Here is a 72,089-nt window from a genome sequence, read left to right as displayed (position 1 = left end):
AAATATGTAACAGTTGATCATAATGGGCTAGGAATTGTCTTTCTTTTACTACTAAGTAGTTTTTTAAAAATGAATCAACTGGATTCTTGAAAGCAAGAATCCAATTGTATTCATTAGGGTCTGTCATCACTCATTTATTTCAATTATCTTCCCTTTCTTGTTGACCATTTTTCTGGACAGCACCAATTTATCTCTTTTAAAGATCCTTTGATGCCAACTAGCACAAAGGGGCTACTGGCTCCACCTTCAAGTTATTTTCATTATTTCTCAATTGTTGGTGGATATTTATACCACCATTTACAATGAGAGCATAAGCCAAACATAAGACACTATAATCATCACAGACACTGTGATGAAATGTCGGTGCTTAACTGAAACATGAAATAAATTGATTTGGTTCAGTTGACCTGAAATCATGAACAAAATTTAAGTACTTACTATTAATGTCAGGAAAAGAGAAAACTACAAGGTTAGCCACTTCGATTTTTCTATTGTTTTATTTATTTGTTTGTTTTCTTAGAGAGGGAGTGTTGCTCTGTTATGTAGGCTGGAGTGTACTGCTGTGACCATAGCCCACTGTAACCTTGAACTCCTAGACTCAAGAGATCCTTCCACCTCACCCTTCCAGGTACACAGGACTGCAAGTACATGCCACACATGCAGCTAATTTATAAAAAAGAAAAAAAATTGTAGAGACAGGGTTTCTTTCCCTACATTGCTCAGGCTATATTTATTTATTCTTTAAATGAGTAACAGAGCAATATTTTAACAGAAAATAAGCCAACAACTGTTTCTCTGGAAATAAAAATTATTTCATAATGCAATGTCACTTTCTCTTTTATTTCCATTGTTTTGATGTTATAAGGTATTGACCAGAAGAAAAAGCCCTCAGTAACTTTCAGTTCACTTCCTGGCTGAGAATATTGGAAGCTGAAAGTAATATTAAATATAAAGCAGTTCAATTTTCATATTTTATTGATGCAGCATCTGATATATAGAGAAGTACTTCTCCCATAATCACATCACTAATTGCTGAATCAGGCCTAAGAATGCAAATGTCAGCTGCATGCAATTCTAATCACACTACAAACTATTAATAAATTCTGACTCAAGTTTCGGCTCTGTATCTGTTATCTCAAGAAAAGAGGACTGGAGTAGCATGAGGAATATGAAATCCAACCCATTTTCTGCCTCAGTGGATAAGATCTGTATTTCTTTCCAGTGAGGTTTTAGAAGGATGATGATAAATGGAAGTCATAAACTGTAGTCCAAAATTAAGATACTAAGATACATGAGACTAAGATCAACTCTGGCCATAGAGTATACCCCGATAAGTAAGCAAGTACCTATTGGCCAACGTGAGTCACTGACATAAGGCCCAGGTCTTCATGGTAACATAAGGATTAACTTGGAAAGTAAAAGCCTGAACAGAATCAGGAGGATTCACAAAGCACTGAAGAGGAAACTCAAGATTCCATTATTACAATACCACTAATCAGATTTGATCTGAAATTTTTCTTCACTCAATAACTTGAAAATAAAACCACAAACATAGTTTACTTAGAAGGCAGACTCCAAGGCAAAAACAAAACAATGGCAAAAACATTCTGAAAGCTCCCTCTTGCAATATGAAACACTTATTTTAAATTATTAAGCAGGCAAACACAGAAAGTTACTTGTGGCCTCTTACGGTGAATATTAGTGTAAGATACTATGCCTGACTCTGGGTTCTCGTAATCTTAGGGAGGCAGGACTAACATGCATGATGTGCTAGTCATTCTCTGTTTGCTCATACAGTCAGCTTCATTATCTGCTGGTATCTACACTGTTGCTTTGGAAAGTTCTATTCAAAATGCATCTTCCAGCCTCCCTTGTTGACTTCTACTTGAGTTCAGCCAAAGGAGGACATTAATGGTTATCAGCAAGGAGAAGAAAGGTTGGGGGATATCTATTACTTCCATATTCCGGAGCCACATCTTAGTCAATTGTTTAATACCTCCAAGACCAGCTTTCCCATGAGGCAGGATCACTTCCAAGGTGCTAGTCCTCACCTTTTTGGTAACACTTTTCCCATCTCTTGCCATTCAGTTCTAGAGGTGGTAAAAGCTTCTTGATATTGCTCCTCTCTGAATAACAACTCTTCTTTGTTTTTTGCCTTTACCTGTACACATCTCTTTAACACTACCTTCATTAAAGTTTGTTCAATTTAAATATTTGGAGTGCATTCTGTTTCCTGTCAGGACATGCAAGAAAAAATACCAAACAAAAAAAAAGAGTTTATTATGTGATTTTTTTAAAAAAGCAAAAAAAGGATGTAGTTGGATTTTTCTCCAAGTGCATATAAAGAGTATTTCAAAATATTGGGTTATTATTCTTTGTATGACTATATGTGTACGTGTGTGTGTGTGTGTGTGTGTGTGTGTGTGCATGTGTGTGTGTTCTGTGGTGGGAGAAGGGGAAGGGTGTTCTTTGGTGAAATACTGCTATGAAATACTGTTGTCACAAATGTTAACAAATAATTCCTCTTTCTATCATTCAGTTGTTAATATGCTAACATTGTCTGTTAGTTGCTAAAAATAAATATGTATGTGCAGCACATAGAATATCTCATCACAAATCCTATTGTTCTTAGGTTATCTACTGAGATCAGTGATTCACTAACCATAATAGGGAAAGCACTGGGAGGATCAGCTGAGGATAGAAATTCAACTTTCTTATACCCATAGAATGACTGGACTTGTGTCTGGAACATTTCCCATGGGGTCTCTCTTAGATATTTTTCTCCAAGTTTTCACCAGAAGCCTACACAGTGAGAGACATACATTTTTTTCTTTTTGAAAACTGAAGATCTTGAGCTCAAGCACATCACAGTCTTGTCCCAAGATTATGTTTTCCACCAGTGTATGCTGAGTGTTGCAGTTTGAAGATGTCAAGACAATAAGGAAGGTTTGACTGGGAAAGGTTGACAGGCCTCTCACAAAGAACTAGGAAGTGAAAAAACCTTGAGGAAGTCACCATGCTCTAAGATTCTAATTTGGGGATTTAGGCTATATTATTTATTACTTTCTAAACTCAGAAGTTATTACTTTTAGAGTTATGGCTCACAGTCCTTAGGCAATAAGAAATTTTGAATTCAAACTCAAAAAAATGAATTTATTGAGTTATATTTGTAAATATTACTTTCAAATAGAATTGGTACTTGTATATATTATTCAGCATATTTTCTTCCAGGAGACATATCTACTTTGGAAGCCACAGTACAAATATAACATTACCTGACATGGAATTGGAACAAAAAAGTTATTTGAAACATCTTAGTGGCTAGTATATCTGTATCTCCAAGGCACAGATATTTCCACCCTTACGCTCACATTCCTTGTTCACATGATAAAGATGAAGGCATGTATACAATATTTGTCTCTAACCTCTCCTTTTTTATGCTTCCATGACAAATCATTACGTTTTGTATTTATGTAATCTTTGGAGAATAAATATTCTTTTGTTTCTCTTATCAAGCAATTGTAATTGCTGTCAGTTCAGGGAGGAAAAGAACAATATCTGTTTTGTTTACGATCATATTCAATTGCTTGACACAGTGTGGCTTGTAAAGTGTGGCATTTCTCAATGACTGAAAAATCATGGCTTTTTGATATGTCAATTTAATCAGTTAATGGACCAGAGTTTGGGGTCATATCTATATCCTAAATTTGCAAAAATCATGTATGTCCATTCTGACTCAGTATGTTAGTTTTATAGTTTAAATCTTAGATTATTTTACTTCCCTATTTTCACATTGCCCTAATTAGTCTAGTTTTCCCACCTTCAATGTATGGTACAGCATTCTTCCGGTGGCTCAGGTTTCCAGTGCTTCATTTCATGTAAAGAGATTCTAAAGTAGCCACAAAGTATATTTAACCAATTCATTTCAATTTTTTCATGGAGTAGATAAAATGAGAAATATATGGCCTCTAGAAAAGTTCTGTATACTTAGTAATAAGTCTACAAATATTTTTTGAAGATAAATATTGAACAAGCAGAATAAAATTCTTAGGGAGAAGCTTCCATAAGACTTCACATTATTTGAGTTGCAAGTTTCAAGTAAGTTAGTTCTACAGTTAGCGAGTTCTCGAATTACCTCATATAATACAAGATGCTGTTTATTAGTAACAGGATTAACATTTAAGAATGTATTAGTATCCCAAATCATAAAAAGTGAAAGGATAAAGTAAAACAGGAACATTTTTGGAGATGAGGAAGCAGGAACATTTGCTCACTTCCAATTCAGGGATATGTCCCCTAGATGATAAACCTCTAAAGTTCATAAAACGATTCTTTACTTGATCCAAATCATACAGTGATGGTCAATTTAAGTGAGTAAATTGTTGCCAGGCAAGTGAATCTAACACAGAGATGCCTGTAAATTATCATTTTGAAAAGAACTTTTACTATTTAATTATAATATTAGTTTCAATAAATTTAATTTTTTGTCAAAGTTTTAAAAAATAAATATTTCAATAATCGTAAGTAGTATTTACAGTTGGAATAAAATACGAACATCAACTAATGCAACATCCTAATTTAAAAGACATTAAAATTGGAGCACAGTATTTTATTTATATCAAGTATATTTGTGCTGGAGCCAGGATAGGAATTTCAGTCCCCAAAAGCTGATCCAGTAGTCTCTCCTCTCTAACATAAATCAAACCTGATTTTCATAAATAATATGTGATATATTTATATGAAAGCTAATTTATACAAAGAAATAGAATCCTTTAAATGAATAGAAGTCCATACAATTTTTATAACATTGCTGACAAGTATGTTGTTACTTTTTTAATCAGGGAAAAATCCATAAATTCACACACAATTTGGAATAGTTTATCTTAAGGAAATATTCATGCAATTCAGAGTTAAAATCCTTTTCATTGAGAAAGTAATAAGGAAAATTGGACAACTAAAAAAAATTTATGTCCTTTAATGGGCTATGAAATAATTCTGTTAAAATTTGAAGGAACTGAAAGAAAGTAAATGATTACATGAAGAACTGGACAATGAAGATCTCGAGGAAGAGTAAAACAAAATTCAACGGGCTCCTTCTAACTGCCAATGACAATATACATATTGAGAAGATAGAGATGAACTAAAGAAGAACTACTCTGTTTTAAAACAGAATATAATTAAAATATAGAGTGCCCGGGACAGTCTTTTCAGCCAAGATAAAGTTCAAAGTTAAACAATGTCCTTCAGAGGAATGAACAAAATCTGGACAATAAAATGTGGTCTCAGGATAAAAATAAAGAGTGTAGCTGTAAATTTTTTTTTCTTAGGACCTCAGAAGCACCTTCAGAGCATCCCTCACAAACCCTCTTTGCTAGGCAAGAAAACTTCTAAGAATCTTAAAAATGTGGTCTGGCATCTGCTTCATAAGTGGTCCAAGGTAAATAAAGACCTGTCTTAGAAAGAAAGGAAGATGTGGCTTTTGTTTAATGGAGTGACCACCCAATAAGAATCATAAGTAAGTGGTAGGGGGAGAGGAAGGGAGGGAGGAAGAGGGAGAAATAAAGAGAGAATGAAATAGAATTTAACTAATAACAAATTTGTACCCTTAGAAGCAGCATGAGCTTGGACCAAAAGGAAACCAAAGAGTTCGGAATGAGAATAATCTTTGGTAGTCTCAACCTTCTGCACACAGGAAGCACACCAAGAAACTATTCACCTACAAACATGGGCTATTTATTTTGAGAAATACAGGATGGCTCAGAAGGCTGAACTAAGATCCAAGAGGACCGACTGGTGTTTCAGGAATGGTACCGGGCCCTAATCAAGGGTCTGGAAATGTGCTCAGTTGAATTTTAGAACTGATGTGGACTATTCCTCCTTTCAAATAGAATTTTCTGTTAAGGCTATCCTATCCTATCTCAATTGTGTTATGCCAGAAGTGATGAGGGAAGATGACTTGTATTCTGATTGAAAGGAATAAAGCTCAAGGAAAAGCATCTGAGGAGTCTCTTCTGTACCTGGCCTTAATTAAGATGACAAGGTCCTGGATGTTCATCTTATTGTCATAAGAGGGACAAGAGTTTGGCATTCTTGGAAGAGGGTGAATACATTTTTCTTTCACTCAAATAGAATGTAAATATTTTTCTGTCCAGAGGGATGACTATGGTAGATTAAAAATGACAGCACATCATTTGGGCTTCTGCCTTTCAGAGATTTTCTTTTGTCTCCCTTGGAACCTAGTCTGGCCTATGGTTGCTTTGACCAATGGAATACTGCAAAAGTGATGCTATATACTGTCCTAGGTCTATATTTTAGGAAGACTAGTTCTTCTACTATGGTCTCATATAAACCTGAGTTGCCATGTAATAAGTCTGATCACCCAGAAGCTGCCAGGCTAGCTAGTTGAGAGACTGTGGGAAGAGACTGGGGGAGGCACAGACAAGCCAACACCCAGTTGTTCCAGGTTGAACCATTAATTAGAGCCACCTCAGCTAATTCACCTGATATAATAGAGCAAAAGCAAGCCTTACTGCCCCTCTCTGAATTCCTGAGCCTTAGAATTTTGACGTGAAATAAGAATAAATTTTTGGTTTCAGCTATTAAGTTTTTATGTAAGCTGTTATGCAACAAAGGATAACTAGAGCACAAATATGATATATATGCATTAATAATACACAAAAAAAATCGTGGCTTACAAAAAGTGGACAATGTTTATTGAAGGTGAGAAATATTTAATGAAACATTGTTTTCTCTTTCTCCCAATCATTGTGAAACTCATTTATTGGACTGCAATGAATACAATTCATAAGAACTGATGTCAACACTTTGATGAAATATAATTATTAACTCTAAAATTGTTTTCGTATTTTTTCTGCTTAAGTATAATTGACAAAGAAAAATTGTATTTAGATGTACTTGATGTTGTGATATATTATACATTGTGAAATAATCTCCACAATCAAACTAATTAACATATCCATCACCTCACCTACTTACCACTTTCTTTGCTGTTTTTATGGTAAAAGCATTTTTGAAAAATGTAAGCTATATGAAATGGACTTACTCCATGAGATAATATATTAGGTCAATTAATAAGGAAAAAGTGCATTTTAATAATCTGGATTACATTCAGTTATAAAATATGGAAGCATCTATCCTAGGTGTTTAATTTTAAAGAATGAAGGCAATAATGAGTTAATTGTTAGACCATTTTGGACTATTTAACATGAAGTGGTTATACACATTTTCTTAAATCAGGAGGCCACAAATTAGGCTAACAATCTGCTTACATTCAAATCAAAAAAAAGTCAGCACTTTAATGAAAATGAAATTTTACTTCCAATATCCAAACCAATTATCAGAACTGAAGTATATCACCTGACTTCAGTGTATTGTTTCTGAATACAATGAATTAAAATAATGTTTGAGAACATTATTCATGATAGTTGGAACCAAATATTAAACACAAGATTCTAAAATAGACAAGAAGTGTAATGTAGTAGGGCCTCAAAGATTGAGAGGAAGAGATTTCCCTTTACAAAGGAAATTTCAAAACTTAAATCTACTATAACTAGCAGCCAGGGATGACACTGAAGTTAATGGTTATTAACCTAACCAAATATTCATTTAAATTTTTCAAGACATATATACCACACATTTATGCATAGACAAGCACACACACCTCCTGACACTCTGAGATTTTGCTAAACTTAGGCATCTTAAAAATCCCACCAGGGAGCTAATTGGTCACATAACATTATCTCACTCTTTATTAAGGTATCAGTGAAAGACATTTCATTTCCCACCAGGACTGTTTTCTTTCTTAATATAAACCAAATGTTCTGTGCTACTTTACTTCAGAATATTTTCTCTTCATTTCAGAATTAAAGGACTATTATTTTTGCCAAGGTTTGAGAATACAGTATGATAGTATGAAACAAATACAAAAACAGGGAAATTCTGAAAGGACCTCATGGTACAGTGAAGTAGGAAATTAGGAAATTTCTTTAACAGAATTAACATTATATTCCATGACCACAGTTAGTTCATAATTAAATGAATGAGTTTGTTAATTTCTTTCAACTCAATTATACTCAATTGTGGTACCTAACAAATACGTATTAAACAAATGATTAACAGAAGAATTTTATTTTTTCATAAAAAATTAAACCCAATTCAAATATAAATTATATAAACGTGTTAACTTTATAGAATGGACAAGAGCAAGTAAGTTTCACATGACAAATTTATTAAAAATTACCTCATGAGTTCTGATCATATCACTCTCCTGTTGTAACTATTAGGGCCCTTCCTTATAATTGACAGAATTCCTTTAGAAACTTACACTTAAAATACGGAATACACTGGCTTACAGATCTAAAAATTTTAAGGCACATCTAGCTTCAGGTATCGCTAATTTCTCTTCATTATCTTTCTTTGCATTTGTTTTCCTGCATCTCTTTATGTTGGCATTCCTCATTGCAGGAAAAGAAGATAGCCAGAAGCATCTTTAGGTTTATATTCTACCAGGTGAATAACCACAGTGGAACATAATTTCTCATTTTCAGCAGTTCTAGCTAACATCTCACAGTTAAACCTTAATTCAAGTGCTTAATCATTCTTAACCAATTACCATTATGAGCACTGTGAGACAGCTGATTGGACATGGCTGGGTAATGTGCCCATTTCTTCAGCTATTGCTGTAAATTCAGCTATTGCTGTAAATTCAGCTGTGTTGAAACCACCTGTGCCAAGATTAAACTATTAGTTTTTCCCTGTGGAAAATCAGGGTACTAATATGACTATGTTAAATGGACGCTTAAGCAGGGGGAAAAAAAAAAAAAAAACTTGCTGCTTGTTCTAAAAAAGTAACAAAATACCCTAATTTATGTCTTCTTTCTTGCAGGAATAAATCAAAACTCAGTTTGTAGTCTTTGTCAATTTTTCTTCCTTGGATTCATTTCACATTTCCACCTCAACCCCGAAGTTGTGGCCACTGTTTCCCAGGACATGTCACGGGCTTTCAGGTCGGTTCCTTCTGTCTGATATTGTTTCTCTCAACCAAAACATGCCTAACTGGCACTTGCTATGTGTAGAAAATAATTATCTTTAAAGATTCAGATTTAAGTGTAATATCTCTGTGCAATCTTTCCCAACTCCTGTTATATAACCAAAGCCAATCACACAATACTACATATATACATGTTCTATAGCCTATAATATACATTGTGTTTTGATAATTTTATGTGATGTTGCCATAATATGGAAAAGAAATTATCTGGAGTATACACTGTTGCAACATGTGATGTCTCTCTAGTTACTAGGATATAACGGACTAAGTTTATTTTGGATGGATTAATTTATTAACTTTGCCAAATTATATAACTCATACCAATTTCAGTAGCCAAATTTTGCCCATATAGGAACAACTATAATGGGGCTGGTAATATGAAAAAGTGCAGATACACATAGAGGTGTCCTTTTTTTTCCTTTTTTTTTTTTTTTTTTGGAGATGGAGTCTCACTCTGTTGCCCAGGCTGGAGTGCAGTGGCTTGATCTCAGCTCACTGCAACCTCTGCCTCCTGGATTCAAGCAATTCTCCTGCATCAGTCTCCTGAGTAGCTGGGATTACAGATGCCCACTACAATGCCTGGGTAATTTTTATATTTCTAGTAGAGACAGGGTTTCATCCTGTTGGCCAGGCTGGTCTCGAACTCCTGACCTCAAGTAATTCACCTGCCTCAGCCTCAGATAGCATTGGTAAGGAGCACTATCTTCACCATGCCATCCCGGCTGCACTGACACAGAGGGAACAAAACCAGCAAAGTCAGCACTCATTACTGTCAGCAAATTTTTATGGATCTGTTTAGAAAGTGCCTGTTACATTCTGGTTAGTTTTCAGTGTTTATAATATTTATGAGAAAGAAAACAAAAATGGAAATAAATGCTTTTGTGGAGAATTCCTTCAGGAGTTATCTTACCCAAGAGTTTTAACAGAGCTTGAGGGATTGCAGAATGTAAAATAAAATCATTAAAAGTCCAAGGACTCCACTGAAGAGATTCAACTCTAGCTCTGGTGAATCATCAAAAATTTTGGGCTTTCGTAGTGATCTTCTATGATTCAAGGAATCCATGAGAAGTCCCTGGGCACCAGAAATGTGAATTACTGCCTGTAACTAGGATGACTTCGCATGACAGTTTGAAGAAGGCAGTCTGTGTAAGGGAACTGGCTGCTTTTGGGTTCTGCAATGTAGGTTACAAATAACTGAAGCACATTAAAGCCTGAAAAAGGCACTTTGGAAGCCTGAGAATAGGCTCGAGTTGGTGGAAGGAGGTGAAGAACAGTTTCTGGAACTGCATAAACTCTCAGCAATATTTGCTGCTTTTGCACAAAATAAACCTAACCAGAGGCTAGGAGCAGTGGCTCAAGCCTGTAATCCTAGCACGTGGGGAGGCCAAGATGGGCACCTGAGGTCAAGAATTGGAGACCATCCTGGCCAACATAGTGAAACCCCTACTAAAAATACAAAAATTAGCCTGGCGTGGTGGAACGCTCCTGTAATACCAGCTCCTTGGGAGGCTGAGGCAAGAGAATCGCTTGAACCCAGGAGGCAGAGGTTGCAGTGAGCCAAGATAGTGCCACTGCACTCCAACCTGGACGACAGAGCAAGACTCGGTCAAAAAAAAGTAAAAAATAGATAATGGATGCCGAGGCAACAGGCAACGGCTTCTATCACGCACTGAGCTACAGAACTGTCTCAGCCTAGGACTCATCAGTGGCTGAAGAGCTGCAGGATCACCTGAGGTTTAAGGAGGAGGAGGAACCTATGAGAAGGTGAAAATGACTGAGTGGTATCCTGCCTCTCAGAAAAAGCACAAACTGCACACAACTAAAGTCTACCTAGTACTTTAACACTACAATCTAATTGACATATATTGAACACCTGAACAAACAACAGAACACACATTTTTCAAGAATCCATGAACTATTCACCCAGATAGAATGCATTTTCAACCATTAAACATACCTTTTCAAACTAATTGAAATCACACAGAGAATGTTGCGTGATCATAGTAAAAATCTAACTAGAAATCAGTATCAGATGAAAACAAGAAATTTTCTAAACATAGAGATTAATAAACACACATCCAAATAATCTCTAGGAAAAATAATGACCCCAAAGCAAAATAAAAATTACACACGGTTGAATGATGATGAAACTTCAAAGCATTATGGTATATGTTAATGCAACTGAAGCAACAATGAAAGGAAAATCCATAGCATGATATGTTTCTATTGAAAAAGAAAAGGTTCCGAGGTGGGCAGATCACGAGGTCGGAGATCGAGACCATCCTCGCCATAATGAAACCCCATCTTTACTAAAAATACAAAAATTAGCCGGGTGTGGTGGCACGCGCCTGTAGTCCCAGCTACTCGGGAGGTTGAGGTGGAAGAATCACTTGAACCCAGGAGGCAGAGGTTGCAGTGAGCCGAGATTGCACCACTGCACTCCAGCCTGGCGACAGAGTAAGACTCCGTCTCAAAAAAAAGAAAAGGTTCCAAAGCAATAAAGTTCTTTCCTCAAAAAATTAGAAAAAGTTGAGCAACACAAACAAAAAGCAAGCATAAGGAAATAATACAGACAAGAAATTGTACCTAAAACAGAAAAACAATAAACAAATCAAACAAAAAGCTGTTTCTTTGAAAATTTTGGACAAAATTTAAAAACCTCTAACAAAGCTGGCAAAATGAAACACTAACACACACACACACACACGCACATAACCAGTATCAGGGTTGAAAATGGGAATATTACTAAAGATCCTTCAGCCATTTAAATGACTATAAATTAATATTGCAAAAAACTTTACACTCATAAATTCAATGACTCAGAATAAATGGATCAATTTCTCAAAAACTGTATCAGTATCAGTACCCTGCTTGTAATACTGTACTATGGCTTTGCCAGAGCTTAACATTTGGGAAAACTAAACTATGAACAGAATTTCTCTGTATTATTTCTTATAATAGTGTGTGTATCCATATTCATCTCCCCCCAAATATTTACTTTTTAAGATAAACTTTTAAAAAGACTTGGAAGCTGAGAGAGGTTCAAAATGAGAATCTCCATTGCTGCCTTTGAAGGTAGTGGGAGCCACATAGCAAGGACTTGATACTGGCCTCTAAGAGTTGAGAGTAAACCTCTGCCAACAGCCAGAAAAAACGGTGACCTCAGTTCTACAGTCACAAGGAAATGAATGCTCCCAACTACCTAAATGAGGTTGGAAGTGGATTCCTCCTTAGTCAATGCCCTAGATGAGAACACCACTGATTTCAGGCCTTTAAGACCTTGAAGAGAGATCTAGTAAGACTTTGCCAGTATTCTGACCATTAACACTGTAAATTAATGAAGAGATTTTGCTTTCTGCAGAAAGATCCGCTCTGAGTCTGATGGGCTTCCTTTTGTGGGTAACCCAACCTTTCTCTCTGACTGCCCTTAGCATTTTTTCCATTTCAACTCTGGTGAATCTGACGATTATGTGCCTTGGGGTTGCTCTTCTTGAGGAATATCTTTGTGCTATTCTCTGTATTTCCTGGACTTGAATGGTGGCCTGCCTTGCTAGCTTGGGGAAGTTCTCTTGGATAATATCCTGAAGAGTATTTTCCAGCTTGGATTCATTCTCTCCCTCACATTCAGGTACACCTATCAAACGTAGATTAGGTCTTTTCACATAATCCCATATTTCTTGGAGGCTTTGTTCATTTCTTTTCACTCTTTTCTCTCTATTCTTGCCTTCTTGTTTTATTTCATTGAGTTGATCTTCAATCTCTGATAGCCTTTCTTCTGCTTGGTTGATACAGCTATTGAAACGTGTATACTTCACGAAGTTCTTGTGCTGTGTTTTTCAGCTCCATCAAGCCGTTTATATTCTTGTCTAAGCTGTTTATTGTAGTTAGCATCTCATTTAACCTTTTTTATAGGTTCTTAGTTTCTTTGCATTGGGTTAGCACATGTTCTTTTAGCTCTGAGAAGTTTGTTATTACCCACCTCTTCTGAAGCCTGTTTCTGTCAATTCATCAGATTCATACTCCATCCATTTTTGATCCCTAGCTGGTGAGGAGGTGTGATCCTTTGGAGGAGGAGAGGCGTTCTGGCTTTTGGTGTTTTCACCCTTTTTGTACTGGTTTCTTCCCATCTTAGTGGCTTTATATACCTTTAAGTCTGCTGCGGCGGAACTCATAACTTGCACTTTTCCCAGGTGCTCTGTCCTAGGAAGGTCAGCTTTATTTGTAAGTTCCTTTCACGCTGCTGCCTTTTTTCATAGATGCTCTGCCCTGCACAGAGTAGCCTAGTCACAGTCTGCCAGCAGAGGCATTGCTGAGCTGCCATGGGCTCTGCCCAGCTGCTGTGTGAACTGCCTCAGTAGCGGTGGCCGCCCTTCCCCCCACTGAGATGGACCATCCTGGGTCCAGCTGCACTTGCTAGGAAATACTCAATCCAGAGCATTTCAGATTGCTTGTTTTGTAGGGGTGGTATCCGCCGAGCCAGATCACCTGGCTCCCTGTCTCTTCCCCCTCCCTTTCAGTTGAATGGGCGGCTCTGTCTCCCAGGCATTCCAGGCGCCAGTTGAAATGACTGTCCAGATTTGTGTGAGTTTCTGTGCACCAACCCAGCACCGGCTGAAATGGCCATGCTGAAAACTCATGGCACTTTTTGGCCTGGGAATCTCCTCACCTGTGGGCAGTGAAAATTTGTTTGGAAATGTGGGGGGCACTCAACCTCTGCATTGTTCTTGCTGAGAATTGCATTCCGGAACTGTTCCTATTCAGCCATCTTGGATCAGAACCAAAAATTTAATTTTTAAAATTTATATAGTATTTTTATTTAAATCTTTAATTCTTCTGAAATGTATGTATTGATTCTCAGGTAAATTTCCCTAGCTAACATGGTATAGTATTGAGACTCGTATCTAGCACCCTCTTGATGCTTCTAATTAAATAGTAATTCTACCAAAGTTCTAACATTAAATGTAAAATTGCTAGTCTGTTTAAAGAAGATACACTCCATCATGTTAAAAACATGTTACTATTGAAAGATATCAAAATTGACAGAAATAAATGGAAAATAATTTTATGCTCATGGACTGGAATAATCAATATCATTAAAATGGCCATATTGCACAAAGCAATGTACAGATGTACAGATTCAATGCTAGTCCAATCAACTTACCAACATCATTCTTCACAGAACTAGAAAAAGAAAATATTCTAAAATTTATATAGAACCAAAAAAGGGCCCAATAGCAATCCTAAGCAAAAAGAACAAAGCCAGGAGCATCACACTATTGGACTTTAAAGCTACAATAACCAAAATAGCATGGTGCAGATACAAAAACATACGTATAGACCCATTAAACAGAAATGAAAACTCAAAAATAAAGCCAAATACCTACAACAATCTTTGTCTCCGATGAGGCCAACAAAAACAAGCAATGGGGAAAGGACTTCCTATTTAGCATATGATGCTCTGATAGCTGTCTAGCCATATGCAGAAGAATGAAAATTGACCCTTATAGCTCTCATCAGATGCAAAAATTAACTCAAGATAGATTAAAGATTTAAATGTAAGAACTCAAACTATAAAAATCCTAGAAGAAAACCTAGGAAACGCCCTTCTCAACATTGGCCTTGGCAAAAAAGTTTTGGCTAAGTCCCCAGAAGCAACCACAATAAAAACAAAAAATGACAAGTGGGACCTAGTTAAACTAAAGAACTTCTGCACAGCAGAAGACAGTATCAACAGAGTAAACAGATAACCTACAGAATTGGAGGAAACATTTGCCAACTATGCATCCAACAAAGGTCTTTTATCTAGAATCTATAGAGAACTTAAACAAGCAAAAACAAACAGATGCATTAAAAAATGGTCAAAGGACATGAACAAACACTTCTCAAAAGAGGACATACAATCTGCCAACAGAAGCAAATCAAAATCACAATGAGATACCATTGCACACTAGTCAGAATGGCTATTACTAAAAAGTCAAAAAACAGATGCTGGTGAGCCTACAGAGAAAAGGGAATGCTTATATACAGTTGCTGGGAATGTAAACTAGTTCAGTCACTGTAGAAAGCAGTTTGGTGATTTCTCAAAGAACTTAAAACAGCACTACTGTTCAACCCAGCAATCCTGTTACTAGGCATATACCCAAAATAAACTAGATAATTATGCCAAAAAACATACATGCACTCATATGTTCATCACAGCAGTATCCACAGTAGCAAAGACATGGAATCAACCTTGGTGCTCATCAGTGGTGGACTGGATAAAGAAAATGTGGTACATATACCATGGAATACTACATGGCCATAAAAAATAAAATCATGTCCTTTGCAGCAACATGAATGGAGCTGGAGGTCAGAATCCTAAGTGAACTAATACAGGAACAGAAATTAAATACGTCACATTTTCACTTGTACGTGGGAGCTAAACATTAAGCACACATGGACATAAATATGGGAAGAGTAGATACTGTGGGCTACTAGAAGCAGGAGGGAGAGAAGGGAGTGAAGCATGGGTTGATAAACTAATTATTGGGAACTATGCTCACTACCTGGGGGCAATATGTTCATGTGACAAACCTACACATGTACCCCTGTATCTAAAATAAAATGTAATTTGTAAAAAATTATATGATCCAAAGGAAAAAAGATGTCAATCATTTAGAGCTTATGATTGGAAACTGATGTTAAATTTTGCAAATATGACTGTTGGGAATGTATTATGGCTGGTTATATTATTAGTATTTTTGTTGCTCCTGAAATAATGTTTGGGTTTGTTTTTCTACACTTTCAAATTGGCCTCCAGTTTTAATTATTATATTAGGTGCTAATGTCAGAATTCTCTTCTTTCTGTAAAATATAAAATTTTTTCCAAAAGTCTGTGTAGTAATTTATGACTTGAAAATTCTTTGTTCTTTGACCATTATTTATTTATTACTCATTGAAGAAAACACTATATTCAGAGTTTTTTGTATTTATTTATTGAATCATTTATCAATTTCTTTCATTATGGTTTTCAACTTTCCTTTGTATCTCCTTGAGGAGCTTAACAATCAACCTTCTGAATTCTTTATCTTATATTTCAGTGGTTTTACCTTGGTTTGATTTCATTACTGGAGAGGTAGTATGATATTTTGGGGGTGTTACAGAACCATGTTTTCTCATATTACTAGGGCCACTATTCTGGTTCCTCCTCACTTGGGTTGAGTATTTCTTCTAATTATTCTAAAATTTATGTTTGATTTGACTTTTTAAAAAGTTTTCTCCTTAAGGATGTGACTTAAATGCTTATAGTTAATTATGCCATAATTCAGTTCTTGGTGCTTTCATGGGTGAATACTAAGAGTTCCTTGGTTATAGAGCATCTTTGCATGATGGCTTTCTCACACGCTGGTTGTAGTAGCAATGTGCTTGCTGTGTAAGCAAGTTCACTTTCTCTCATGGGAATGGTAGCGGTCTCTTGAAGGTTATCTCATTTCCTTGTGGCATGCACTTTTTAAATTTTTTTCCAGCATTTTATTTACTGGTTTGATGGTTCTGGCATTAAGTCAGTAGGGGAGGTATCCCTAGATAGGAACTGGTTGTATGTTAGAATTTACTTGGGGTGGCTGGCAAAATATTTCCTAATATTCCTGATATTTCAGGGACAGCTAGCAGCACAAATGGAAAGCAGCAAGCAGAACCCGGGCAGGGCCAGCGCTGCTGCTGTCCCAGGACCCACGCCGCCGCTGCTGCTCTCTGTAGGTGTCCCACAGTGAAATTTCATGTGTTCTTTGTATACAAGCAACATCCCAGATTGTAATTCTCTGCTAAGATTTAAGTAAAATTTAAGGATTTGTGAGATCTTTTTCTAATGTTAGTCACTGTTGCTCTTCCAACCCTACCCTAAACATGGCTCTTTTAAAATCCAATTTAAGTAAAACAGTAACCTCTGAAGGGAGAGAAATTACAGCTAGCCTATGAATTAGTAAGAAGCAATTAAAAGCCAGCCATATAGCATTGCTCCTCATGAGAAAATAATTTTCTAAATGACTGATAAGTTGCAAAACCTGTTTTCTATCTTAAAAGACAACAGTAATAGTACAAGTTTTATTTACCCTTAATTTTGTAAATTTAGATGATAAATGTCAATCAGCCCATGAATTAGTTGAAAAGCAATTAAAGGCTAAGCATGTAAAACCACACATTGTCATTTAAAGGAAAACTTTAAGCCAAATTAAATAATATTTGTTGAATTAAGAAGTAAAATGTTGTGCCCGTTCTCAGAAAGTAAAAGAAAAATTGTACGTGAGTGTGATGGAAACATATTTATAAAAGACTGATTAGAGACAGTCTTTGCTCAGCGATCAAGTCACTGTTTTCAAAACAGTTTTCCAGCTTAAAGTCCATAAATTTGGTCAGCCTGAAAACTCAATTTCAAGATTTAAGCTATTCTGCCTGTGGCTTTAAGCACATGGTTACAGTATTTCCTTTAAATCTTTGCTTCCAGAGATGCTTTCTGATTTCCTTTTAAACTTCATGTTACCAATTTCAGCTTGCCATGTTAATGAACTATACTGTCAATTGCTAAGTTATAATCCTGATATCATCAAAATTCCTTTAAGGAAAGAGATAGAGTAAAAAAAAAAAAAGAAAGAAAAAGAAAAACAATCAGAAAGAGAGAGAAAGATGTATGGAGGACAAGAAGAGAAAAAGAGGCACAGAAAGACAAAAAAACAAAGTGGGAAGTCAGAAAAGAAATGTAAGAAAGTTATAGATACAAGAATGCGCCTTTAGTAAGGAAAGTAAAACAAAGAATGTCAAGGCATGTTTTTTTTGTCAGTAAGGGAATGAAAAAATGTTATAGAAGAAAATTTATGCAAGTAGGTTGCATAAATTTGGTTTTGAAGGTCTAAGCAAGTTTTAAAACATGGAGAAAAAGAATTCTGTGTGTAAACATATTCGTTAAAAGTTTAAAAAAGTATATCCAGTTTTTCTGCAAACTGGACATTAAAATAAAAACACAACAGGTTTTTCTTAAAGCACTAACCTTCTTTTTTATGAAGATTTTAAAAGACTCTTAGCACAGGCACAACCACTAGAATTTCCGCTACACCAGCACCAGCCAAAAGACTGCATCCTCATCAAAGGATGGAAAGAAGAAAAACTCAAGCCAGCCTGAAAGAGACCCTGCAAGGCAATGCAGCTTTCTCAAACCACACAAGCCCCAGACATCACCTGAAGAATGCTGAAGAGGACAACGCAGAAGTCTAAGCAAATCCTGCTCAGGATTTGTCTATTTTTTATTCTTTCACTTTGCCTGCCACCTGTACTTGCTACACTCTATCAAGCTCATCTTCTAAGCCACATTTTTCTGCCCGGTAACTTAAACTAACACCTGCCTCACAGTTTCTAACAATGCAACTACTTAGCTAAAGATTAATATACCTCCAGTGAAGTTCCTCAGTAATGGCATACAGTAAACTGAAATTCCAAGTAACACTACAAGCCAAACACAAAAATTCATAGATACACTTACAGCTTTTATAGACTCAGCCACAGTCATCCTGGCAATGCCATTCTGTCAAGTATTTTGCTTGAAAGAAAAGGTACAAGTGAGTGACTCTGTTACACATAGACTTTCAGTCTACTTTTCCCTCTTGACATCCTGAGCTACTCAGACCTTCTGTTGGGCAGATATACATCACTGAGGCTGCAGCCCTTTCCTTGTGTATTTTAAGAGGGGATTCTTTTTCTTTCGTATTTCAGAATAATTTAAATGGGTTCTTTAGAGGCAGAGGTAATGGCTCTGTATCACCAGCCAACAAACATCTTGAATCAGAGCCTTTTTTTTTTTGTATTTTTTAAATCCAATATGAATTAATTTTACAATTCAGCAACAGGGAAAGAGTTTCAGAGGTTTTATTTTTATTTTTTCTTGTTTCTATTTATTTAGACACAGGATCTCACTCTATCACCCAGGCTGGAGTGCAGTGGAGTGATCACACCTCACTGCAGCCATGACCTCATGAACTCAAGCAATCTCATGTAGCTGGAACTACAGGTGCACACCACCACACTCTGCTAATTTCTGTATTTTTTTGTAGAGACAGGGTATTGTCATGTTGCCCAGGCTGGTCTCCAATACCTGGACTCAAGCAATCTACCTGCATTGGCCTCACAAAGTGCTGGGATTACAGGTGTGTCCCAACATGACCAGACGACTTTCCAAGTCTTTAAACTTGAAAAAAGACATACCCATCACTTCATTTTTATGACAAAAGTCGGTTATTTAAATCTTAGGCAATTGTTACTATGTTAATTGTATTAATCAAAAGGTTTATTATTCAGAAATTATCATTTTAGTGAATTCATTACAAATTAATTAAAAAGTTAAAATGAATTTAGTGACTCATAATGCTCCAAAGTGTGGGGGCAGTGCTGATAGCTTCAGATGCAGATGTGTGAATACAAAAGTTGTGAATAGTAAACGTTTTCTTTGACTTAGATGTTTTCCTCTCTGAAGTTTGTTTTTCTTTTTAAGTCTTTATTCAAAGGGTGAAAATGATATATGACCAATATCCGCTCTATTTTTATATATTAACAATTTACTGAACATACAGAAAGAGAGAGCCTTCATCCAAAATACTGATTCAGTTTGGAATTTCTTTTCAAACCTAAAGGGTAAGAAATTCTAATGTGCCAAGTCTTGGTCACATTTGCAACATTAAAATATGGAGGTGGGATCCCCACAAACCAAACCAGATGGACATGAGGGCAGATCATGGAACGTAGCAATGCAGGTCCTCTAACAAATATGGTTCCTTTTTGCTTTTCACTCTCTTCTTGAAGGAATTATGTTAATTTATATTTTACTAGAAAATAATCCATTTCATCCAGGAGTTTGGATTTTTATAGTGTATTTATGTTCAACACATTATGCTAAAGTTCACGTATTTACTCCTATATTTTTCGTTTCCTTTCTTGTTCCCACATCTTAGATTTTGACTTTTTTAAAAAATTAGACGAATGATATTATATATTCTTTGTGTTAGGGTTTAATCACAGAAGTAGAACCACAATAGGAATTTATTTTAGAAATTAGAGCTGGTATCAGAGTGTGGATTTGTTAAGCAGTTTATGTAAGTCCATTGCCCCTGCATGTGGTGCTGACACAGAAGTTAGCAGGGTCAGCAGTCAGGAAGGAGAGAGAGTTTAAAATGGAGACATAAGGATAAGCTGAAACCTGCAAAGATGAGCTGCAATTTATTTAATAAACTAAATTCAACAACACATTAAAAGGATTATATACCATGACTGTGATCCATATATATTTAATCTTTGTTCCCAGTTCCTGGCACATAGCTCCTAAAAAATTCCTTGTAATCTCTGTAGTAATGAGTGACTGGCCAGGTATGGTGGTTCACACCTGTAATCCCAGCATCCCAGCACTTTGGGAGGCCGAGGTGGGTTGATCACCCGAGGTCAGGAGTTCAAAATCAGCCTTGACCAACATAGTAAAACCCCATCTCCACTAAAAATACAAAAACTAGCTGGGCATGGTGGTACATACCTATAATCCCAGCTACTCAGGAGACTGAGGCAGGATAATTGCTTTAACCCAAGAGGCGGGGGCTCCAGTGAGCTGAGATCGCATCTTTGCACTCCAGCCTGGACAACAAGAGCAAAACTCCATCTCAAAAAAAAAAAAAAAAAAAAAAAAAAAAAGGTGACTTAGGTATACTAATAGATGACTAGTGACTAGGAGCCCAAAGATAACTTCAGGGTGAGTGCTAGTCACAAGAAAGACTAAGGCATAATTAAAGGGTTGAAACATTAAGTCCCACTGTGTGCTCTTCTGAGAGAGAGAGGGATTAGAGATTGAGTTAATTATAAATGGCCAGTGATTTAATCAATCATGCCTGCCTAATGGAAACTCTATAAAAGCCCCTAAATGACAGTGCTGAGAGCGCTTCTCAGGTTGGTGTACATATTAAGAAGTTGAGAGAGTGGCATATGCAGAGACGGCATGAAAGCTCTGTGTAACCCACCTCTCCAATCCTTTGTCCTATCCATCTCTTCCATTTGGTGTTCCTATGTTGTATCTTTTATAATAAACTGGAAATAGTAAGTAAAAACGCTTTCCTGAGTTCTCTGAACCACTCTAGCAAATTAGTTCACATGAGGAAGGGATTGTGGGAACCCCCATCACAACTTTATAGTCAGTTAATAAAAAATACAGGTGGCCAGGACTTGCAATTGGCATCTTCAGTTGGAACAGTGTTGTGAAACTAAGCTTTTAATCTTGTGGAGTTTATGCTAATTTCAGGTAGTGTGTCAGAATTAAATGGAATTCTAGGACACCTGATATGGTTTTGATTTGTGTCCCTGCCAAAATCTCAAGTCAAATTGTAATCCCCAGTGTTAGAGGAGGGGTGTAGTGGGAGGAGATTGGATCATGGGGGCAGAATTCCCCCTTGCTGTCCTCATGAAAGTGAGTTTTCACTAGATCCAGTTGTTTAAAAGTGTGTAGAACCTCCACATTCTCTGTCTTCCTCCTTCTCCGGCCATGTAAGACATGCCTGCTTTCCCTTCGCCTTCTGCCATGATTGTGCTTCCTGATCCCTCCCCAGCCATGCTTCCTGTACAAAGTGCAGGACTGAGTATCAATTAAATATCTTTTCTTTATAAATTACCCAGTCTCAGGTAGTTCTTTATAGCAATGCGAGAACAGACTAATATAGACACCAAGTTGATATCCAAACAGTTGAAGAATCTGGTCGGGGGAACCCCACACATTTGGTGACAGAAGTGTTGCAAGTAAAAATAGATCAATGATCAGGTGGGGTTTATTCCTGGTATACAAGGGCAATTGAATATGCAAAGTCAATCAATGCAATATGCCAAATTAATAGAAGAAAGAACAAAAGCCACATGATCATCTTAAATGATGCAGAAAAATATTTGAGAAATTTCAACACACTTTCATGAGAAAAAGAGTTAACAAAATAGGAATAAGGGCAGGGCGCGGTGGCTCACGCCTGTAATCCCAGCACTTTGGGAGGCCGAGGCGGGTGGATCACAAGGTCAAGAGATCGAGACCATCCTGGTCAACAAGGTGAAACCCCGCCTCTACTAAAAATACAAAAAATTAGCTGGGCATGGTGGCGTGTGCCTGTAATCCCAGTTACTCAGGAGGCTGAGGCAGGAGAATTGCCTGAACCCAGGAGGCGGAGGTTGTGGTGAGCCCAGATCACACCATTGCACTCCAGCCTGGGTAACAAGAGCGAAACTCCATCTCAAAAAAACAAATAGGAATAGATGGAAGTTTTATAAATATAATAAAGTTCAAATGTGAAAAGTCCACAGCTTTGATAATATAACATGATCTTACATGTAAAAAACCCTAAAGATGTCACAATATAACATGATCTTACATGTAAAAAACCCTAAAGATGTCACAGAAAATGTAGAACTAATAAAAAAATTCAAGAAAGCTGCAGGACACAAAAATCAACACACAAGAATCACTTGCATTTCTATATGCTGACGATTAATAATATGAAAAGGACATTTTTAAAATTCCCACTTACTATAGCATCAAATAGAATAATATATTTAGTATAAACTTTACTCGAGGTAAAAATGCTGTTAAGCTGAACACTATAAAACATTGATGAAATAAACTAAGGAATATATAAATACATGGAAACTGATTTCTTGATTATGAATAAGAAGACTTAATATTGTCAAAATGTCTTTACTACCCAAAGAGAACTACATATTCAATGGGTTTATCATAGTCCCAATGGCATTTTTTGCAAAAATAGAAAAGAAATTCTAAAATGTATATTAGTTCTCACTGGATCCCAAATAGCCAAAATTATCTTGAGAAAGAAAAACAAACTGGAGGCCTCATACTATCAAATTTCAAGACATATTGCAATGCTACTGTAATCAAAACACAGTGGAACTGCCATACAGACAGACATATAGACCAAAGCACAGAACAGAGTTCAAAAATAAACCGTCATATATATGATCAAAATATCCTTGGCAAGGGTGTCTAGGCTACACAACGGAAAAAGACATAATTTCTTCAACAAATAATCCTGGAAAAACTGGACATCCCATGAAGAATAATGAAATGGGACCCTTACCTTTTACCATATATAGAAATTAACTCACAACAGATTAACAAACATAAGGGCCAGAACTATAAAAATCGTTACAAGTAAACAGGGAAAAGACTTTATGACTCTGAATTTGGCAATGTTTTCTTAAATAAGACACCAAAAGTACAGGCATCAAACCCAAAAATACACAAATAAGACTATATTAAACTTGAAAACATCTCCATAGCAAAGGAAACCTATGGAATGAGAGAAAGTATTTGCAAATCCATATATCTGATAAGAGGTTAACATCTAGAATATATCAAGAACTCTTACAACTCAACAAAGAAAATTAAATAATCCAATTTAAAAAATGGACAAAGGACTTGACATTTCTCCCAAGATAATATAAAAATGACCAACAACATATGAAACTATGCTCAACATCACTAACCATCAGGGAAATGCAAAATGAAACTAAAGGGAATATCACTGCACACCTATTAGGATGGCCACTATCAAACAAAATATCTTCATGTTTGTGAGGATAGGGATGAATTGGAACTCTTGTACACTGTTGATGGTAATATAAAATGTTACAGCTGCTATGGAAACCATTTGGGAGGGTCCTCAAAAAATAAAAATAGAGTCACCATATCATCTAGCAATTCCATCTGAGTATATATCCCAAATAATTGAAAACAGGATCTTGGAGAAAGTACAAGACAGTTGACTAGAAGCAGCTAATGTGCCCTTCTCTCAAGGAGAGAAATAGAAAGGGTGAGTAAATACAGCACCTTCAACTGAAGCATTCAGGCACACGCATTGGGATTCATCAGGAAAACAACTCAACCCATGGAGAACAGAGAAGGCAAGGCAGAAATACTACTCACCGAGGAACAATGCGGAGCCAGGGAAGCCTCCCATACAAGGGAAGGAGTGAGTGAGTGAGGGACCCTGGGGACCAGCACTTCTCTCATGGATCTTTGTAACCCTCAAGTCAGGAGATTTTCTTGTGAACTCCATCCACCAGGGCCTTCAGTCTGATATAGAGATATGAAGTGTCCCAGCAGAACAGCTGCTCAGGCACATTCAGATCCCTGGTAGCTTTAAATACATGGACTTCCTGGCAAAAGCAGCTACAACTCCTGTAAAGTAGGAGGTTAAATCCATTCATACCCCACTCCTGGAAAAGGGTCTGAATCCAGGTGCCTGACCAGCAATGGTCTGCATGCTCACTTCCACAGCACCTTTCAGGATAAGACCCACTGGCTTGGAATTCTAGTCAGCCACAGGTAGCAGCATTACACCTCCCTAAGACAGAGTTCCCAAAGGGAGAGATGGACCACAATCTTTGCTGTTTCATAGCCTTAGCCATTGTTGCCCTCAAGGTCTGGGTAATACAAGGCAACTAGGGACTGGAGCCATCACCCAACACAGCACTCATGTTCTTTGAAGAGGCTTTCAGACTGATTTTTCATGTGGGTCCTATATCCTGTTTCCCTTCAGAGTAGGATATCCCATCTGAGATCTACAACCACCACTAATGGTGGTTTCAGGCCCTAGCAGCAGGTCCGTACCTCCCTGGGATGGGAGTTACAGGAAAAGGGATGGGCTACCATCTTTGCAGTTTAGTAGCCTTAGCCATTGTTGCCTTCGGGCTCTGTGGAATCTAAGGTGACCAGAGGCTAGAGAAATCACTCAAAACAGTACAGCTACTCTATTAAGAGGCAGCCACACTACTTTTCCACGCGGGTCTCAGATCCTGTTTCTCTTTACTACGTGGAATCTTCCAACTGAGGACTACAACCACTCCTGCAAGTGTTTTCAGGCCGACAATGGGTCAGTGCCTCCCTGGGATGGGCCTCTCAGAGGGAGGGAATGGTGACCATCTTTGCTATTTTGCAAACTTAGCTGTTGTTCCCTTCGGGATTTGGAGAATCTGAGGTGACAGGGGTGGGATCAGACACCCAACACAGCACAGCTGCCCTATTAAAAAGCAGCCAGACTGGTTTATCATGCAGTCCCCTGATCCTATTCCTTCTCATTGAGTGGAACCTTCCAACCTGGGTTGCCACACACCCCCGCCAGTGTGTTTGGGAGGGAAACAACTCCATACCTCCCTGTGAGTGAGCTCCCAGAGAAACAGGCAAACCACCATATTTGCTGTTTCCCAGGCTTCACTGTTGATAGCTTCAGGTAATGGAAAACTAAGGTGATTAGGGACTGGAGCGGACCCCCAGCATGCTGCAGCAATCCTACAAAAAACGTGGCCAGACTGTTTGTTACATGGGTCCCAGATCTTCTATCTTCTCACTGGGTGGAGCCTTCAGGGCTGTGTCTCCATCCACCCCCATTGGGTCTATGAAACCAATATCAGCTATGCAACTCCCTGAGACAGAGCTCCAAATGAAAGCACTGGGCTGCCATCTCTTTGCTTTCTCACAGCCCTCACCTTTTCTGTCTCCAGCCTCTGGAGAGCCTGCAGGGAATATGGGCTGGTCCAAACCACCAGCACAGAGTACCCACCTCACAAAAAAAGTGGCCAGACAGTTCTGCATGCAAGTCCTGGTCCTCACTTATTCTCATTGGACAGGGCCACCCAATATGGGACTCCAGCACAACCACCCTGACCCTGCTTGACCACCTCAATCAGAGGAGGCCCAACATTTCTCTGAAGAGAAATCTCAGAGTCAACCCACAATCCCTCTGCCACTGCAGTTGTACTGGTACTGCCCCTAACAGCCCTCAGGCTGGGGAAAAAACAAAGGGTCTAGTCACTACACTGGCACCTCCAGAACACCACAGTCACTGTACAGAGTGGAGTCCCACTCCTCCTCCTGGTAACCCTCACCCTTACTCTTCACCAGGCAGGGCTCCGAGCTCATGGCTTCAGATCAGTCACCTCACCCATTGTAGAGCACACTCACTGGCAGTGGCCCAGAGTTTCTCTGGGGAGAGGCTCCAAGGGTCATCCAACAGCCCCTCTGCTGCTGCCATGACAGCATTTCTATTCCTGCTTCCCTTGGTTTGGGGAAGAAACAAAGAGCCTGAGTGACACCGTAAGCTTACGGCATGCAGCAGTCACCATATGAAGAGGAGAGCAGTCAGTCTCTCCTTCCGGTGAGGTGAGCCCTTGACCCCCTACTCTCCAACAAGTAAGCACCAATCTCACACCAGCACTGCAGCTGCCCCACGCCACTGGCTGAACACTCGCAGTAATAGCAGCTCTGCTTTCCTCAGAGATGGAGCCCCCAGGGAAAACCAAATGCCCCTTTGCCACTGCCTCTGGTGTGGTACTACCCTGTTACCCTCAGACTAGCAAAGGAGCAAAGATCCTAAGTATCCTATCTACACCTCCAACAAGCTGCCATCTACCCAAGAGAATAAGCCAGTCTATCTCCCACGGGTCCCATCCACCCCTTCCCTGCTTGTCATCAGGCAGGGAATCCCCAGCTTGGGCCCACAGCACAGACCTTCCATCCTGGATTGATTGCACAGAGCAATTGCTGGCCTGCATTTCTCTCAGGTGGAGCCCTCAGGAGACAAGCAAAAGGCCCTTGGCCAAAACAATATGATCATCTCAATAGATTCAGAACAGGTTTTTGATAAAATTCAACATTTCTTCATGTTAAAAACTCTCAACAAACTAGATATTGAAGGAACATACCTCAAAATAATAAGAGCCATCTATGACAAACCCACAGCCAAATTCATACTGCAAGGGCAAAAGCTGAAAGTATGCTCCTTGAAAATTGACACCAGACAAGGATGCCCTCTCTCAGTACAACTATTCAACATAGTAATGGGAGGAAGTCCTAGCCAGTGCAGTCGGGCAAGAGAAAGAAATAAAGGCCATCCAAATAAGAAGAGAAGTCAAACAATCCCCGTTTGCAGATTACATGATTATATATCTAGAAAACGCTATAGTCTTGACCCAAATGCTCCTTCAGCCAATATAAAATTTCAGCAAAGTTTCGGACACAAAATCGATACACAAAAATCACTAGCATTCTTATACACCAACAACAGCCAAACCAAGGGCCAAATCAGGAATGCAATCTCATTCACAGCTACCACAAAATGAATAAAATACCTAGAAACACAGCCAACCAGAGAGGTGAAAGATCTCAACTCTGGTCAAAAAAATTAGATAAATGAAAATCAAAACTACAATGAGATATCATCTCACCCCAGTTAAAATGGCTTTTACCCACGAGACAGGCAATAACAAATGCTGACAATGATGTGGAGGAAAGGGAACCCTGGTATACTGTTCGTGGGAATGTAAATTAATAACCACTATGGAGAACAGTTTGGAAGTTCCTCAAAAAACTAAAAATTTAACTAGTGTATGACCCAGCAGTCCCACTGCTGAGGATATACCCAGAAGAAAGAAAATCACTATATTGAAAAGATATCTGGACTCTTTTTGTTTGTTGCAGCACTGTTTACAATAGCTAAGATTTGGAAGCAATGTAAGTGTTCATTGACAGATAAATGGATAAAGAAAATGTGGTTCACACACAGAATGGAGTACTATTCAGCCATAAAAATGAGATTCAGTCATTTGCAACAACAGCGTTGGAAGTGGAGATCATTATGTTAAGTGAAATAAGCCATGAACAGAAAGCCAAACTTCACATGTTCTCCCTTATTTGTGGGATGATAAAATCAAAACAGTTAAACTGATTTGACATGGCGGGTAGAAGGATGGTTATCAGAGGCTGGGAATGGTAGTAGGCGGTTGGCGAAAGTTGGAGTTGGTTAATGGGTACAACAAAATAAAATAAATTAATAAGACCTATTATTTGATTGCACAACAGGTTGAGTATGGTCAATAATGACTTAATTGTACATTTTTAAATAACTTAAAGAGTGTAATTTGAATGGTTGTAACTGAAAGGATAACTGGTCAAGGCAATGTATACCCCATTGTCCATGATGTACTTATTTCACATTGCATCCTTGTCTCAAAACACCTCAAGTACCCCATAAATATATACACCTATGTCCCCACCAAAATTAAAATTATTAAAAATAAAGAAATCGGAGATGACACAAACAAATGAAAAAAATCCACACTCATGCATCAAAAGAACCAGTATCACTGAAATGGCCATACTTCCCAAACAATTTACAGATACATTGCTATTCATATCAAACTACCAATGACATTCTTCAAAGAACTAGAAAAAAGTAACTATTTCAAAATTCATATAAAACCAAAAAAGAACCCAAATAGCCAAGGCAATCCTAAGCAAAAAGAAAACTGGATGCATCACATTACCTGACTTCAAACTATACTAAAGGACTACATTTAGGAAAACAGCATGGTACCGATACAAAAACAGAACCATAGACCAATGAAACAGAAAAGAGAGCCCAGAAATAAGATCACACACCACCATCTGATCTTGGATAGATGACAAAAAAAAGCAATAGGGAAAGGACTCTCTATTCGATAAATGGTGCTGGGATAACTGGCTAGCCATATGCAGAAGACTAAAACTAGACTTTTTCCTTACACCTTATACAAGAATTAACTCAAGATGGATAAAAGACTTAAAGGTAAAACCCAAAACTCTAAAAACCCTGGAAGACAACTTATACAATACCATTCTGGACGTAAGAAGTGGCAAATATTTTATGACAAATACACCAAAAGCAATCATAACAAAAACAAAATTGGTAAGTGGGATCTGACTGAACTAAAGAGCTTCTGCACAGCAAAAGAAACTATCAACAGTGTAAACAGACAAGCTACAGAATGGGAGAAAATGTTTGCAAACTATGCCACTGACAAAGGTCTAATATAGGGCATCTATAAGGAATTTAAACAAATTTACAAGAATATAACAAGCAATCTCATTTAAAAAGAGGGCAAAGGACATGAACAGTTTTCAAAAGAAGATATACATGCGGCCAAGAAGTGTATGGAAATAAAGCTCAATATCACTGATCACTGGAGAAATGCAAATCCAAACCACATGAGATACTATCGCAAACCATTCAGAAAGGCTATTATTAAAATGTCTAAAAATAACAGATGCTGCCAAGGCTGTGGAGAAAAACACTTTATACACTGTTGGTAGAAGTATAAATTAGTTCAACCATTGTGGAAAGCAGTGTGGCGATTCCTCAAAGAGCTAGAAACAGAACTACCAGTCAATTCAGCAATCCCATTACTGGGTATGTACCCAAATGAATATAAATCATTCTACCATAAAGATATATGCACATGTATGTTCATTATAGCACTATTTACAACAGCAAAGTAATCTAAATGCCCATCAATGGTAGACTGGATAAAGAAAATATGGTACATATACAGCATGGAATACTATACAACCATAAAAAAGAATGAGATCTTATCCTTTCCAGGATAGTGGATGGAGCTGGAAGCCATCATCCTTAGTGAAGTAACACAGAAACAGAAAACTAAATACCACATGTTCTCACTTATAAGTGGGAGCTAAATGATGAGAATACACAGACACAAAGAAGAGAACAACAGACACTGTGACATGCTTGAGGGTAGAGGTTGGGAGGAGGGAAAGAATCAGAACTATTGGATACTAGGCTTAGTACCTGCGTGATGAACTAATCTGTACAATAAACCCCTTTGACATGTTTACCCATATAACAAACCTTGACATGTACCCCTGAACTTAAAATAGCATTTTTAAAAAACAGCATCTAGAAGTAATAATTGCTGTCCCATGTTCAGTGCTGCACTGTTCACAATATCCAAGAGGTTGAAACAATCCAAATCTCCACTGAAGGATGAATGGATAAAGGAAGTATGATACATACACACACTCCCAAACACACAATGTAATATCAGGAAGGAAGGAAGGAAGGGAGGGAGGGATGGAGGGAGGTCATGTATTACAATATGGATGAATTTTTCTTTTTTTTTTTTTTTTTGAGACAGAGTCTCACTCTGTCACCCAAGCTGGAGTGCAGTGGTACTATCTCGGCTTACTGCAACTTCCAACTCCTGGGTTCAAGCAATTCTCCTGCCTACGGAATAGCTGGGATTACAGGAACGTGCCACCACACCTGGCTAAATTTTTGTGTGTGTTTTTAGTAGAGATGGGATTTCACCATGTTGGTCCAGCAGGTCTTGAACTCCTAACCTCATGATCCACCCACCTCATCCTTCCAAAGTGCTGGGATTACAGGTGTGAGCCACTGCACCTGGTCCAAAGTTCAATCGTATAAACCTCATGAGGGAGCAATCCACAAGAATGCCAGAAAACCCATCAAACAGGAAAGTTCTTTAATTCTTACAAAAAATTTGATATAAAACATCTTGAGGCCAACATTAACTTGAAGAAACGAATAATCTTAGAAAGGATATAAAATAAATATGTGATATGTTTCCTATTACTGAAGAAATATTAGTAAGAAATCTTAATGAAACAGGAGAACCATATAAAAAAATAGGCATTATTGAAAAAAAAATCCCAATAGAAATTCTAAACATCAAAAAGTCCTCCTTTGAGTTAAGAACTCCACAGAAAGTTTAACTAACTTATTAGATACAATGACAGTTAAATAATCTGAAAATAAATCAGAGAAAATTATAACAAGATGAAATTAAAATGTGAATGATAAAGATATGAAGTACAAAATTAGAAGGATCACATTTATCTAATAATATTTCTAGAAGGTAAAACCGAAGTAAATGTATTCATTAGATGAAGAAATAGTTGTTAAGCATTTTTTCATAGGTGATGTTAGAATTAAATATTCAGAATTAAGGAGGACATGGAATCGCTAGTAAAATAAATGGAAACATATACACCTGTGTCAGAACCATCTCATCGGCCTCATTCTTCCCTTGTTCCAGTGCTTACTGGGCTCTGGCAGCCTTCCTATGTAGGCCACTCGAGAATGTCTACCTCACTGTTCATAGCTCCCGCAAATCTACCTTCTCCTTTACTCTCTTCTCACTCCAGCAGGTGCTCTTGCTGCCAAAGCAACCCTCACAGTGTTCCCACAGGCTGAGCCAGTGGGTGGATTCTTGTTCCTCTCTCCACACTGCCTCCTCATGGTTTTGAAATGCATTTTCTAGGACTTCTAGGAGTTTTGATCAAGATCCAGCTTGATCATAGTTCTCACATTGGATCACCCTCCCTCCCTGCCTTAGCGCTCTTGCCTTGCAATCCTGGTCACTTTGATTATATTCTCCAATAAAATAATAGCACTTAAATTTTTGTCTCAGGCTTTGCTTTCTGGGGAACCAAGGCTAAAAACAGCTGATGAACCACAGCACATTAATAGCAAATGAAAAAGTCTAAAAAGCAATTTGGAAGAAATACAATACCAAATATGAAGAGCAATTAGACTGGTAGTAATTATCTCATTATTAACAATAGATGTCAGAATATAATTGAAAAATATTATCCTCAAAGTGCCACAAGAGAAATTACCACTATATATAAAATACAATACTCAACAACCATATTTTAAAAAATGAAAGAAAAGACACTGTCACACAAAGGCAGCTATTTTTACCTAGACTCTCATTGGTAGAACGTCTAAGGAATAGGTTTCTATGGAAGAGAATTAAGTTTACAGGAGACAGTGGGATTAAACAATGATGGATAAAGAAACAGATATACATGTATATAAATCCAAGAAAGATTAAATGTTAAATAATTGAGTGAAAAAGTTGCAGGCAGATTTAAAAATACCATGCAATTAAGTTCCAGACAATAACTACATGGAAGATAAAATAAGCTATGATCAGAATGAATGCTTTGAATTTCTCATTTTTTTCTTGATGTTGTACAGATATTAAACATGACTGTTATAATTCAAGTATGAATGTCAGCACTCTAACCTTCTAGTTACCATATCTAGAGTTTAGAATAGTAACCTTCATATCTGTTGAAGGAAATATTGTTAAATGAAAAATTCAAGTTCCAAAAAATATTATTCATGCAAAGTCAAAACATACACAACCAGAATAAACATTGTTTCTAGCTGCAAAAAAAAGTTTTCATGTAAAAAATACGGATGGTAGAATATAGTCCAATCTTAAGCAGTGTATAACTCTGAGCAAGAAGGGAAATGCTACGAACTTTAAGGGATGTAAAATGTAAGACTAGTATTTTATTTCTAAAACAAAAGTCATCAATCAAGTATCGAAATGGCACATCTTAAATCTGGGTTTTGGATAAACTGGTGATTTTCTGTTTTTTATAGGTTTGAGAGAGTTTGTAATAAGTGTTAAAAATTTATAATAGAGTTGCATTCTTTATTAATTCATTAACTCATATCATGCTTTCTCTTCTCCTCCTTTGACAAGTCATCTCTCCTCCTCCTTCTTATTTATTGCTAGTACAAAATCTTGTACATGGCACACAGTAAGCACACATTAAATATTTGTTGCTATGAATAATGTATGTGAATGTTCTTTGCAAAGTAAAGTCATAAGTATAATCTCCTCATAAAAATAGCATATTTTCCTCCAAGAAGTGAACTACTATATAAGGTGTGTGATAGTCTACGGAGTACCTCAAAATAAAAAGATAAAAAATTAGATGTATGATATTCACAAACCTATACTAAATAATATTAAAATTGAAAAAACTTAACTGACTAGCATCAGTATTATTAGCCAAAACTTTTTTAAATAAATGTCCTACCAAATTGCTAGGTTCCAAACAATTGCAGACTAGAGCACTTTGTTAAATGTGATTCTCATACAAATCCTAGAGACCTACTTTTGCAAACAAACATTTATGTAGTGAAACTGTTATTATATATCCCTGGAAAAACCAGAGCATATATGAATAAAGTAACTATTGCTACACAATTATATATAACTTATGTGGAAGGCTATTAACTATACTCGTATACAAAGGCAATCTATTAATCTAAGAGTATAATTTATAAAATAGGTGAGAATAGAAACCTCATTGTTAGGACAGAATAAATGCCATCAGAATTGCAATTGAGGTACTATTATAAAGTAGAACACCTGCTGAAACAGAAAATAATCAAGTGTGGGAGGTAAAATAAAGAATAATAAAAATTTTTACCTTTTTCACGGAATTGTGGGCAATACTTGCTTTAGTAAAGTAACTAAAATAACAAAAAATTTGTTTTTTTTTAAAAAATAATCAAGACCATCCTGGTCAACATGGTGAAACCCCGTCTCTACTAAAAATACAAAGAATTAGCTGGGCATGGTGGCGTGTGCCTGTAATCCCAGCTACTCAGGAGGCTGAGGCAGGAGAATTGCCTGAACCCAGGAGGCGGAGGTTGCAGTGAGCCGAGATCACGCCATTGCACTCCAGCCTGGGTAACAAGAGCGAAACTCCGTCTCAAAAATAATAATAATAATAATAATAATAATAATAATAATAATTTTTTACCTTCATTACCAATGTAATCATTTTATTTATTTTAGATTTAAAAATTATGTATAACTTGTTTTGCTTACTTTACTTTCACATTTGATATTTTATATTTAAGGAGAGTTGATATTCAGATTTTAAACATTTTTAATTGAATTCCTCCCTTTAAGGCCTCTTCAGAGCTAAAATAAAGGAAGTTATATTCTTCTGATCTTAGTGTTTTCCTGATTGTCAGACAGATAAAAGAAAATGCTTATTTACTACATGAAAGCTTGAAAAACTCACTAAAATTCACCAACAAGAAACGTTGACACACGGATCCTTGAATTTTATTTCTGGTTACTAGGTTCTGCCAGAGCACTTCTAACCAAATCATTTAATTCTCATTTCAATTCATTATATATATGTGTGTGTGTATATATATGTATATGTACATAAATCATGACCATCATTTTTTATGACCAAAATATGCTATTTTTATGAGGATATTATACTTATGATAATGGCTTTACTTTGCAAAGTACATGTACATATGATTTGTACAAAGTTCATATGATTTGGTCATGATTTTTACAGTAACGTGTTTTCTCAAAAAATGCAGCATTTCACAGAAGATAAACAATGTTTTACCTAATGTTATTTGAGATTGAATACAAACTATTATTATCTAATGTCCTCATAATGAGATTCTATATTATACAAGAACAAAACAGAATTGAAATAACGCAGGCATATTCATATGTTATAGTTAGTACAACCAGGGTGGCACATTCATAAGAGATGATCTCAAGACCCAAAGTATATTCACATACATTATTCATATCAGCAAATATTTACTGTGTCTACTGTGTGCCATGTACAAAATTTTGTACTAGCAATAAATTAGAAGGAGGAGGAGGAGAGAAGAAAGACTTGTCAAAGGAGGAGAAGAGAAAGCACAATATGAGAGTTAATTAGTTAATAAAGAAACTTTTCTAAAAATGTAAAAAAATACAAATGAAAATATTTTACTTAATTGTTTATAGACATTGCCAACTGTTTCTGTTTTTATAAAGCATAACGTAGTTTAAAAATTTTATCTCTTTTCCAGTAATATTAATAAAGACCCATGGAACATCAATTTCAAGGAAACACAGTATGCTTAAATACCAAATGCATTTTACACTGTGATCATCAGCTCACAGGTTTTTGTTATGTATATACAGACTATGGCTCTGAAAGTGTCTCTGAGTGGACTAAAGGCATATGCCACCAGAGTTCAATTCTCTCTTGGAGTCCACAAAGTAAGTATATGATATCTTAATTTGACTATGAAAGAGAGTATGACTTAGAGTAGACTTTTGAGAAAGGCTCACAATATTTTTCAATGGGATGGTGATACCAATTGTTATGGTGTCATATCACCATAACAATTCCATCTCTCTACACACACACACACACACACACACACACACACACACACACACACACACGCACATGCCTCTCTTATCAAACAATCTGAAATTAGGCTGAGGACATCATAGTTCACCCTACCTACTTCATTATGCCACTCCTTATACTAAGGATCCTTTATACACATCCATTACCACATTTTAAAAAATTAACATTAGATAAATACTATTATTCACTATACTAAAACTTTCCTAATTTGCACTCTGATCAAAATGCATTTTTTGCACATAGTTTTTTCTTTTTCCCCCATGATCCAATTGATTTATTCAATCATATTATTTTGCTATAATGGCTCTTGAGGTTTCTGTGATCTGTGTTAATCTACCATCCTCTACTCTTAATGGCACCGAATCCTTTGCAGAGTCAAGGCCAGTTGTTCGTCAGTATGTTTCCCCATGCTTAGATTGAGATCAAACATTTCTGGCAAAGATATCACATAGATGATGTTATGAAACTTTCACTACGTCTCATCAATAGGCATATAATGTGAGAATATAATGCTATTAGTGATTTATGAGGTGACTATCAGTCTTTCATTGGAAATCGATATTTTCCATATATAAAAAATAATTAATGGGATTGTGAATATATTGTTCTTCACACTTTTTTTTTAACCATACGGTTTTAGCTACTGATTCTCATATGAATCTATTTTGACATCAAGGGTTACAAAATACCAAGTTTCTAACTCTGAAATTTCTTTTATATTTGTTTGCTGAGATCATTTAGTAAGAAAGAACATCTTCTATTTTTTTCTATTTTTCTCATCTCTTTTTACATGCATTATGAACATTTATTTGTTTATTCATGGAAAATTTTAGTTAGTTCATTTAATATCATTCTTGTCTTTAATGTTCACATAGTACAAAATTTATCCATTAAATCCACCCTCAAACTAGCTCCTGAATCCTTTGAATGTGGTTTCATTTGCGTTTAAGCACTTCCTTACATTCTGATTCACCTTGTAATTTCTTTGTTATTTCCTATAATCAGTCATATATCCAAGGAAACGTCATCCCTTTTAGCAATAAATTATTTTTAGGAACCAAGATCTCAGTATTATTTATATTCTTTGGTACTAACATGCCAACATGTAAAAACCTTACAATTATTTCTAACACTTTTTTCCCATAATTCTTTTCTAGAGTTAGAATATAATTGTTATATTGAGATGCAGTTTCTTTTTTAAAAATGACACAATTAGGGGAGGGTGATATATTTTGATTCTGTATTATTCCTTTGTTTCTCTAGGATCTCCAAACTCCTCCAATTGCTTCATTCTTTCTCTTTATTTTCAAAGTCCAAGGAATGCCCATCCCCTTCCAAGTTGCTCCCTTTCCTCCAGGATCAGTGTCTTCCTACTACTGTTACCTCTGATCCTACACTTTCAGGTCCCTTCCTTTGAATTCTCAGTTGCCAGTGTTCTGATCCTCCTTATCCTATACCTCTTATGCCTGTTCTTCTTATTTTCCATCTCAGAGTTGGACTTTTTTTTTTTTTTAACCATTTCAGAGAGAGAATTGTAGGTTTTATTGACTAAGAAGATAAGGGATGCAAATTCGTTATACCGGTTTTAATTCCATACAACAGCATAGTGGCTATTAACAATAAAATTAGTAAGTATTCTGAACATGTTCGATTTCCATATTCAGGCAGGGGATTTTATCGTAAATATGGATCTAGAGCTAGTAGAAGAAGTTATATTTAGGAATCACCCACAAAGAGGCCTGAGAAACACATGAAAGAATATATTGAGAAGTGCATAGAGAACAATGTTCAGGGGGCTGTGGGGAAAACACAACACTTAGAAGATGACTGAAGGAAATCATAGAGGAAAAACAGTACAATCTAATTTTTCTCCTTGACTGAAATTATTCTTATGTTTTATTTAAATTTTTAACTTGCATTGCATGATGAGTTATTATTCACTCAAAAAAGGGGGCCTTTAAAAAACACATAATTATAAGGTTCACAATAATATTATGTTTAATTAGAGAAGGGCTTATGCTTCTGAACCAAGTTACTTTTATTTCTGAGGTTCACGTACACTGTCTGAAAATTCTAAAATAAAAATAAATTTAAGAATCTAAGGGTATTTTTTCATAATTTCTTCTGTCTAGCACTTCTGAATCAACTAAGAAAACCATCACTTATGTGTCTACTGACTATGTGTTAGACATCAAAAATTAATTTTAATTTCTTATTTTCCCATTTCCTATAGTGTTCGGTTGGTTAGATTGTATTCAGATGCTTGCCTTCCTTTTAACTAAGAAATAATAAATCAAGTGAGAGTACAAAAAGAAAACAAATAACCCTGGGAAAGATTATAGCATCTAATTAAACAGAAGAAAACCTAAGAACTTATCAAAGTCACTTAAAATTTCCAATCAGTCATTTCCAGTGCCTTCTTAAAGTTTCCTAAGTGTGTTTTCCATTTTGTCAGCCAGGTCATTAATGATCAATTCTCTCTCTACCCACACTGGTTTACAAGCTACAGTGATACTGCAGTGCTTGTTAGTAGGACTACAAAAAGTAGAATCAAGATAATGTTAATCCTGCTATAGACCACAGCCATATATTCTGCTTTGGATAACAGGCAGTGGGGTAGGGAAGAGTGAGCACTGGGGTAGAGGGGTTATCTTAAGTAGATAAGTATACGGTAAACAGCAAGTAGTTAAAATAAATACAAGTTTTTATCAACTTGAATTTCTGGCCCCATATCCCAATCTAGTAAACTCTGGTAATCAGAAACAAACCACATAGAATACTCTACATTTGCTAAAGTAGTTAGGTTTAAGTGGCTTTATGTCAAAGCAGGCCATACTCTCTTTTAATTCTTCTGTAATTTATTCAACAAAATGTGAGTTTAAAATATGAGTGGTTCTATACGATAAGCTAAATGTACATGATTAAATAGACTTTGTTTATACCTTTCCAAAGCTTACAGTCAATTGGAAAAGAACCAATGAAACAATAATACCAATTATATGCAATTATAAATATTGACAAGTTTTCATATGAAAAATGTGCTATTTTGAGACACACAAATATAACAGCAGACACGATTTAGATGAAGGATTGGAGAAGATCTCCTTAAAGATCTGAGAATGGGAGTTAGCCTAAGGGAGAACAAGTAAGCAGCAATGGGGATGACATGGCAGGTGTTCAAACTTCAGCTTCCTTACTTTCTCATTTGGAGCTGTGTGAAAACGAGACAGAAGGAAAACAAGCAATAACACAATGACCCTTATTTTACAGAGTAGCTCATTGGTTTGATTAATGCTTTAGCCATTTTGGTGAAACACATAGAACCACTTTGATGAACTAAAATTTTAACACATCATCCACGTCCCAAAGTAAGTAAGGCTTATTCATTCTAAAGAATGCATAGACTATCGTCCTCTTTTGGGAGGTGTTATGTGAGGGATTGGGAAAGGATCAGAAAGTAGCTTCAAATTGCTTCTCATAAAAGCAACATACCTGATTTTGAGCAGATGGTCTATCAGAAAGAAACATCTAGAGGTATCCTTCACATCTCGGGTCTCTCCTTAATTGTCTGCAGTCATATCTCCTCCTTCTTGTCCCACTGAAGAAAGCATTCTTCTTCACACTGATAATCCTTCCACCTGTCTTCTAGATTTCATATATTATCATTTCTTCAAGGATATTGCTTCATCAGACTCATGTTTCATTATCTTCTCCCCCTCTACTGGTTCTTTCACCTTCAACAATTAAGAAAACATTCATTTACACTACTCAAATCTTCAAAAGCAACTCTTCATTTATTCTGCATCTTCCCAACCCTGCTACCACCGTCAATAGCAATATTTCCATTCCTTTCATGCCCTTTATTCCTTGGTTTCTTTGGAAAGTAATATGAAGTAATATGAACTCTCTACCTCTACTTCTTAATCCCTGTGCATTTCTCAACTTACAGGAATTTAACATATTCTCTGGTCACTCCACTAATAACAGCCATCACAGCTATCAACAAAGTCGTCTAATTTTTCAAATTCAGTTGTAACTTTTCTGGGATCATTTTACATGACCTCTGAAACCCCCAAAATTGTTTGTCAACTCCATTTCCCTGAAATTCCTTCCTCCATTGATTTCTATGACCCTTCTAAATATGTTCCTTGCTTATCTTTCCCTGTTGCAAGACCTTCTTTTGGTGCTTTCCAGAACTTCCTTAAAGCTTCTCAAATGTATGTATATTTGGAAAATAAATATTGCTCTGTAAGTTGTCCCAATCCTTTCTATCTTCCGAAAAAAAGAGGTTCTGACTACTCTTTATTGGTCTCTCTGTTGCCATCAGCTCTCTGAAAGGAGATAGACTTTCACAGTATATTTTTTTTAAATTAGAGTCCACATTGAATTAGGAAAAGAGGAAGAAATACGTAAGAGAAATATATTCTTGCTTAAGAAATAGTTCTTAGCAGAGTGTCTAGAGAGGATAGCAGAGAAGATTAGGGTTTAATTAAAAAGTTTGGAAAAGATAAGCAGAAAGCAATTATTTGGTGAAAAGAAAGTGCATGGGAAATGGCATTTTAATACGAGTTTCTCTAAATGAAATATATCTGCCAGCATTTGATAAACACATGTAAAAACTAATTATTTTGAAGTTCATTTGGTTCATGGGCAAATGTGTTTTCTTGTACTAAAACACAACTTTCAGACTGGAACATGTGTTTCATTTACTCAATTGTGTTATCCACAGATTAGAACATAGGATGTTTCATTTTGTGAAAATTCACTGAGCTGTGTACTTGTATGATTTGTACACTTCTCTGTAAGCTATACTTCAATAAAGAATTTATTTTAAAACATTTTTTCTCATGGTGATTCACACAGCTCTTCCTAAATTTAAATATCCTACTCCAATTCAGCTCTTGAGCTCAAGATATACATTTCCAATTATGTAGCAAATAATTCCAATCCTGTGAACCATAGACAACTAAATACAACATGTTCAAGTCAAAAACTTGTTTTTACTCTTCTATTTTCTACTTCTGTAAGCAGGACCACAATACAGCCAGCTTTTTGGAATAGATTTTTCCTTTTCTATATAATCCATGTTCTGAGGCAGGCCCAGATTATCCCCATTCCTTCTTCCCCATACACACATGTATCATCTTAGTTAGTCCATGCAACATTTATAACCCAAAAGAGTATACTCATCTCTTTTTAAGGGCAGTTATATATTCCACTATCCATTATCCTTCCACAAAATCCTGTTTCTTCTTATTAATCTAAACGTATTTCCGTCCATTCAGTTTCTTCAGCAGAACACAATAGCATCCAACATTCATTTGGTTTTGCCAAATGGAGGCTATTGTAAAAACTTTGGAGCTCTTAACTGATTTATTCCTTAGCAAAATTTATAAGAAAAATATTATAATTATTATCTCAGTTCTATAGATATAAATCTGAAGCATCAAAAGATTTCATAATAGCTAACAATAAGTAGAACTTGGATTTGAACCAAGGCAGTAGGTCTTCAGAATCTCTGCTGTTAACCAACTTTCAAGACCCAGGACATTTTATTCTTTCCAACCTTCCTTTTATTGTCTTCTTTTGTATTTCCTAAAAATAGCATGTTTCGTATCTCTGAGTGCTTTCAGATTATTTTCCACTCACCTCATATACTCTCCCCATAGTCATGGCCATACAAATCTTGTCTAACTGAATAACTCCCCTTTCACAAAATAATACATATTATCTTCTTCTAAACTTTCTCCTGACATCCCCATCTTAATCTTATGAGGTGACAGGGGTACCTTTACCACTACTTTTTTAACCTGCAAGTATAATTGTTTTCTCTTATCTGTTACCCTTATTAAGAAAAATTCGTGAAGCTAATCACCATTTAATGATAGTAATCTATGCATTACATGGTATAAAATCAAGGATATAAAATTATTGTCTGCTAAGTTGATAAAGTTACAGAGCAATAATATTTCTGTGACTGATTTATGGTGAAATAATAACTCAGATAATCCAAACCAACCAGGAGCTGAAGAGATCCCCCAGCACAGAACAGCTGTTATACCAAAATGTGGCCAAACTGCTTCTTTAAGCAGGTCACCATTCCCTTCTTCCTCACTGGGCGGGACCTATCTACAGGGTCCTCTAGATGTTCCCACTAGTGGCTAGATGGCCTAGCCTATGTTTCCTGGCTGACAGAGATTTGAATTCTTTTTGGGATGGAGTTCTCAGAATGGGAGGGGCACTGTTTGAGCAACTTAGACATTCCAGCCTGTGGGCTTTGGAGAGCCCAAGATGACCAGGGAAGCAGCAGGATCCAGGCACAGCACAGTTGCTCTACAAAAGTGTGGCCAGACTGCTTCTTTAATGCAGTTCCCAATTCTCTTCTTCCTCATTGGGTGGAACCTACCAACCAGGGCCTCCAGCCACCACATTGGTGGTTCTGTGGCTGAAAGATTAAAATCCTCTCTGGGGTGGAGTTCCCAGGGGGAGGTGCGGGCCCTCATTTTTGTTGTTTGGGCTTTAAAAAGCTCAAGCTGACCTGGGGAGGGAGCAGCATGGAAACACAGCGCAGCTGCTCTGTGAAAGTGTGACCATACTGCTTCTTTAAGCAAGTCCCTGATGTATTCCTCCTCACCGTGCAAGACCTCCCAACCAGGACCTCCAGCCAACTCCACCACACATAAGCTCAAGACAAAGGGATGGAGAAAAATCTACCAAGTAAATAGCAAACAGAAAATAGCAGGGATTGAAATTCTAGTTTCTGAAAGAAACAGACTTTGAACCAACAAAGATTAAAAAACACAAACAAGGGCATTACACAATGGCAAAGAGTTAAATTCAACAAGAAGAGCTAACTATCCTATATATATCTATATCTATTTATCTATCAGTCAACTGATAGATAGATAGATATGCAGTTAGCACAGGAACATCCAGATTCATAAAGCAAGTTCTTAGAGACTTTCAAAGAGACTTAGACTCCCACACAATAATAGTGGAGACATTAAAAAGTCACTGACAATATAAGACAGATCATCAAGATAGAAAATTAACAAAGATATTAAGGAGGTGAACTCAGCACTGGATCAAATGGACATGATAGATATCTACAGAGCTCTCCACCCAAAAACAACAGAATATACATTCTTCTAATAGCCTCATTGCACCTACTCTAAAATTGATCACACAGAGATAAAACACTCCTCAGCAAATGGAAAAGAACTGAAGCAATAACAGTCTTTCAGACCACAGTACAATCAAATTCAAAATCAAAACTAAAAAATTCACTCAAAACCAAACAATTACATAAAAATTGAATAACCTGCTCCTGAATGACTTTTGGGTAAACAATGAAATTAAGGCAGGCATCAAGAAGTTCTTGAAACTAATGAGAACAAAGATACACATACCAGAATCTCTGGGACACATCTAAGGCAGTGTTAAAGAAAAATTTATGCCATGATATGCCCACATCAAGAGTTCAATTTGAAGTTAACAATCTAACATCACAACTAAATGAACTGGAGAACCAAAAGCAAACAAATTCCAAAGCTACCAGAAGAAAAGAAATAAACAAAATCAGAAATGAAGTGGACATAGACACAAAAAAACATTCAAAAGACCAATGAATCCGGGGCCTGCTTTTTGAAAAAAATGAACAAAATAGACCACTAGCTAGACTAATAAAGAAGAAAAGGAAGAAGATTCAAATAAACACAGTAAGAAACAAGGGGAATACTGCCACTGACCCCATGGAAATAAAACCTTGCAGTATGTTATAAACACCTCTATGCACATAAACTAAAAAATCTACAATAAATGGATACATTCCTGGACACACATACCCTTCCAAGACTGAACCAGGAAAAAACTGAATCCTTGAACAGACCAGTAACAAGTTCTGAAATTGAGGCAATAATGAATAGCCTACCAGCTAAAGAAAAGCCCAGGACCAGACAAACTTACAGCTGAATTCTACCAGATATATAAAGAAGATCTGGTACCATTCCTATGGAAAGCTTTTCAAAAAATGATAAAGGAAGGATTCCTCCAAAATTTATTCTATGAGGCCACCATCATCCTGATTCCAAAACCTGGGAGAGACACAAGAAAATAAAACTTCAGGCCAATATCCTTGATGAGCACCGATGCAAAAATCTTCAACAAAATACTGGCAAATTGAATCCAACAGCACAGCAAAAAGCTTATCTGCTATGATCAGGTAGGCTTCATCACTGAGATGCAAGCTTAGTTCAACATACGCAAATCAATATATGCGATTCATCACAAAACAGAACTAAAGACAAAAACACATGTTATCTCAATGGAGGCAGAAAAGGCTTTTGATAAATTTCAACATGTTAAAAATGCATTCATGTTAAAAATGCTCAATAAATTAGGTAATGAAGGAACATAACTCAAAATATTAAGAGCCATATATGACAAATCCACAGCCAACAACATGGAAGCATGCCCCTTGAAAACTGGCACAAGATAAGGATGTCCTCTCTCACCACTCATATTCAACATAGTACTGGGAGTTCAGGCCAGGGCAATCAGGCAAAAGAAAGAAAAGGAAAGACATTCAAATAGGAGGAGAGGAAGTCAAACTATCCCCATTTGCAGATGACATGATCCTATATCTAGGAAACTCAGCTGTCTTGGCCCAAAAGATTCCTAAACTGATAACCTCAGCAAATCCTCCACATACAAAATCAGTGGGCAGACATCACCAGCATTCCTATACACCAACAACAGTCAAGTCATGAGCCAAATCAGGAATGTACTCCCATTTCCAATTGCCACAAAACAGAATAAAATACCTAGGAATACAGCTAACTAGGGGAGTAAAGATCTCTACAAGAAAAACTGCAAACCACTGCTCACAGAAATCAGAGATAATACAAATGGAAAAATGTTTGATGTTCATAGATAGGAAGATCCAATATTGTTAAAATGGCCATACTACACAAAGCAATTCATAGCTACAATTCTATTCCCATTAAACTACCTTTGACATTCTTCACAGAACTAGAAAAAAACTATTTTAAAATTCACATGGAACCAAAAAAAGAGTCGAAAAAGCCAAGGCAATCCAAAGCAAAAAGAACAAAGCTGGAGGCATCAAGATACCTGATTTCAAACTGTACTACAAGGCTACAGCCACCAAAACAGGACCGTACTGTCACAAGAACAGACACATAGACCAATGGAACCGAAGAGAGAACACAAAAATAAAACTGCACACTTTCAACCATCTGATCTTGGACAAACCTGACAAAAACAAGCCATGAGGAAATGATTCCCTTTTCCATAAATGGTGCTGGGAAAACTGGTAGTCATATACAGAAGACTGACACTGAATCCCTTCCTGATTTCTTTCTCAGCTTGGTCACTGCTTGGTGTATAGCAGCGCTACTGATTTGTGTGCATTAATTTTGTATCCTAAAACTTTACTGAATTCGTTTATAAGATCTAGGAGTTTTTTGGGTTAGTCTTTAGGACTTTCTAGGTATACAATCATATCATTGGTGAACATTGACAGTTTGACTTCCTCCTTTGTAGCGGGGGCGTACGGCAACATATTCAAGTTTATGTACAAAGCATTTGAGGTCGGGGTATGGAAAAATACTGAGTCACCGTGTGTATGTTATTTGTGCATGAGAAAGAAACTTCTTGACCCTGAAAACAGGACTGGGAGTGGAGTGTGTGGTGTGATAAGGAACGCTGAAAACAGCCTCCTGAGAATGCAGTTTGAATGTGTACAAGATTACAGATGCCTCAGCACCCACCTCAAATGACCATCTAGTGGATTTTTGTAGTTAATACAAACCCTTTCAATAAATACTTGGTGGACAGACACTGGGGTGGATTCTCAGAGGAGCTACCCCCATCTCTACTCAGCTGGAACTGTCTGAGTACTTCATTCTTGGCATTCATGGCAAGCTATAAGCTCAGCAAGTGGTGCCCCCGACATGATCACCCTGAAGCTACATGTGAAGAAGAGCTCATCAATTTTGGGGGAATCCCGGTAAGGGACAGTCCTGACTCCCAACAGAAGGATGGAATACATGTGTAAAATATCAGGGGTTGGGTTATCATGGGTCAAGAAATGACCCAAGAGCAGAAACTATTGTTTAAAACAGTGGACACATGCACACGAATGTTCATTGCAGCACTGTTTACAATAGCAAAGACCTGGAACCAACCCAAATGCCTATCGATGATAGACTGGACAGGGAAAGTGTGGCACACATACACCATGGAATACTATGCAGCATTAAAAAATGATGAGTTCGTGTCCTTTGTAGGGACATGGATAAACCTGGAAACCATCATTCTCAGCAAACTGACACAAGAACAGAAAATCAAACACTGCATGTTCTCACTCATAGGTGGGTGTTGAACAATGAGAACACACGGACACAGGGAGGGGAGCATCACACGCTGGGGTCTGTAGGGGGGAAATAGGGGACAACGGGGGGTGGGGAATTGGGGAGAGATAGCATGGGGAGAAATGCCAGATATAGGTGATGGGAAGGCAGGAAATCACACTGCCATGTGTGTACCTATGCAACAATCTTGCATGTTCTTCACATGTACCCCAAAACCTAAAATGCAATTAAATAATACACAAAATTAGAAAAAACGAACAGTGCAACAGCTACTTAAGGCTATCCAGTGCACTCTAGAGCCTGGAGCTCTACACAAGCCTATGCTCTTTATTCAGCAGGAATGCCCTTGGTTTCCTGATCACGGAAGCTTAGATTTAGTTAAGGGAGCAGGCAGGTCACTGCCTGCAAAGAGGATATGAGCAAGATCATTTTACTGATGTTACTATTTTGACCACCTGGGCGCTGATACGCAGTTGTGGTGAGTCAAACCGCCCATCCTCGCCACCTGAAGGGAATTCCTGAGATTTAAAGGAGAAGCAAAAACAGGAACCAGAACAGGGAGAGACTCCTCTCCCTCCTTCATTCCCTTCTATGGGGAATAAGGATGGGATTTTTTTCTAGTGAGGATAAGGATGGACCGAAGTCTTTTCCTCCCCTTATAAAAAAGCCATTGCCTTCTTTTCCTTCACCCTTAAAGGGATCTGCATTCGTTGACCTCGTTCAATCAACAGTGCCTCCCATCCCCCTTCAGGAGACTGGAGACTGTCCAAGGGATGGTTCTTGGATAAGACCCCCAATCAGCAAACATTTGTATAACCAGGTGGCCACGTCTCCTCTACAAACTTCCCTGCTGGAGGGGTGCCTCCAGGAGGGAAGGAAAGTGGCTGATGATGACTGTCTTCCTAACATGCAAGTTCTCACTTCCTACTTCCAGCGTCGGACTTCTTGGCCTTTTCTTTTTTTGTTTCCCTGGAGTATAAGGGAAAGTTGCATGCTGCCTCCTGGGTTTTAATCACAGATAGCTGTGGCTTTCTTGCTGCCCACAGAGGCCTGGGGCAGGAGAGTTGCTAAGATGCCATGGAGTGCCCATTTAGTCCCTGGTAGTCTAGGCAAGTTGCCCCTTTCTTCGTTTGTGGTGATGGAGGGAAGGCCAAGAGGCACAGACAGAGTTCCCGGGTGGGGTGGCTGCAGGCAGCTCCAGCCCAGTCCTCCTTATCATAGTCACATGCCTTAGTAACTGTGCACAGAAAGTGGTCTGCTGATCACTGTGCTGCGCTTTTCCTCCTTCTGCCCTTCCCTGCCACCCCTCACATGTCTCAGCTGACAAGCAATTCGTTGTTTTCCTTAGCTCCCTAGGGAAAGGGCTAAGATACAGCTGATGTGCACCCCAACCGTATTAGCCTACGGTGGGCAGAGGAGTGTGGAGCAGCCTAGAGTACAGAGCTCTCGGGGAGGAGCCTGCTAATAAGGGGCGCTCTCCCATAGCCATATATTAAATGTTAACTAGGCTGAGGTGGACAACCTCTGCCAGCTGCTGTCATCTTCAGAAGATGGACGAAGCAGCAAGGAATGTTTCACTTTTTCATAAAATGTCTAAAAAACACTGTGGCGGGGAAACTTCAAAGCAGACCTTGTGCTGCATGTCGGCTCCTCCCCTGAGCCTCTCTGCTTGGGGGTAGTAAAAATAATAAAAAGCCCAGTATGTTTTCAGTACCTTACCTAACAGAGTTGGCTCCAAGCGTAGGTGCCCCGGAGGATGAGGGAAGAGGTCTTCTCCCAGCCTGTCACCCTCTTGCCTCCTGCCTCCGCACTTACACACCCACTTTACCACCTGGTCACCCTCCGGCCTCTTGCTGCTACTTATAGTCTTCCTTCCCTCCTCTCAGGGTAAGGGTAGCAACAGGTGGCAGGCTGTTAAAAAGAGAGGCTGCCTAAGGAGCCCAGAGCAGGTGGGAAGAATCCGCCCACAGCCTTACTTTCCCAACTCACTTCTAAGAACATTCCAGCTAAAGGCTAATGCAGGAAAATGGCCAGCACCTAAGGACATTTTTTAAAGTTTTTTGGTTTCTTTTCTTTTATTTTCTTTCCACACTTAAGCTAACTCAATGCTGGTTTATCATCCTGGCAACTTGCAGTCGCATTCTAATGACTTTCAAGGGCCAAAATATGGTAAAAATGACTTAAAATATCTGTTCCTTCCATGCCTTAGCTTAACAGATAGGCATTATCTTTTGCTATTTCTGTATTTTATGTGCTATTTACCTGTCTCACAGTCCCTCTAAACATTTACAAAAGATCACAGATTTAATAGCTTCTCTTCTCATAAAGGGATGCCTACGTTTTGTCCAATTGTCTGGATATTACCCTGCTACTCTTTTCCTACTGTTAAGCAAGGAACAGTTTCATCCTCTCCTAGCTTGTGATCTTAATTGGCAAGTAGCAATGGCTGACTTTATTGGTAACATTAGCTTCCATTTACCAGCCTCTAAGCTCCTCAACTTTTTACAAACTGCACCTGTTAAATTTGCATCTATTGTTGTCTCTGAGCCCTTGCTTCATGCCACTATTGTCTTTACAAATGGTCGAAAAAAAAAAAACTGAATAGATAGCTGTTGTGTGGCAAGATGCTATGCACAACTGGCAGCACAAAATCCAGGAACATTTTAAAACTACACAACAGGTGGAGTTAGGTGCCCTGATATTGGCCTTACAAATCTTTCCTCATCAAAATATAAATATAATTAGCGATTCTGCTTGTGTGGTGTATAGCATTACTCATTTGGATCTTGCACATGTGAAGGGCATTACTAATCAATCTCTACTAGCTTTGTTTCTTGCAGCCCGAGAGCTTGGGAAAGACCAGAGGCTACTATGCCAACCAGTGCCCTGCAGGGCTGTAATGCTAGTTCTCTGCTGCAGAGCAGGTGCTCAGAGAGTTTGCCAAGTGAGAAGAGGCAGTCAGTAAGAAGAGACCTCCAAAGCCCTTTCCATAGGAAACAACTTTATTGAATACAGAAATTGAGACAGCTCAAGCCTAAAGTTGTTATCAACAACAGTGGAGAATTTGGTGGTGAGCAGAGAAGTTAGTAGCTCAATGAGACTGTCAAGCTAAACCACAAGCCAGTTAGTTTACACAGAAGCCAAGAAATTGACACCCTCTGTAGCGAGAACAAAGCTCAAAGACTAGCCTCAAAAAACAACGTAGAAAGGTTCCTGAATTTAATTGGATCTGACTGTGGTGCAATTTATGTTTCAAAGTACTGTCAAAAAATTCCCTCAATAAAACACTAGCAAACCACATCATACAATATATAAAACAGAGTTTACATAGTGACCATGTACAATTTATCTCTATAATTCAAGGCTATTGCAATGTCCAAGAAACAATAAATGTAAAACATTTGCTATTTGATATTATCAAAAAATAGAGGACAAAAACCACAATCATCTCAAAAAATGCAGAAAAAATTTTTGACAATACTCCACATTGCTTCATGACAAAAACACTCAACTAACCAGGAAAATAAAAATGTTTATTCAACCTGACAAAGTATCTAGAAAACTTCCATAGATAGCTTCATATTTAATAGTGAAAAACTTAATGCTTGCCCTAAAAGATCAAAAATAAAATAAACATGGCAATTCCTACCACTTCCATACAACATTTTACTGGAGGTCCTAGTCAAGTTACTTAGTAAAGAAAATAAAAGGCATCCAAATTGGTAAAGAAGAAATAAAACTGCCTCTATACAAGGATAATATAATCTTGCATACTGAAAATGCTACAGAATCCACTCAAAAGCAAATAGAACAAATAAATTCATTAAGGTTGCAGGCTACAAAATCAATACAGTAATACCAATTGCATTTCTATATACTAGAAATATTTATTATATTACTATGTAGTAGCAATGAGTCATTCTAAAATAAAAATTAGGAAATGATTTTACTTGCAATGGTATACAAAAGAATAAAATATTTAGAAATAAATTTAACAAAAAAGTATAAAACTTAAACTCTGAAAGCAACATTACATTGCTGAAAGACACAAAAAAATCTAAATAAATGAATAAACATTTCATAATCATGGAAAGGAAGACTTCATATTTTTAAGGTGGCAATACTTCCCAAATTTATATACCTAGTAAGAGTAAACCCTATTAAAATCCCAGCTAGCTTCTCTGCAGAAATTGACAAATTTATTCTAAAATTAATATGGACATTCAAGGCATGCAGAATGGACAAAACAATCTTCGAAAAGACCGAAGTTGAAGCTGACACTTCTATACTTCAAAGCTTAAAACAAAGCGACAGTAATCAAAAGAAAATGGTACTGGCATAAAGCTGGGCATATATGTCAATGAAATAGAATTTAGATTCCAGAAATCTACCCTCGCATTTATGCTTAGTTGATCAGTAGAGATAACAAGACAATTCAATGGTGAAACAATATTTTTCAGCAAATGGAGCTGGGACAACTGAATATCCACGTGCATTAGAATGAAGATAGATGTATACCTCACACCATATGCAAACATTAAGTCAAAATGGAAGTGTAAGAGCTAAAGTTTTAAACTTTTGTGATCTCAAAATAGGTAATGACTTCTTAAACATAACACCAAGAGCAAAGGACAAGCAACAAAAGATAAAACAGATACTTTATTGAAAAATGTTTTGGAAAGTTTCTGTTTCAAAGGATACCATCACAAAAGTGAAAAGGCAGCTCACAGAATGGAGGAAAATAATTGTGAATTATGTATCTGATAAGGGGATTGTATCTATAATATATGAATAACTCTAACAAATCAATAATATATGGATAAATAGCCCAATTTTTAAATGGGCAAAAGATGTGAATAAACATGTATCCAAAGAAGATATACAAATGGCAAATAAACACATGAAAAATGTTTGATATCATCAACCATCAGAAAAATGCAAATTAAAACCACAATGAGATACGACTTCACATACTAGTATGACTATTATAAAAAAGACACATAATAACAAATGTTGGTGAGGATGTAGAGAGTTAGAACCCTCCTACACTGCTATTGGGCATGTAAAACAGTGTCAGTGCTTTGAAAAAGAATCTCACAGTTTTTCTAAAAGTTAACTAAGAAGTTAGCATATGACCCAGCAATTTTGCTCCTGGGAAAATATTCAAGAGAAATAAAAATATATCTCACACAAAAATCATACAGAAATGATCATGGCAGCAATATTTATAGTAGTAAAACTTCGAAAACAACCCAAATGTCTATCAACTGATAAATGGATAAATAAAATATGGCAGCAGTTCCCAGTGAGAGTGACACAGAAGGTGAGTGATCTCTGCATTTCCAACCAAGGTACCAGGTTCATCTCAATGGGACTGGTTGGACAGTGAGTGTAACCCAAAGAGGGCAAACCGAGGCAGGGTGGGGTGTTGCCTCACCTCAGAAGTGCAAGGGACCAGAGAACTACCCCTTCTACCCAAGGGAGGCCATCAGGGACTTTTCCAGACACTCCGGCACTCCGGCTCAGATACTGTGCTTTTCCCATGGTCTTTACAGCCCAGAGACCAAGAGATTCCCACCTGTGATGACAACACCAGCGCAGCAGGATTTCAGCACAAAACTGGGTGGGTTACGCGGGTTTCCAGCACAAAACTGAGCAGTCATTTTAGCCAGTGCCTGAAAAGCCTGTGAGACAGAACCACCCATTCCCCTGAAAAAAACAATGCTGAAGGCAGGGAGCCAAGTGATATGGCTCAGCAGGTCCCACCCCGACAAAGCCCAGCAAACTGAGTCCCACTGGCTTGATATTTTTGCAGCCAGCACAACAGGTTGAGCTCGACCCAGGACAGTCTATTTTGGGTGGAGGGGGAGGGTCATCCGCCATTACCGAGGCAGTTCTAACCTTGCCTGTGTAAACAAAATCACACATAACTTTATACAACAATTAGGTGGAGACTGCAGCAGCTCAGAAAAGCCTCTGTTGGCAGACTGTGACTAGACTTCCTCCTTGCTGGGCAGGACATCTCTGATAAAAGGGAGCAGCCAATCAGGAACTTATAAATAAAGATCCAACTTGCCAGGTCAGAGCACCTGGGAAAAGGGGCAATTGTGAGTCCCACTTAAGCAGACCTAAATGTCCCTACCCAGCAACTCTGAAGGGAGCAACAAAGCTCCCAGCACAGCACTTGAGCTCTGAAAAGGGACAGATTGCCTCCTCAAGTGGCTCCCTGACCCCCGTATATCCGAAGAGACACCTCATATAGGGGAGCTATGGCTGATATCTGGTGAGTACCCTTCTGGGATGAAGCTACCAGAGGAAGAAACAGGCAGCAATCCTTGCAGTTCTGCAGCCCCTGCAGGTGATTCCCAGGCAAGCAAGATCTGGAGGGGACCTCCAGCAGTCCTACAGCACAGGGGCCTGACTGCTAGAAGGAAAACTAAAAAAAAGAAAGAAATAGCTTCAACATCAACAGAAAGGACATCCAAAAGTCACCAACTTCAAAGACCAAAGGTAGATAAATCCCAAAGATGGGAGGAAACCAGCACAAAAAGGCCAAAATCACCAAAAACCAGAATGCCTCTTCTCCTCCATGTGATCACAACTCCTCACCAGCAAGAGAACAGAACTAGATGGAGAATGAGTTTGACAAATTGACAGAAGCAGGCTTCAGAAGGTGGGGAATAACAAACTTCTCTGAGCTTGTTCTAACCCAATGCAAAGAAACTAAGAACCTTGAAAAAAGGTTATACGAAATGCTAACTAGAAAACCAGCTTAGAGAAGAACATAAACAAATTGAAGGAGCTGAAAAACACACCATAAGAACTTCACGAAGCTTACACAAGTTTCAATAGCTGAATCGATCAAGTAGAAGAAAGAATATGAGAGATTGAAGATCAACTCAATGAAATTAAATGAGAAGGCAAGATTAGAGAAAAAATAGTGAAAAAAAATGAACAAAGACTCCAAGAAATATGGGATTATGTGAAAAGACTTATTCTACATTTGATAGGTATACCTGAATGTGATGGGGAGAATGAAACCAAGTTGGAAAACACTCTCCAGGATATTATCCAGGACAACTTTCCCAACAGAGCAAGACAGGCCAACATTCAAATTCAGGAAATACAGAGAAAACCACAATGATATTCCTCAAGAGGAACACCTCAAGGCACATAATCATCAGATTCGCTAGGGTTGAAATGAAGGAAAAAATCCTATGGGCAGCCAGAGAGAAAGGTCGAGTTACCCACAAAGGGAACCCATCAGACTCACAGTGAATCTCTTGGCAAAAACCCTACAAGCCAGAAGAGAGTGAGGGCCAATATTCAACATCCTTACGGAAAAGAACTTTCAACCCAGAATTTCATATCCATCCAAGCTAAGCTTCATAAATGAAGGAGACATAAAATTCTTTACAGACAAGCTATTGCTGAGAGATTTTGTCACCACCAGCCCTTCCTTACAAGAGATCCTGAAGGAAGCATTTAATATGGAAAGGAACAACCAGTACCAGCCACTGCAAAAACATACCAAATGGTAAAGACCATTGACACAATGAAGAAACTGCATCAACTAACAGGCAAAACAACCAGCTAGTATCAAAATGGCAGGATCAAATTCACACATAGCAATATTAACCTCAAATGTAAATGGACTAAATGCCCCAATCAAAAGACAAAGACTGGCAAATTGGATAAAGAGTCAAGACCCATCAGTGTGCTATATTCAGGAGACTCATCTCACATGCAAAGACACACATAGGCTCAAAATAAAGGGATAGAGGAAGATTTACCAAGCAAATGGAGAACAACAACAACAAAAAAGCAGGGGTTGCAACCCTAGTCTCCGATAAAACAGACTTTAAACCAAAAAAGATCAAAAGAAACAAAGAAGGGCATTATATAATGGTAAAAGGATTAATGCAACAAGAAGAGCTAACTATCCTAAATATACACACACCCAATACAGGAGCACCTAGTACATAAAGCAAGTTCTTAATGACCTACAAAGAGACTTAGACTCCCACACAATAATAGTGGGAGACTTTAACACTCCATTCTCAATATTAGACAGACCAAAGAGACAGAAAATTAACAAGGATATCGAGGACTCAAACTCAGATCTGGACCAAGCAGACCTAGTAGACATCTACAGAACTCTCCACCCCAAATCCACAGAACATACATTCTTCTCAGCACCACATTGCATGTACTCTAAAATCAACCACATAATTGGAAGCAAATCACTCCTCAGCAAATGAAAAGAATGGAAATCATAACAAACAATCTATCAGACCACAGTGCAATCACATTAGAACTCAGGATTAAGAAGCTCATTCAAAACTGAGCAACTACATGGAAACTGAACAACTGGCTCCTGAATGATGACTGGATAAACAAGGAAATGAAGGCAGAAAAAAAGATGTTCTTTGAAATCAATGAGAATGAAGATACAACTTACCAAAATCTCAGGACACATTTAAAGCAGTGTCTAGAGGGAAATTTATAGAAATAAATGCCCACATGAAAAACTAAGAAAGACCTAAAATCGACACCCTCTGATCACAATTAAAAGAACTAGAGGAGCAATATAAACAAGTTTAAAAGCTAGCAGAAGACAAGTAATAACTAAGATCAAAGCAGAATTGAAGGAGATAGAGACACAAAAACCCTTCAAAAGATGAATGAATCCAAAAGCTGGATTTTTGAAAAGATCAACAAAATATATAGACTACTAGCTAGACCAGTAAAAAAGAAAAGAGAGAAGAATCAAATAGATGCAATAAAAAATGATAAAGGGGATATCTCCACCAATTCCACAGAAACACAAACTATCAGAGATTACTACCAACATCTCTCTGCACATAAACCAGCAAATCTGGAAGAAATGGATAAATTCCTGGACACTTACACCCTGCCAAGACTAAACCAGGAAGAAGTTGAAACCCTGAATAGACCAATAACAAAGGCTGAAGTTGAGGCAGCAATTAATAGCCTACCAAACAAAAAAAGTCCACGACCCAGGGAAAATGTGGCACATATACACCATCGAATATTATGCAGCCATCAAGAATGATGAGTTCATGTCCTTTGTAGGGACATGGATGAACCTGGAAACCATCATTCTCAGCAAACTGACACAAGAACAGAAAATCAAACACCGCATGTTCTCAGTCATAGGCAGGTGTTGAACAATGAGAACACATGGACACAGGGATGGAAACATCACACACTGGGGTCTGTTGAGGGGAAACAGGGGAGGGACAGCACGGGGTGGGGAGTTTGGGAGAGATAGCATGGGGAGAAATGCCAGATATAGGTGAAGGGAAGGAAGGTAGCAAATCACACTACCATGTGTGTACCTATGCAACAATCTTGCATGTTCTTCACATGTACCCCAAACCTAAAATGCAATAAAAAAAAAAAGTCCAGGACCAGACAGACTTACAGCCAAATTCTACCAGACACACAAAGAAGAGTGAGTACCATTCCTTCTGAAACTATTCCAAACAATACAAAAAGAGGGAATCTTCCCTAACTCATTTCATGAGAACAACATCATCCTGATACCAAAACCTGGCAGAGACACAACTAAAAAAGAAAATTTCAGGCCAATATGCATGATGAACATTGATGCAAATATCTTCAATAAAATACTGGCAAACCAAATCCAACAGCACATCCAAAAACTTATCCAACATGATCAAGTTGGCATCATCCCAGGGATGTAAGACTATTTCAACATACACAAATCTATAAACATAATCTATCACATAAACAGAACCAAAGACAAAAACCCCATCATCGTCTCAATAGATGCAGAGAAGGTCTTTGAGAAAATTCAACAGCCCTTTATGCTATAAACTCTTAATAAATGAGGTATCGATGGAACATATCTCAAAATAATAAAAGCTATTTATGACAAACCCGCAGCCAATATCATACTGAATTAGCAAAAACTGGAAGCATTCCCTTTGAAAACTGGCACCAGACAAGAGTGTCCTCTGTCACCACACCTATTCAACATAGTATTGGAAGTTTTGGCCAGAGCAATCAGGCAAGAAAAAGAAACAAAGAGTATTCAATTAGGAAAAGAGGAAGCCAAATTGTCTCTATTTGCAGACAACATGATTGTATATTTAGAAGACCCCATTATCTCAGCCCAAAATCTCCTTAAGATAAGCAACTTTAGCAAAGTCTCAGGATACAAAACCAATGTGCAAAAATCACAAGCATTTCCACACACCAATAACAGACAAACAGAGAGCCAAATCATAAGCGAACTCACATTCGCAATTGCTATGAAGAGAATAAAATACCTAGGAACACAACCAACAAAGGATGTAAAGGAACTCTTCAAGGAGAACAACAAACCACTGCTCAAGGAAATAAGAGAGGACACAAATAGATGGAAAAACATTCCATGCTCATGGTTAGGAAGAATCAATATGGCCATGTGGCCCAAAGTAATTTATAGATTCAATGCTAGACCCATCAAGTTACCAATGAGCTTCTTCATAGAACTGGAAAAAGCACTTTAAACTTCATATGGAACCAAAAGAGACCCTGCACAGCCAAGACAATCCTAAGCAAAAAGAACAAAGCTGGAGACATTGCGCTACTTGACTTCAAATTCTACTACAAGAATATGGTAATCAAAACAGCATAGTACTGGTACCAAAACAGAGATATAGACCAATGGAACAGAACAGAGGCCTCAGAAGCAATGCCAAACATCTACAACCATCTGATCTTTAACAAACCTGACAAAAACAAGCAATGGGGAAAGGATTCCCTGTTTAATAAATAGTTTTGGGAAAACTGGCTGGCCATGTGCAGAAAGCAGAAACTGGACCCCTTCCTGACACCTTACACTAAAATTAACTCCAGATGGATTAAAGATTTAAACATAAGACCTAACACCATAAAAACTCTAGAAGAAAACCTAGGCAAAACCATTCAGGACATAGGCATAGGCAAGGACTTCATGACTAAAACACCAAAAACAATGGCAACAAAAGCCAAAATAGAAAAATCGGATCTAATTAAACTTCCGAGCTTCTGTACAGCAAAAGAAACAATCACTAGAGTGAACTGGCAATCAACAGAATGGGAAAAAAAAAAATTCCAATCTACCCATCTGACAAAGGACCAATATCCAGAATCTACAAAAAACTAAAACAGATTTACAAGAAAAAAATAAATAAACCTATTCAAAAGTGGGTGAAGGAGATGAACACTTTTCAAAAGAAGACATATATGAGGCCAACAAACATAGGAAAAATGCTCATCATCACTTGTCATTAGAGCAATGCAAATCAAAACCACATTGAGATACCATCTCATGTCAGTTAGAATGGCGGTCATTAGAAAATCTGGACACAACAGATGCTGGAGAGAATGTGGAGAAATAGGAACACTTTTACACTGTTGGTGGGAGTGAAAATTAGTGCAACCATTGTGGAAGACAGTGTAGCGATTCCTCAAGGATCTAGAAATAAAAATTCCATTTGACTCAGCAATCCCATTAGTGGATATATACCCAAAGGATTATAAATCATTCTATTATAAAGACATATGCACACATATGTTCATTGTGGCACAGTTTACAATAGCAAAGACCTGGAACCTACCCAAATGCCCATCACTGATAGACTGGACAAAGAAAATGTGGCACATATACACCATGGAATACTATGCAGCCATAAAAAAGATGAGTTCATGTCCTTTTTAGGGACATGGATGAATCTGGAAACCATCATTCTCAGTAAACTGAAAACCAAACATGGTATGTTCTCACTTACAAGTGGGAGTTGAATAATGAGAACACATGGACACAGGAAGGGGAACATCACACACTGCGGTCTGTTGTGGGGTGGGGACTAGGGGAGGGACATTCGGGGTGGGAAGGTTGGGGAGGGGTTACATGGGGAGAAATACCTAATGTAGGTGACAGGAGGATGGAGGCAGCAAACCACCTTGCCATGCATGTACCTATGCAATAATCCTGCATGATCTGCACATGTACCCCAGAACCTAACGTACAATAAGGAAAAAAAGAATAACAAAGGAATAGTATGAACACTTTACATGCTAATTTTAATAACATAGATGAGATAGACATATTCCTTGAAATACACAAACTAACCAAGTTTATTATAAAATAAATAAATAATCTAAATACCCCTATGCTTATTTAAGAAATTAAACCTGTAGTTTAAAAATCCTTCCTACAAAGAAAGCCTGACAACTAGGGCATCTCTGGTGAACTTTACAAAACATTGAAGGAAGAAATAATACCAATCATACACAAATGCTTTGAGAAAATGAAAAAGATATGATCCTTTTCAAACCATTCTATGATTACCCTTACCCTGATAACAAAGCCGAACAACAAATCAAAGAAAAACCATCACCAGATATCCTTCATACTCATTGATGAAAAAAAATTTTGGAATATTTTAGCAAACTTAACCCAACAACATATCCAAAGGATAAAAAAAAGTTTAAAAACCAAGTGAAGTTTATCCCCAGAACTGAAAGTATGTATGCCACTTGAAATTTGATCATTATAATTCACTATTTCAGCATAATTATAAAAGAAAGAAATGTGGTATGGATATCTTAATGGGTGAAGAAAAATTATTAGATAATCCAAGCATTTGACACAAAGCATTTGTCACAAAGTCTGAGAATACGAATAAAAGGAAAAATTGTGTGTACAAAAACCCTACAGTTCACACCATACAAAATGACTTACACTCTAAGATCAGAAACAATACAAAGATTTCCACTCTCATCATTTTCAGTCAATACATTAAATCAGTGGGGGTTGAAGAATAATAAAGATGATCATCTTGGAAAGGAAGAAGGAAACTATCGTTATTCACAGATGATATTATTGTATACATAGAAAATTCAATGAAAGCTACAAAAATGATCCTGAAATTAATAAGTGAGTTTACCAAGGTTGTATACCATGGTATATAAGATGGATATACAAAAATCAATATTTATATATACTAACAAGAAAAAATTGGAAATTGCAATAAAAAACTGCATATAATACTATCAAAAACCATATTTAGAAAAAAACTAGAGCGAAAAAGATGTGAAAGACACATACACTAAAAAATACAAAATATCCCTGAGAAAATGAAAAATCACATAAAAAATGGAAAGATGTTCCTTCCTCAGTGGTCAGAAAACATCCTATTGTTAATATGACAATTATTCTCAAATTGATCTATAGATTCAACAGAATCCTAATCAAAATCCCAATAGGACTTTTTTAGACATTGACAAACTGATTTTAAAATTTCTATAGAAATTCAAAGGACCTAGAAGAACCAAAAAGAACAGTATTAAAGAACTAATACAGCCTAATTTCTAGATTTATTATGAAGCTAAAGGAGTCAACAGAGTGTGAAATTTGTGTGAGAGAAAAATCAATGGAAGAGAAATGATTGCCCAGTAATTGACCCTCAAGAAATATAGACAACTGATATTCTACCAGTTTCCAAATGGAGAAAAGATAGTCTTTACAAAAATAGTTCCGAAATTACCAGATATACGTAAGCAATAGATACATATTTTAAATAAAAACTTTGATCTATATCTTGTGCTGTTTACAAAAATTATAACGTATTTAAATGAAAACCAACTTTATCACCTTAGGACATGCAAAGTTTTCATAGATACATCAAAAGCAACAAAATCTGTAAAAAAGAAAATTGATAAACTTAATCAAACTTAAAAATCTTCTCTTTGACAGTGTTAAGACAAGGAAAGGGACAAAGACAAGGATGAAGTGAAAAATTTGCAAATCATTTATCTGATAACCGACTTACATCTGGAACACAGCAAGGATTCTCAAAACTATGATATCTAGCAACACAATTTAAAAATGGGAAAAAATTGAACAGCAAATATAGAGATGTTCAATACCAGCAGTCATTAGGAAATGCAAATGAAACCCAGAATGAGATTCCACCACACACCTGTTAGAATCCGGGCCGCGCCTGTGACGTCAGAGCTGCCCCGCCTCCCGGGAGAACCTGGGTTGCGCGTGGCTCGCGGTCTCCTAGCGACCAGAGTCGCAGGGATCAGGAACCGCTGAAGCAGGAGAGGTGGAAGCCCAGCGAGGACCACCATGGGAGACCAGAAGCCACAGGACCGGCCGAGGTCCCCGGGAATGGACTCCCCGCCCTGGTACCGTGACACATCGCCTTCCAAGCGCTTCGGGGAGCACAAGCACAGGCGCCTGAAGTTGCCACCCATAGACACCCAGAACTGGATATTTGTGAAGAAGGGCATGGACGACTTCCACTACGGCTGTCCGTCTCCCGAAGATACGCTAGTTTGTCACCGGGACGAGTTCTCACTCCCCAAAATCTCTAGCAGAAGTGCCTATGCTGACCCCCAAAGCAGGCGGAAAAAGCCGCTTAAGCAAGAGGCCCTATTTTCCAAACTCTCGCCAGCCCAGCTAGCATGGAAGGTGTCCGTAGCGGAAGTGGAAGGCCAGCTGATGGCCAAACATCCCTTGGCCATGCACCCCAGTCTGGGAGAAGATACACCTCCAGATCTCCCACGACAGGTGCTGAAACCGCAGGATCCTGAGAGGAAGCTGGAGGGCGCATGGGCTGGTTATGAGGGCTGGGAGAAGGCAACCGAGGAACCCACCGAGCCTGGTAAATACCCTTGTGGGGAATTCTCCCCATGGCCTTCCGAGACTAGGGTGCCCCATCTCTGCCCAGAGCCTCCCAAGACTCCGGTGTCTCATATCCACCCAGAGCCTCCCAAGACCTTCGGGACGCCCCATCTCTGTCCGGAGCCTCCCGAGACTCGCCTATCTCATCTCCGCCTGGAGCCTCCTGAGATTGAAATACCCTGTCTCTGCCGGGAGCCTCCCGAGACTCGCGTATCTCATCTCCGCCTGGAGCCTCCTGAGATTGAAATACCCTGTCTCTGCCGGGAGCCTCCCGAGACTCGCGTATCTCATGTCCGCCTGGAGCCTCCTGAGATTGAAATACCCTGTCTCTGCCGGGAGCCTCCCGAGACTCGCGTATCTCATGTCCGCCTGGAGCCTCCTGAGATTGAAATACCCTGTCTCTGCCGGGAGCCTCCCGAGACTCGCGTATCTCATCTCCGCCCACAGCCTCCCAAGACTCGTTGGGTGTCTGGTCTCCGCCCGGGGCCTCCCAAGACTCGTCAGGTGTCCAGTCTCTTCCTGGAGCCTCCCAATATCGGAGTGTCTCATCTCTGCCCAGAGCCTCCCAAAGCTCCAAAGTCCCATCAATTCTCGGAGCTTCCAAAGATTCAAGCATCCTATTTAAAAGAACAGCTTCAGGAAGATACACCAAGCACAACAGAGGGCGTTTCTGACTCTCTTCAACCTGAATACACACCAAGAAAATTCAGTGAGTTCTTCAAGTGGGCTCGAGACATAGGAATTGATGAAGAACGCATCAGGCATCTATATGACTGCATCCATGGGGACACAGCAACCTATGAAGACCAACAGATTAAGATGATAAAAGAGCGTGCCACAGAGCTTCAGTACAACATAGAGCCAGATGAAATGGATGAGGTCAAATTATTCTCGCAGGAAAAAGACTGGGACAAGAAAACGGAGACAACACCGAATTTTTCACAGCCTGCAAAGATGAGGCATGGAGGACCATGGTACCTCAAGCCTAAGTTCTGTGAAAAGCTAACAAGTGATAAAACTTCGATTGACCCCAAGCCGCTACTTAAAAAGCCTGATGAACCCGATATTCTTGACAATCTTTATGGACCGATTGCCTTTAAGGATTTCATTCTAAGCAAGGGCTACGAAATGCCTGGCATAATTGAAAGGCTGTTTACCAGGAAGGGATGGACTTATGACTCTGTTAAAACTCCTATGCAATCTGCAATTGAAGTTTACAAGTACAAAGAAGACGATGCAGATGCATTGGAAGAAGATTAGACAGTTTCCAATTTACTATTTAATTGGGTATTTCTTCCTCTCATTTTAAACATCAATCAGAATTTATGATGACTGGCCTGGTAGGGGTACAACTTTGACAACATCTGTAAATTCAGTATCTAATGTTTATACACATTTCTTAATCACCTGCTTTGGCTTCATTATTTCATATATTTTATCAATTATGTTATTAATATCACTGTGAATATTACATCATAATGTCAATTATTTGTAAAAATACAAAAAACCAGAAACAAAAGAATTATCCTTAAAAAGAGAGACAGGGTCAGGCACATTTACTTATGCCTGTAACCCTTCCCGCTTTTGGATGCCTAGGTGTGCCGGTCGCTTAAGCCCAGGAGTTCCAGACCAGCCTGTGCAACATGATGAAACCTGGTCTCTACAAAAAAATGCAAACATTAGCCAGGTGTGGTGGTGTGCATCTGTAGTCCCAGTTACCCAGGGGGGCTGAGGTAGGAGGATCGCTTCAGCCCAGGAGGTGGACACTGCAGTGAGCCGTGATCCTGCTACTGCACTCCTGTCTGGGTGACAGAAGAAGATGCCATCTTACAAAAAAAAAAAATATGCTGAGTAAAAGGAGAATTGTATAACTCCTCTTATATTAAAATTTTAGTGAAATAATTATGACAATTATTTTGTTTACCAAAAATTTGAGTCTATAGCCAAAATAATGTTAACACTTTTTAATATTAAAATTGTTATCTTCCTCTTTGGGATGCCATCCAACCCCCAAAAACAAGTTTGAAAACTATGAAAATCATAAATGAAACTTGAGTTATGCCATTTTATTACATCTCTCAATTGAATATATGCAAATTTTCATCATGTTCATAAACCTTCACTACAAAAGACTATTACCAAATAATATAAACAGGTGCAGAATATGAGGTAGCTACAACTTCCTGGCAAATCTCATGTGCAAAATAGATCTGCCTGAGAAAAGCTACCAAGTGACATCAAATATCCTTACATATCTGTTCAAGTTCAAATAATTTTCATTTCACTAATAGCAATTTAAAATGCACTCATAAGTTTAAAATAATAAATCAAGCAACTTCTTTACCCTTCAAAAATAACAGTTAACACTGGTGAAGGTAAATCTGTGGCTAAATGTAGTGGTAGTACAGATCTGTAGTGCACTTTTTCTTTCAGTGATGAAAGAATCCATCTGTAAATGGAAGTATATGCATATATTTCATCTAAGTAAGGAGTGATATATACATCTGTCTATGTGCAAATTCTGTTTGTAGTGAAGCTTGTCTGTGGGCAGTGTGTTCCTGAAGAATGAAGTTTTTTATGTTGTTTTCTAAGGCGAGGTCCAGAATTTCTCTTCAAATTCATCATCATAAACTTAGGTTCATATCACCACTGTATCTTATTGTATCTGCAACAATTTCCAACCCGTGTCTCTTCTTGAGTGCATTTTTATAAAATACAAGCATGGCTTGTTAATTCTCCAGGCTCCTCTAAACTTATCTAGGTACATAAACACCCACACACACATGCACAGGCATACATGCACATGCTCCTGCATTCCAGACTACGATCAATATTCCTTTTCTTCTGTATCTTTCTTGTGTCTTCATACGTAATTTTCACTATTGTTAGGACTTCACTGAGGCCATGTAATCCTGTTTCAGTTTCTCCCCACCAAGGTCAATTTCATGATTACTTTTATTAAGATTTTATATATGTAGACAGGGACACTCATTTCCCAGTTGTCTTCCACTGAAGAACTCACTTCAATATCCTAGAGATATTAGTCATTAACACCTTCAAAATAAGGGAAATCCCCACACTTATTTATTTATTCAGACTTCAGAGAGGCCAATGTCATGCCTCATGGCTCAGAGATATCCGGTTTCTTTCTTTTTTTTTTTTTTTTTGAGATGGAGTCTTGCTCTGTCACCCAGGCTGGAGTGCTGTGTCATGATCTTGACTCACTGCTACCTCTGCCTCCTGGGTTCAAGCAATTCTTCTGCCTCAGACTCCCTAGTAGGTGGAACTACCGGCACACACCACAATGCCCAGCTAATTTTTGTATTTTTAGTAGAGACAGGGTTTCAGTCTATTGGCCAGACTAGTCTCGAACTCCTGACCTCATGATCCGCCCCTCTCAGCCTCCCAAAGTTCTGTGATTACAGGTGTGAGCCACTGTACCTGGCTGAGTTATCTGGTTTCTCAAGCTCTCCACTGAAGCTCTGGGCTTCATGCAGCAGCATTCAATGTTAAGTTCCTTTCAGCAAGAGACAGGCCTAGTTTTCCACATTTTGTTATGTGACCTTGCACTTCACAGAGGATGTATCCTCATCTACACGATGGACACCATGTGATGAAACTCCAATTCTGGTGAGACTTAAAGGATTGCTTCTTAAAGTGCCTAATGCCTCAAACATCATATAATTGATACTCAACATATATTTGTGGAAAAGGAGGGAGTAGAAAAGGAAAAAGGGTCCTATAAAAATCACAACAGAAAGACAGCCATAAAATAACTTTTGGATGGTGTTTATCTGATGACAGTCTTCATCTCTATTACACACAAACTTAGCCTTTGCTTAAGATGAAAAAGTAGTGCTTGCTTTGGCTGCACATACACTAAAATTAAGATGAAAAAGTATAATTACAAAATAAGAGCCACTGGTTAGGGCTTCTATTGCTTATTGGCAATGACTACTTTCAGTGAAATAAACTTTCCTCAGAGAAATTATGTGGGTTTCTCCACACTGTAATTACACACATTGGTATTATTTGTCACACAGATATAAACAGAAAAAATAACTGATCCTTTTTGATTTTTAACACCAGTTGGCTTTCTGAAAACATCCGGATTTCAAATCCGTAGGTTTTAGAAAGAGAGGGAATTCAAGAGAAGTTGATCTATAACTGTCCCTGTGTAGCCTAAAGCTATGAATGGTATATTCCATAAATATTGTAATAATCAACTGTATTACAGCATCATATAGGTTTCATAAAGGCTTTGGAGAATTTGACTGTAGGAACATGTGATTTAACAAAAAGGATGGGAATTATTTTTCATTTCTCAGAGTCTGCATGAATGAGCAAGGCCTTTGGAGCTAGGCAAAAATGAGTTCATATTCCAGTGCTGCCATACTCTTATCCTGAAGCTTTAGGCAGAGGCAGAACAGGTGGAGGGAAAACACAGAGGGTGGAAGCTAGGAACCCTTCCCAGAGCCACTATGCACTAGAACGTGTCCCAATAACTTTTACCAAGCGGATGTGTTTAAAAGGCAACCCAAGGCAAGAAGCAACCCATTCTAACTGTAGACTTTTGGAATCTCAGCAGGAGGAGACTCCTCAACCACCATGGACACTCAAGTCGGCAGGGAAAGTTTCTTAGAGAAATGAGAGCGGCACAACTCCAGCCAGGGGCAGATTGCAGAGGATGTCCCGTAGCAGCAACTGTAGTGGAGCACTCTCAGAGACGTCCATCTCCCTAGGCTAGAATCGCTCTCATAGGACAATTTAGCCCTAGGGAAACTTTTGGACCTCAACTCTACAGGGCAATCTCATCCATGAGACAAGACCAGTCTAGCCAGAGCACCTCTCAGTGTGCTGGCCTCCTGCAGGGTCCCAGCCTGGCCACAGCTGTTTGCAGCTCAGCTGCCAGGTGCCTCCTGGGGCCCACATCATAGCTGGTGGATCACACCTGACTGGCAGAGTGACCTCTGCAGACAAACAAGAGCTCATTTGCACCGATGGTCACATTCCACATGGTTATGCCTGTGACTGTATGCCCAGGCAGACCTAGCCTTCCCTTCCCCACCAGTACACTGGTCCTGGAACTCCTGCACCTTGCCTTGCCATTGCTGCTGGCATGACTGCACCCCCTCACGCCTCCTCCCATCTCACCACCCCACCATTGTCTTCAGAATATTGGTGGGCTCAGAGAACCCCAGACCCACCCCTGCTAGCAGCCTGCCCCCTGAGCCTGGGTCACCAGAGCTAAACTAGGCATGGAAACAGTAGAAAAGCCCCAGCCTTATGCAGACTGCTGCCAGCGTGAACATGCAAAGAGGGCACACAAAGTCCTACACCCACCAGTGCTCCACCTCCATGCTAAACCCACATGCACACAGTCTCAGTGGAGACTCGTTAGCCCCACCAAGCCATGCGGCCACCACTGCTGCTGCAAATATCCACATTAAGGCTACTATCCCGGGACCATGAGAATGCTGCTGCAGCAAATGGAGTGTGCACTCTTCAATGCTGCTGCCGCCGCTGCTGCTAACAACACATGTGGACAAGGACAGATCCCACTGTCACTGCTCTGCCTGACACCACCAACTGGAGCGTTGTGACCAGTGGTCTGGTAGCACCTCAACCTCTTCAGTATAACAGATTCATAAACTGGAGGAGCCAGAGATCAAAGGTGGGGACTAATACAAGTCTTTCAGAGTTACAGCATGAGATCCAGGCAGGAGTTCTGAGCTGAGCCTTGGCCCCTGAAAATTTTCAGTCATGAAGTCAGTTGACTGAATCTACCTTATATCACAATCAAATCCCCACAGTCATCAAATAGGATGAAAGAAAAAAAAATAGCACATCCACAGGAAAGCAACTTCAAATACTTAAGAAACATCAGCCCACAAAGATGAGAAAGAACCAGCACAAGAACTCTGACAACCTAAAAAGCCAGAGTGTTTTCTTTTCTCCAAATGACTGCACTGGTACTCCAGCAAGGGTTCTTAATTGTACTGAGATTTCAGAAATGACAGAAATATAATTCAGAATATGGATAGGGACGATCATTGAGATTCAGGAGGACACTGAAACCCCATCCAAGGATCAAGGAATTAATATAAAATGACACATGAGCAGACAGATAAAATAGCCAGTATAGAAAACAATGAATCTGACCTAACAGAGCCAAAAACACTCTACAAGAATTTCACAAAGCAAATCGTAAGTATTAGAAGCAGAATAGATCAACCTGAAAAAAGGGATCTCAGAGCATGAAGATGGGCTTTCTGAAATAAGACAGTCAGACAAGAATAAAGAAAAAGTAATATAAAGGAATGAGTGAAACTATCAGAGAAATATGGGATTATGTAAAGAGACCAAATCTGCTACGTTTTGGTGTCCCTGAAAGAGATGGGGAGAATGGAAGCAACTTGGAAATCATAATCCAGGATATAATTCATGAGAACTTCCTCAATCCAGCTATAGAGGCCAATATTAAAATTCAGGAAATGCAGACAATGCCTACAAAATATTTCACATCCCCAAGACCCATAATCATCAGATGATCCAAGATCAAAAATAAAGAAAAAATGTTGAAAAGCAGCTAGAGAGACTGGACAGGTCACCTACAAAGGGAAGCCCATCAGACTAACAGGCAACTTCTTACCAGAAACCATACAAGCCAGAAAAGATTAGGGGTCTATACACTCTTAAAAAAAACAAAAAAGGCATTCCAACCAAGAATTTATTATCTGGAAACACCAAGCTTCATAAATGAAGGAGAAATGAGATATCCTTTTCAGACAAGCAAATGCTAGGGAATTTGTTACCACCAAACCTGCCTTACAAGAGCTCCTCAATGAAGCACTAAATATGGAAAGGAAAAGCTATTACCAGCCACTACAAAAACACACTCCAGGACATAGCGCCATGACAATATAAAGCAACCACACAAAGAAGTCAGTATAATAAGCAGCTAACAACACAATGACAGAATCAAATCCACACATATAAATAATAACCATGAATATAAATTGGCTAAATGCCACAATTAAAAGGCACAAAGTGTCAAGCTAGAGAAAGAGGCAAGACCCAATGGCATGCTGTCTTCAAGAGACAGACCTCACATGCACTGACAACCATTGGCTCAAAATAAGGAATTGAGGAAAAGCTACCAAGTAAATGGAAATCAGAAAAAGACAGGGTTGCAATCCTAATTTCAGAGAAAAAGGCCTTTAAACCAAGAAGACCAAAAAAGACAAAGAAGGGCATTACATAATGGTAAAGGGTTCAACTCAACAAGAAGACCATACTATCCTTAATATATAAGCATCCAACACAGAAGAACCCAGATTTATAACATGATTTCTTAGAGACTTTCAAGGAGACTTAGAATCCCATAAAAAAAACAGTGGAAGACTGTAACACCCCACTGACAGTATTAAATAGATCATCAGGGCAGAAAATTAACAAACACATAAAGGACCAGAACACAAAACTGAACAAAATGCTCACCTGCACATAGCACATAATCTAAAATCAACCACACAATCAGACATAAAACAATCTTAACAAATGCGAAAGAACTGAAATCACACCAACCACACTCCCAGACCAAAAGGCAAAAAAATAGAATTCAAGATTTTTTTTAATGCTCAAAATCATATAATTGTATGGAAATTAAGCCGGCTCTGTAATTATTTTTGGGTAAATAATGAAATCAAGGTAGAAATCAAGAAGTTATGAAACGCAAATTCATGAAGCATTCCATACTTTTCAGAACCAAAGACAAAAACCACATGATTATCTCAATAGATGCAGAGAAGGCCTTCGACATAATTCAAAAGCCCTCTATGCTAAAAACTCTCAATAAACTAGGTATCGACGGAACATATCTCAAAATAATAAAAGCTATTTATGACAAACCCACAGCCAATATCATATTGAATGGGCAAAAACTGGAAACATTCCCTTTGAAATCTGGCACTAGACAAGGATGCCCTCTCTCACCACTCCTATTCAACATAGTGTTGGAATTTCTAGCCAGAGCAATCAGGTAAGAAAAATAAATAAAGGATATTCAATTAGGAGAGGAGGAAGTCAAATTGTCTCCATTTGCAGATGACATGATTGTATATTTACAAGACCTCATTGACTCAGCTCAAAATCTCCTTAAACTGATAAGCAACTTCATCAAAGTCTTAGGATACAAAATCAATGTGCAAAAATCACAAGCATTCCTATACACCAATAACAGATTTAAAGAGAGCCAAAGCAAGAACGAACTGCCATTCACAATTGCTACAAAGGGAATAAAATACCTAGGAATACAACTAACAAAGGATGTAAAGGACCTCTTCAAGGAGAACTACAAACCACTGCTTAAGGAAATAAGAGAGGACACCAACAGGTGGAAAAACATTCCATGCCCATGGTTAGGAAGAATCAATATTGTGAAAATGGCCAAACTTACCGAAGTAATTTATAGATTCAATGCTATCCCCATCAAGCTACCTGTGACCCTCTTCACAGAACCGGAAAAATACACCTTAAACTTCATATGGAACCAAAAGAGAGCCCGCATAGCCAAGTCAATTCTAAGCAAAAAGAACAAAGCTGGAGGCATCACGCCACCTGACTTCAAACTACACAAGACTAGAGTAATCAAAACAGCACGGTACTGGTGCCAAAATAGAGATATAGACCAATGGAACAGAACAGAGGCCTTGGAGGCAACGCCATACATCTAAAACGATCTGATGTTTGACAAACCTGACAAAAACAAGCAATGTGGAAAGAATTCCCTGTTTAATAAATGGTGTTGGGAAAAGTGGCTAGCAGTGTGCAGAAAGCAGGAACTGGACCCCTTCCTGACACCTTACACTAAAATTAACTCCAGATGGCTTAAAGACTTAAACATAAGATCTAACACCATAAAAACTCTGGAAGAAAACCTAGGCAAATCCATTCAGAACATAGACATAGGCAAGGACTTCATGACTAAAACACCAAAAGCATTGGCAACAAAAGCCAAAACAGACAAATGGGATCTAACTAAACTACAGAGCTTCTGCAAAGGAAAAGAAATAATCAGTAGAGTGAACCGACATCTAACAGAAAGGGAAAAATTTTTTGTAATCTACCTATCTGACAAAGGACTTATATCCAGAATTTACAAAGAACTAAAACAGATTTACAAGAAAAAACAAACAAACCCATTCAAAAGTGGGTGAAGGATATGAACAGACACTTTTCAAAGAAGACATATATGAGGCCATCAAACATGAAAAAATGTTCATCATCACTGGTCATTAGAGAAATACAAATCAAAACTACATTGAGATACCATCTCATGCCAGTTAGAATGGTGATCATTATAAAATCCAGAGACAACAGATGCTGGAGAGGATGTGGAGAAATAGGAACACTTTTACAGTGTTGTTTGGAGTGTAAATTAGTTCAACCATTGTGGAAGACAGTGTGGCAATTCCTCAAGGACCTAGAAATAGAAATTCCATTTCACCCAGCAATTCCATTACTGGGTATATATCCCAAGGATTATAAATCGTTCTATTATAAAGACACATTCACATGTGTGTTCACTGCAGCACTGTTTACAATAGCAAAGACTTGGAACCAACCCAAATGCCCATCGATGACAGACTGGACAGGGAAAATGTTGCACATATACACCATGGAATACTATGTAGCCATAAAAATGATGAGTTCGTGTCCTTTGTAGGGAAATGGATGAACCTGAAAACCATCATTCTCAGCAAACTGACACAAGAACAGAAAATGAACCACCACAGGTTCTCACTCATAGGCGGGTGTTGAACAATGAGAACACATGGACACAAGGAGGGGAACATCACACACTGAGGTCTGTTGCGGGGGACTAGGGGAGGGACAGTGGGGGATAGGTAGTTGGGGAGGGATAACATGGGGAGAAATGCCAGATATATGTGATAGGGATGGAGGCAGCAGACCACATTACTATGTTTGTATCTGTGCAACAATACTGCATGTTCTTCACATGTACCCTAGAACCTAAAGTGTAATAAAACATGTATTTTGAAAAAAAAGGAAGTTATTGGAAACTAATGAGAGCAAAGATACAACATAGTAGAATTTCTGGGATACAGCTAAGGCAGTGTTAAGAGGGAAAATTATAGTACTAAATGCTAACATAAAGTAAGAAAGATGTCAATTTAACAACCTAACATCACAACCAAAAGAACCAGAGAACCAAGAGCAAACAATGCCAAAATTAGTAGAAGACAAGAGATAGCCAAAATCAGAGTTGAATTGAAGGAGATTCAGACATGAAAATGATTCAAAAGATAAATATAGCCAGGGTCTGATTATTTGAAAAGAAACATAATGAGATAGATAGGCTGCTGGCTAGACTAATAAAGAAGAAAAGAGAGAAATGCCAAATAAACAAAGTCAAAAATGACAAAGGGGTTGTTACCACTGATCCTACAGAAATGCAAATAACCATCAGAGACAATTATGAACACCTCTATGCACACAAACTAGAAAATTTAAAAGAAATGGATAAATTCCTTGACACATACACTCTCCCAAGACAGCCAGAAATTGAATTCCTGAACAGACCAATAATGAATTCTGTAACTGAGGCAGTAATAAATAGCCTGCCAACCAAAACAAGTCCAGGACAAAACGGATTCACAGCTGAATTCTACCAGATTTACAAAGAAGAACTGGTACCATTCCTACTGAAACTATTCCAAAGAAGTGAAAAGCAGGCACTCCTCCCTAACTCGTTGTATGAGGTCAGCATCATACTGTTACCAAAATCTTGCAGAATTACAGCAACAACAACAAATTTCAGGCCAATATTCTTGATGAACACTGATGTAAAAACCCTCAACAAAATACTGGCAAACAGAATCCAGCAGCACATCAAAAAGCTTATTCACCACAGTAAAGTAGGCTTCATCTCTGGGATGCAAGGTTGGTTTGCTATATGCATATCAATAAATGTGATTCAACACATAAGCAGAACTAAGGACAAAAACCACATAATTGGCCGGGCGCGGTGGCTCAAGCCTGTAATCCCAGCACTTTGGGAGGCCGAGGCGGGTGGATCACGAGGTCAAGAGATCGAGACCATCCTGGTCAACATGGTGAAACCCCGTCTCTACTAACACAAAAAATTAGCTGGGCATGGTGGCGCGTGCCTGTAATCCCAGCTACTCAGGAGGCTGAGGCAGGAGAATTGCCTGAACCCAGGAGGCGGAGGTTGCGGTGAGCCGAGATCGCGCCATTGCACTCCAGCCTGGGTAACGAGCGAAACTCCATCTCAAAAAAAAAAAAAAAAAAAAAAACCACATAATTATCTCAATGAATGCAGAAAAGGCTCTTGATAAAATTCAACATCCCCTCATATTAAAAACTGTCCATAAACTAGGTATTGAAGGAACATATCTCAAAATAATATGATCCATATGTGACAAACCCATAGCCAATATCATACCGAAAGGGCAAAAGCTGAGAGAATTCCCCTTGAAAACAGGCATAAGACAAAAATGTCCTCTCTCACCACTCCTAGTGTTGGAAGTTCTGACCAGGAATGTCAGGCAAGAGAGAGAAGCAAAGGGTATTCAAATAGGAAGAAAGAAAGTCAAACTATCTTTGTAGATGACATGACCCTATATCTAGAAAACCCCATAGTCTCAGCCCAAAAGCTTCAGAGCTAATAAGCAACTTCAGCAAAGTCTCAAGATACAAAATCAATGAGCAAAATTGCTAGCCTTCCTATAAATGAACAACAGGCAAGCTGAGAACTAAATCATGAATGAATTACCATTCACAACTGCCACAAAATGAATAAAATACCTGGGAATACAGTTGAAAAGGGACGTAAAGGATCTCTACAAGACAATCTACAAACCAATGCTCAAAGAACTAAGAGATGACACAAAAAAATGGAAAAACACTCCATACTCATGGAGAGGAAGAATATATATCATTAAATGGTCATTGGGCCTAAAACAATTT

At 38.1% G+C, this 72,089-nt stretch overlaps 1 protein-coding gene across 1 annotated transcript; it reads left to right on the top strand.

Annotated features, from left to right (window-relative positions):
• The first annotated feature begins 59,519 nt into the window (after nt 1-59,519).
• LOC135269925 (putative protein FAM47D) lies at nt 59,520-61,337 on the top strand. Its single transcript, XM_064364570.1, has one exon. It carries the CDS (start codon nt 59,520-59,522, stop codon nt 61,335-61,337), a length of 1,818 nt encoding a protein of 605 aa, XP_064220640.1.
• Nucleotides 61,338-72,089: the final 10,752 nt, after the last annotated feature.

This window comes from Aotus nancymaae, unplaced genomic scaffold (assembly GCF_030222135.1).
Source record: "Aotus nancymaae isolate 86718 unplaced genomic scaffold, 86718_ANA_hifiasm-v0.15.2.pri h1tg000058l, whole genome shotgun sequence".
NCBI lineage: Eukaryota > Metazoa > Chordata > Mammalia > Primates > Aotidae > Aotus > Aotus nancymaae.
The sequence above is the reverse complement of the archived record's forward strand: the minus strand, read 5'-3'. Positions and strand labels throughout refer to the sequence as shown.

Bases quoted from the DNA above. Each gene is read 5' to 3' on its own strand.
- LOC135269925 (XM_064364570.1), top strand. From the start codon at position 59,520: ATGGGAGACCAGAAGCCACAGGACCGGCCGAGGTCCCCGGGAATGGAC.